The 72,089-nt window shown below is 44.8% G+C and overlaps 1 protein-coding gene across 1 annotated transcript; it reads left to right on the forward strand.

Annotated features, from left to right (window-relative positions):
- The first annotated feature begins 22,912 nt into the window (after positions 1-22,912).
- Positions 22,913-54,123, forward strand: midn (midnolin). Its single transcript, XM_080730159.1, has 8 exons — positions 22,913-23,092; positions 25,162-25,402; positions 27,210-27,297; positions 27,429-27,491; positions 39,105-39,707; positions 42,116-42,239; positions 42,637-42,960; positions 50,697-54,123. Exons 1-8 carry the CDS (start codon positions 23,017-23,019, stop codon positions 50,960-50,962), a joined length of 1,785 nt encoding a protein of 594 aa, XP_080586285.1. The 5' UTR covers positions 22,913-23,016; the 3' UTR covers positions 50,963-54,123.
- The last annotated feature ends 17,966 nt before the right edge of the window (positions 54,124-72,089 follow it).

A 72,089-nucleotide genomic window follows, 5' to 3' on the forward strand; every position in this document is an offset into this window, starting at 1 on the left:
CATGTTTGAATTAATTGAGCTTGGAATTATTCCATATCCTGATCCTGTTCTCAGGGGGGATTCCCCCCCCCCCCTACCCCCTCCCATTTTTCAATCCTTTGATGATCATTATTCAGTCATTCATTCATTCCGTGACTGACTACACACCAAAGGACTTCATCCTTGCATTTGTTTTTCCATTTCAAAGACTTTGCTTCACAGGTGTGGATTACATTCTGCACTTGTTGACAACAATTATGTTGTCTCTGCATGGTTGGTGTGACAACTTAGATAAAAGGGATGCATGGAGAACAAAGAGGACTGACACAAATAGGAAGCGAACACAATGCCAGAAAAAACTTTAGTTTTCCATTGAACCAAAGATTGCATAAAGCGAATGGGTGATGGCGTGTGTGTGCAGTAGGTGTGTGTTTAAGTGATGGAGAAAGACAAGCATGACATTAAAGGCTGCCTTTGGCAGGGACATACGTGTAAAATATGCATGTCTTTCTCCCGGACTGCTGACAATGGAGTTTGTGGCAGTTTGACATTCCAGTGTGAAGTGTCACATACTAAGGCATGATGAGGGGATGAGGGGTGAGAAGAGTGCATCGGTAGGGTGGGACTGAGCTTTCGTATACTGCGTGCGCGTGTGTGTGTGCATGCATGTGTGTGTGTGTGTGTGTGTGTGTGTGTGTGTGTGTGTGTGTGTGTGTGTGTGTGTGTGTGTGTGTGTCTATGCACGCATGCCACATGTGTGCGTTCGTTTGCGTGATTGAGTGTGTGCATTTTGAGGACATGGATAAGGTGGGTGGAAAGGGGAGATGGCATCTTTAAGGAGCGTCACGGCAAGGTGAGATGAGGCCATGCCATAAACACACACAGTTCATGGAACAGTGACTTGAGGAGTTGAGGTGAGCCGCATGACCTTCTTATCACCGTGCTGACGATACGCATGCATCTAAGTTTAGGCTGGCAAAGTATCATTACGTTGCTATCTGGGCTTGTAACATCTTGACCTGAGCTGTACACTTTGTTGAGGCAAAACACAACACTTCCAGTCTCTGAATTGAGGTCATTCGCAAAGAGTGGGAGATATAAACTATATGTTCCAAAAACATTAGTTTGTAGGCCTATATACATTTGGCACTTTGCCATTAAAGGCAATTTGGCACTTTGCCATTAAAGGCGTTAAGAGTTTGATGTTGAAAGACCATTCCTGTGAATGAATCACAGGGTAATGTTTCTAAAGGTGACATTTGTATTGTCCTCTAATCCTATCCTATCATATACTATTACTATTTACTATTACACCTATTACACCTATTACACTATTACACTATTACACCTATTACACTTATTACACTATTACACTATTAAATCTACCAGACCGGTGCCTGCTGGGCAGAATAGTCACCATCGATGTCCAGTTGTGCAATACCCAGTGTATCCGTCTGTCTGGCTGGCACTCTTTTATGCCCATATATGGTGTTCCGTGTCCAAGGCAAGCCAGTCTGTGATGTCATCTCCAAATTTGGGCACTGTAATGTCAGTCAGTGATGTCAGTTGGGCTTTGTTGGTGTCAGTTGGGCATTGTTACCATGGTGGCGACACTGCTTAATATCAGTGATGTCAGACACACATTCGGTAAATTAATAGTTAGATTACACTCATTACACTGTTATTACACTTATTATATTGTTACACTATTACATTATTACACTATTACATTATTACACTTACCAGTAAGACGCCTAAGGGTGAAAAGCCACCTTGCCCTAAAGGGCGAGGTCACCTAAAGGGAGTGGTACTGGCATCTGGCCAGTGATGTATATCGGACCAGTTACCCATATGAGACCCCGGTACCCATAGATATTCACATACAGATATGGTTTTAATATTGATGACATCAGGGATCTCCATATATGGGCATAAAAGGGATTTGGTTCCCCTGGCATCACAGGTACCTCCATATCTCCATATATGGGCATAAAAGGGATTTGGTTCCCCTGGCATCACAGAGATCTCCATATATGGGCATAAAAGGGATTTGGTTCCCCTGACATCACAGTGAAGTCAGAGCGTGATGTCACAGCGTGAGAGTCATCGTGATGTCAGAGCTGCAAACCCAAAGACTGTAAAAAAGCGCATACGGACGGACGGACGGACAAACACGGACATGATGTGCCTTTTCTCATAGTAAACTGCAACTTTCGGTAGCAATAACACCTATTACACTATTATTAGTTTATTACCCCTTTTACACTATTACATTTATTGCGTTAAAGATATAGCAAATAATAGGAACTACTGTATCAAATATCAGTGTTAAGGGTGTGACTGCACCCTTAACCAGGAGAAACCAATTTTGAGAATTTGACCACTGATTGCCATCACAGGCATGAACTAAATTTGGCGCCGGCATAAGAGTTCCTGTGAGTGTCTTTCCATGGAAGTACCCTCCCTAACCTATACATGGGGCCTCTCTCTCTCTGGACTAACAGCTGTGAACCAAAAGTTAATGGCACCAGCAGCACTACACACACTAATCCTGGCACACACTCAGAAGACTGTGACGCCTGACTGCTCTGCAGTGGTTTTGCTGTTTTCTATTCTTTTTTTTTTCATCAGTTATTTTCATTCAGACATGGGACCATTCAGGCTGTAGTCATTATTGTCTCTCTTGGAATCTTGGATGAGCAGAACTTTCCTGTCCGGGTGGAAATCTCATACTCCTTCCACCTCTCCATGGCATTCTCTCCTATTCCATCTGTCAGGCTCATGTGATCCGTCTATCATTCAGAGGAATGAGTGGTGTTTTTCCGGCCTCCTTGTTGCCCTTTCCGTAGCGTGTCCAGTCCAGACATGGTCTCTCTGAGGTTACAGGTCTATGTGTGCACCAACATGCCAAATGAGGAATTGAGAATGTGTAGTGATACCATGAGGAACACCTTCAATCCTTCCTCTTGTCACTTACCATATTCCGACGGCCACCTGTGTGTTTTCAAACTTTCCAACCGCCACAGATACTTGAAACATATCCCATCTATGTGACTTTGCAGAGCAAAGATAAACAAGGTTCAAATGAATTCCAAAACGTGACTCTGCCTGGACTGGCCAGTCTTCATGTTTTAACCTTAGTAAATGGCTTTTGTTACGGTAGAGGTAAAAGGTCAGGGTTCGTAGAGCATAGGGTAGATCATGTGATAACGGACATGGGAAGGGGGTGTGATTAACCCTGCCTTTCATGCCTATATATCCTAGCCTCGTATGGTCACTGCGTAGATATTAAATCTGCCGTGGGCAATTTAATATGGGGTCTTCAACGTTCTCAGGCCAAGGACCCCTTAGTTGTGAAGGAGATGAAGCAGGGACCCCCACAACCTTTTCATAGATTCCTATGTATTTTGGATTCATGTCAATTTGTTTTCAGTTACATATTGTAACCACTTGAATCTTCAATACATAATAAACTTTCACTCTGTACTTAGTGTGCTCTTTTATCCCCTCTACACCAAACCTCTTTGCTGAAAATAGCCGATCTACAAGCTCTCAGAATATGGACTCTAGGGTTCAAGTGGTTAATATAAAAAAGGAGAAAAACGTTTCTATTACACAAAGATTTGTATGCCCCCCTGGAGTAACTCTGAGTACCCCCTAGGGGTCCCGGACCCCCTGTTGAAGACCCTTGATCTATGCAGTGACCATACCAGGCTATGGCTGGCAAAGATTTGTCTGTTTTCCAGGCTATATATTTCCTGTATGCCAGAGTTTGGCATGAGTGCTTGCTGTGATAATGCTCCATGAGAGGCCATTTGGATACCTGTAACAGTCCCCAGCCCCCAGTTGTTTTCATTTGTTCCTTTTGTCAATAGAGCCAATAACTGAACTAAACCGAACTGAGCAAGTGACGTTGTTGTAGCCTGGCTTAGCCAGACCATATCTCTCCCTTGTGTTAGCACCCCCTAAAACATTTTCGGTCTAAAGCAGGTCTAAAATACGTCTAATATACGAGATTGGAAGGTTTTTTAGACGTCTAATCTAAGACTAGACGTTGATTAGACATCTATATATATAGACGTACCGTATATATACTGTATAGACTATATGTCTATATATAGCCGTTGAAATAACGTCTATCAACGTCTAGTCTAATTAGACGACTAAAGAACTTTCAAATCTATACCTCTATTAGACACATTTTAGCTAGACGTCTAATAGACGACTATTGCTCAGTGGGAATGGCAGATAGAGTTTATCTGCACGTTGTTGCCCTTATACGAACGAGTAAGGTCAGGCTATTAATACGGCGAGGCTTAACCATCAACCTTATTACTTCTTTGTCCAACATTAGGATCAGCTTAGACTGCGTTATCATATCTATGCATGTTGTGCATGATACCGGTATGTTATCAAACCTAGTTAACATGATAGCTGATCTACATTTGTGTTTGCAATAATACTCATGTTAAGTACAGAGAACTCTCTCTTCCAGCTACCACAAAGGGCAAGGGTGACCCTGTCTACTTCCCCACGGAGGTGCCCTCTCCAGTGGAGCGCTAGGAAAATATGACATATAGCTAGTTTCCAACTAGGCCACTGAAGTCAGGCGGGCAGGCATAGCTCCCTCTAACACACTTGGACCAGCTGTGACCGGAGCCTGGATTCCAACAATGGGACATCATCACACCCGCATGCAAACATTCAACCTCTTTTTAACCCAGCAGCCTTTAGTTTAGTCCAGGGGTTCCCAAACTTTTTTGTCTCAGGGCACCCCATAAATATTGTTTTAATCCGAGGCACCCCTACATTATAATTTTCACTCCCAGCACCTTAAATTTATAGCATATCGTCTTTGTCGGGTGGAAACCTTGTATGTCCAAAACTGTTAGTTTTGTATTCATCTATAAAATGTACAAACTAGTGAAAACAGCAGATCTACAAGCACACAACGCCTCGCATTTTGTGCGACAGAGGTTTCTGCCTGGCAGTTAACGATATTTGAGTAATTATGTTGCGAGGAAAACGTTGAGATAATAGACATTTTGGTTAGAACTGACTGAAAATAACTTTGTTCTTCAAGTTTAAAATTATACTAAATATTTCTTCAAGTGTCCAAATAAATTCCAAATATTATCAAATGATCTCGTGGCACCCCTGGACTGCCGTCGCGGCACCCCAGGGTGCCCCGTCACCCACTTTGAAAACCCCTGGTTTAGTCCATTGTTTCCCAAACAGTGGGTCAGGAGTCAGGACCCATTTGTGGGTCGCAGACACATTTTTATGGGTCCCTTAATTTCTGGTTTCCTAAATTTTGTTTATTATTATTATCAGTAATTTCACAAAGAAATCAAAGAAAAATCAAAGAAATTCCATGAATTAGAAAACAAATGTTTAAGAAGTAGTGAAAATAGATGATCTACAAGCTCACTGCTGTTTTCACTTGTTTGGGTCTCGAGCTAAAACGTTTGGGAAACAGGACACAGATCTGGTGATCACACATTTTTGCTGTACACAACAGTGCTTTTTTCTTTTTCATACTTTTACCTGTAACTTTGTAACCTTAACTGCTCTGCCGCCTCTGAGCGAGCGTGGGATAATAAAGGGTTTTCTCTATATATCTACCTGCCAAGGATGCCAGGTTGAAGAAACTAGTCCATATCTATACAACAACATCAGTTTCTCTTTTTTCCCATATTATAATTATATAAGCCGTGACATCATTTTGTAGTCAGACCTCCAAGCAGATTTATTGTCAATATGTGTCCCTCGCTATTTCAACAGATCCGAGACAAAAATAACGACTAAAGTATAATTCTACCACTTTCCTGTCAACAAGAAAGAGAAGACAAATTAGTAAATAGTAAAAATAGTAAAAAGATTCATGGGCACTGGGGTCTTTTGGCCCCCAAAGCTCTCCCCTGCCTACAAAATGATGTCAGACTTAATTAAGTCTGACATCATTTTGTAGGCAGGGCAGAGCCCCATACTGCTAGCAGAGTGGAACTGCACAGTGATGACAGACATCATGCATGTATGGAGAAAGCTGCTAGATTCCAATATTCCTAGATCTGGTATATTATATGCCATGATCAGTCTGGCAGCCTCTGTAAAAGGTTAACTTTAAAGGTGATACACCATGAAATTTCACTTTTCCTATTTTAAAACCTTTTTTTGGGGTCCCACTATAGCACCTTCTATCCTCACAAAGTCCCATTTCAGACCTTTGTGTCTTTCTCTGGTTTTGGGAAGGTGGAGGTTAAAAGCATCCCACGGGTTCTCAAAATAGGCTGTCCAGATTTGCTGCCGTCGATGACGTCATCGACGGCCGTTTTTGAAGAAAAAAATGTTTTTTTCAAAAAGATTTTTTTTTTCAAAAAAAAAAACAACAATTTTTTCAAAAGGATTTATTTGGGGGGTGGCGCAGTACAGGCCAAAGGTGGTACTGCAGCCGAAAATGCTCTGAGAGCCATTCAAAAATGAGAGGCTCTCTATTCAGGAGTGGTAATTTAGCCTCAAACCTTTTGAAAAACGTTTTTGGGACATAAACAATAGGACATAAATACTTTTCAAATGCATGGTGTATCACCTTTAATGCATATTGATGACATTAGCATCCTAACGAGTGGACTTCTTCCACTCCTGACATCATAAAACTGCTCAACTGAATGCTGAATAATATATACTGTATATATATCTATAGTACCAGGGGACCGGGCTGCTATGCGGCCCGGGCCCTCACATCGATCTACGTCATAGCACCAGTATGACCGTGTGTCTTAATATAGACTATACTGAACGGCCTGTTGTCCATGAGAATGTGGACCCGGCTTGTCTGTGTGCAGTGAGAGAATGCTGCTGCCGATTCCCAGCGACACGCATCCTGAGTCAACCCTGACCGTGTGTCACCACACCCCACCCGCCCACCCCCATATGCCACCCAATCCCCTTCACTCCTCTCATCTTCTGCTCCCATCTTCTGTTTCCCTCCCTGCTGCCTCTGCCTCAGCCTATCTAGGATTTGCCATATATTATAGTCTCTGTAACCTGATATATGATAATATGATATATATAACATATATGAGTGACTGTTGAACCTAAGCCAAGTATGCACGCATGGCGCATGCACGTGCATGCACAGGCGTGTATGTGTGTGTGGCAAAGAGAAAGCAAGACTGTATGTGCGTGCCAGGGACGTGCTGGCCATTGGGAAAAGTGGGACAACTCCCGAACGGCCGGTTCATTCCCGGCCGGTCCAGGCCGGCCATTAGGAAAAAAATAAAAAGTAAAATGTCGGCCTTCGTTCCATTTTGGGGGCTGGGCGGCCAACAAAGTAAATCGTCACTGTCGGGCAGAAACCTTGTATCTCTTTCGCAAAGCAAAGCCCTGCTTCACCATACAAGGCCGTTGCACAAAAGTAGTGAAAACAGCAGATCTACAAGCACACAACGCCTCGCGGTGCGAGGCGTTGTGTGCTTGTAGATCGGCTGTTTTCACTAGTTTAAATCATTTTTAAAATGATAAATACATACAAGGTTTCCACCTGACAACGACGAAATATAACTCATGTACAGTAATTGGCCCACTGGCTTGTCACTTGTCATGATCTGAAACGGCAAATCTTTGAGTAGCAGCAGCAATGAGGGCCTCTCCAACTATTTTTCCCAGGCTGAATCAGGGGCCCAGCACGTCCCTGGTGCGTGCGTGTGTGTGCATGTCTCTGTCTGAATAAAGTGAGTGACTGTTGAACCTAAGCCAGACGCTCCCTGAATGTGACCACAGGCTCTTGCTACGCGTGGACGCCTGTGAGGAGGGGTCACTCCAGGACTCCAAATGGAACTCCAAAATGCTTTTCCAAAGATCTGAAAAGGTCAGATAAATGTATCAGTGTAGCGCTGGTAGCACTTCTCATCTATCTGTGCGTGTCAAGTCTTAACACACCACCACCAAGGTGGAGGATTAAGCAAGGCTACAGGCTTGTACCTTGACTTGACTTGGACTTGACTCTCAAATGGAAACAATATATGTACGTAAATATATACATGTATATTGTAAGTGTTGCATTCTGAAATTAGATCTGCCCTTTCAAAAATGTGACGCCTTGTCTAATTATTAGTAGTAATTGCTCATGTGAAAATAACAGCCTTTGCTAGACATTGAAACTCAAAACTGCAATAGCACTAAACAAGTGTTCCCATTGTTTTCTTTAGTTTGTTTGTTTGTTTCTTGTTTCTGCACATTTTCATTAACTTTATCTTTTTTTTTGCGCTGTCATAGCTAACATTAGCATGCTTGATGAACCTCTTTAACAAGCAATAAACACCATATGTCAGCTGGCACGGTATAAATAGACACAACTGACTAATTAACTGTGAACCCATGGGTGGTTGACTGCCTGTATATCAAGTAACATTCAACAGAAATAATAGACATGACTAAACATAGCCAAAGTCTACTGAGCCATGCAGGCAAGGAAAGGTTAGTTCTCAACTGGATTATGCTCTTGGACTTGTTGGGCATGTTGATGAGCGTTAGACCCACTGATGTTGATTGACAGGACAGAGCAAGTGGGCTCAGTTAATCAGGCTTTAATGTGTTCTGCCGGCTGCATTTAGGGTTTGAAGTGTTATCTTTATTGCAAAAGTGATACCATAATGGTGGACAAGAATGATTGCCTCCTAGCCTACTGTGTCATTTACGTAATATATCGGGGTGTGAATTTAATCATAGTTGTAGATCTCCTCACAGTAAATCTAAAAGAGAGTAGGTCAGTATGAGATCTTGGTGTTCAGGGGGAAAGGAGTTAACCAAGACCAAAGAGTCCTGGAAGACACCAGTAAATGATGTAAGCCTACACCGGGATTGAGTGCTTATTTTAACTCTGAGAGTATACAAATATGGTCACAATTGTAAACTCTCAAATGTTATAAACGTATACATCGACACTGAAGATTTTTTTATGTGTTTACTGACATTCTCATCTTGCCTGTGATTTGAAAATGGTTCAGGTGACTATGTTTCCGTGGTCCTCTACTCTGGAGTGGATGAATTATTTTCCCATTCACGGTATAGAACCGTGCCCGTCCGTGGGTGGTTGAGCTGTCAAGGCTGATCAAATGCTGCTTAAATTGCCTCTGGATAGACTTTGAATGTGGTCCTCTCCTTTGATCTTTGGTTATATTATATAGAGGGTCAACTTCCTCCCCCCCTGTGAATCACAGAAGGGAATGTGTGATTCCACCCATTCCTTGTCAATATTTAACCAGACGTCATTGAAAAGATGCTGTTTGCAATATCCAAATGTGCTTCAGGTCTTCTCAGAAATGATGATAGTATTTCATTGAGCAGTACGGGGAGGATGTATCAGTGTAGGCTAAAGGAGGAAGTTAGTATCTTCCTGGTTTCCTTGACAAAAAGGCCTATGAGATGTTTGCATTGTGTTTTTGATTGTTACAACATTATTGACAATAAAAATGTCATGGCATTTTAATTAAGAAAATCCTTACAAATGAACACCATGTTTATGATTTTTGAAGCGTAAATGGAATTGACAGTAGTAAAAAAGCTAATACGCTATAAACAAACTACACCAGGGTTGCATTACCAGCGCATCGCCTGAATCTCCCGTGTCACTGTTTTATTTTACATCAGCGCATCGCCTGATTTTCACCTCCGTTAAGCAAGCGTGCTGATTCAAAGTGAGTTACAAACTAGCCATTATAAGAAGATACATTGATACTGTTGTTTACTGTTTAGAAGCCTATCTCTTGTTATTAAAACCTCCATCAACATTCAAACTCTTGAGCTCACATTTCACCATAACAAAAGCAGGCTACTCTGTTATTTAGTACATAAATACAACCATACAATATCGGGCTTCGCCATATAGGTACGGTAGGAGACATTTCCCCTGTTCGCCATTTCGGGCTTTGCCATATCGGGACTTTACCGCATTACCTCAACCTCGGAAGTGCAAAAATGATAACTTGTTTCCGGCTTTTAGAACCACAAAATGTGGAACTCTATTGAGGGCCAGGCTAAGTTTTGTCATTACTGTAACTGATGTGAAGGTTCAAGGCTAAGGGCCCATTCCCACTGGGCGCGATAAAGATAAAGAATATATTGTTTTCAATTGAAGTGGATGGCAGCATCCACACCACAACGATGAAGACAGCGATAGCTGTAAACGATATTGTTTGGATCACTTCCCGCGCTATCACGTCATGACGTCAGATAATTATCGTTATCTTTATGTTTATCGCGCCCAGTGGGAATGGGCCTCAACTTTGCAATTTTGCTGAAAAGTGCTCTAATGTGTGGTGTATTTTTAACCGAAACAGAAAGCTGTTTGTTGAAACAACTTTCTTATCGTACATGTTTTCACCAAAACAGAAGGCTATATCTTTATAGGCTATATGCATTGTAATATCATCTTTCAGTGGAAGCCCCTGTGGATGCTTCCCGTCTGAAGCTGCTTGGGAACATCCTCTGAATGCCAGGCTTTACAGGAAAAGATTGCTGTCTGATAATAGAGACCAGTGGTCTAATGGACGATGAACTCCTAGCTATGGATTTACTGCTCTTATCAAGAAATACAAACACAGAGAGAGTGAGGGGTCGGGGGGGGGGGTCAATGTAAACCAAGTTAGGGGAGGATATGATGAGGTAGAGAATGAGAGACAGGGGGGGGGGGAGGGAAGGAAATACAGCAACAGAAAGCAGACACGTGCACACATAGATATTAAAGGGGCTTGAGCCCCTGCCCTTTTATCCGTCTGTAAAAAAGTGCCCTTTCCAGGCCATTTGCAGTTTTTAATATGGTGAAAGAAATGCAAATGCCTCCTTTCCATGAAATACCCGAAGGCAGTATTCAAGAGAATTACCTTGTCCAAACTCTCCTGAACTAAAATGCAGCATCTTATGTTGAAAGAATTGCCCTCTCTGTGTAGAAATATGCCGTACGCCACATCTCCAGTATTGACTTATGATTATGCTTAGTCCAGTGTGGTATCAAGCGCCGAAAATAGCCGACCTCCAAGCTCACAACGCTGTGAGCTTGGAGGTCGGCTATTTTCTGTATTTTCACCAAAAGGCCCTTTCAGAAATGTAAGCCCCTGCCTCTCTACCATTCTCTGCACGTCCCTGACAGAGAGGGGGAGAGAGAGAACAAGACTAAAGGGACTAAAGGGAGACAGGGTGAGTGAGTGACGTCGTCGTCAGTGAGGACAGAGCCTGGCTATTTTAAGCGTGTGACAGGGAGGAGAAGGTTTGCCGCGCCGGCCGTTCTCCTCTGGACTGACGTCACAGATGACTGAGATCAACTCTCCTCTCGTCCTAGGCAGGGCCAGATCATGTGACCCATAATGACCTTCACTATCAATGATTAGATTACGGTGCGCATGCAGGCTGCAGAGCAAACTAGTGGGGAGGAGAGATAGCCTATATTATACTCTGCTGCTGCAGAACGAGAAAAGAAAAAACAAAACAACAGGATAAGGGAGAGAGAGGGAGAGTAGAGAGAGAAGGGGAAGGTTTTAAGGCAGAGAGTGCATTTTGCCCCTGAGAGATAGGCACGGCCGGGGGAAGTAATGGGAGAGTGGTAGATATTCTGTAAAAAAAAACTAAACAAATTAAGGAGGGTCGAATGTGTCCAAAGAGCAAAAGAAGTGAGAGAGAAGGCAGGAAAGAGCAGCGAAAACAGAGGAATAGCAGCCAAGATTGAATTAGCCAGCAGCTCCGTCCACCATTAAGCCCATGGCTGGAGGAGGATTAGTGGGCAGGGATTCTAGAGCATGCGTGGGTGTGTGTGTGGAAGTATTCCACCATGTGGGAGGGGAGTAGAGTGATTTGGTGAGTTCTGAACTTGCTTGTTCCAACAAAGGAAATGCCAGCATCTGGTATTCATCATTGCGTAGTGTGCACGTGCGTGTGTGTACTGTGCGCGCGCACACACACACACACACACACACACACACACACACACACACACACACACACACACACACACACACACGCACACGTTTGCTGCTATTATCTCCTATCTATTTTCTTCCCATGGAAAACTGCCAGTAATACAGGCCCACGTTAGCCTATAATCAGATTCTCTTCAAACTGATGTGCTGTGTCCCTGCCACACTTACAGAAATCTATGAGTGAACATTTCACAACTGATAAATATTACAGTTGGATGGAGAGTGGATGAAGCAATTTAAAAAGGCATAGCTTTCATTTACCAGAAGTGAGTAACATACAAGAAGTCCATTCAGCAGTGCCAAAAACCGCCCACCCAACCACCCACTCTTTTCTACACTGATTCTCTCTCTCTCTCTCTCTCTCTCTCTCTCTCTCTCTCCTATTTTATTCCGTCCATACCGTCACCCCTGCCCTCTTTCAGACAACCAGTCACTCTAGTACAATATGCCACCAGCTGTCAAACAAACAAATAAATAAAAATGGAGTTAACACCTTCCTCGCTCACCAGCCAAGTTTCACAGCTATAAAGGTCCTTATCGTGCCCGGCTTGTGTCATGTGGGTGGATTTTATTAGCTTATTTCACACATTCAGTCCAGTTCCAGGGTGAGTCCTATTGTGGGTCTTTTTCAGAGTGAGAAGACAGCCTCTGCTGCCATGAAAGGCAGCAATTATCAGGTCCATTTCGCGGGGGTGTCAGGTTTACACCATTTCGGATCAGGCTGTGCAGTACGTGGAAGTGAGGCAGATTCTCGGTTTTGAGATTATGGTACAGTAATGTCCAGGGATGTTCAGGCTCTGCATCATGACAACACACTCTGTTCTTTGCACAATCTCAGCGTTAGAGGAATACTGAGGATTGTACTGTGTGTGTGTGAACAGGGGTGTTGCACCAAATTCTGGGCCCCGGGTACAAGGATTCACTGCGGGCCCCCCTTGAATGTTCTTCATAGGGGAGGGGGTTTAACCCATTTAGACTGGGAACGCGTTATTCCGCTTTATTTTGTGCTTTAACTATTGAAAAATCATGAAAGAATAGTCTTTGAATATTTCAACTCCTGCTATGGTTTTTTGAAAAACCTATCTTTCTATGGCAGTGGTTCTCAGACTTTTTCATGTGAAGGACCCCCAAAATGATATGTATTTGGCCATGCACCACTCAAAATATTTTGTTCCAGGGACCCCCAGAAGCAACATTTTTGTTGACTTTTCAAAAATAGCATATCTACAAGCTTGCAGCTCGGCACTTGGTGCTGCACTGTGAGCTTGTATATCTGCTATTTTCCCTATGGCTAAAGTATAAAATAATTAAGGCCCCTCCACTTTGGGCCCTAGTAACTCAGTCCCACTTTTCCCCCCCTTGTGACGTGTGTGAACTACAAGAATGATTGGGCAAAGGCATGATGTAACAAGATATGGAGTTAACAGTTAAGTAGCGTGTTACTCATGTGCAAGGCTTAAATGTGCATGATGTCAGACATGTACTTATTGTTCGGAGAAAGATTGAGAATCTTGTGTAATAGTAATACACTGATTACACTGATTACACATTAATGTACAAATACAAATACAAATTATAGTGACGCATCTTGTAGGCTGTATTGTATTTCGTGCCGGAGGGCAAAACGAGCACCGCACCTCTATTACACTGACCAGTCACACTATGAAACTGTGGTTATGACTACAGTGACTACTGGCACAAGCCAATGATTGACAAATAGCATGTTCTTTTCTTCACGCTTAGTACATAAGGTACATTAACTCCAGTCATACCTATCATGCGTGCCTGGAATGTGTTGACTAAGGTCGTGATGACGTATAATCTCTAACGTCTTGCGCAATTACTAAAGATAGTCAAGAGACATCAAGAGACACACACATGCACACTTGTGCGTGCGCGCGCGCAGGCACACACACACACACACACACACACACACACACACACACACACACACACACACACACACACACACACACACGTGTGTACACACACAGCCATATGTTGTTGTGAAATATGCTTGGACGGTTTCCACTGCGCCCAGGGCGCTGCTTGTGCTGTATAGAGATTACTCATGTTTGGGAAGACAAGCCCTGACTCAATGAAAAATAACAAGAAAGCATTGAGTTTCTCAGCACATAGCCGCGTTGATGATTCGCTGTTGACTTGATGAATTATGTATTGGCTACTGGGAGGACCGACTGGCCGGCCACGGGCAAGTCACTCTGACTCAGACCATAACCATAGACAAACCTGATACCGATATACGCCCATATGTAGGCAGGACCACAGCCATGTCACTCTGACTCAGACCTAACCATAAACAAATACTATATGACATCAGGTATCTCCATATATGGACATAAAAGGAAAGGGACACAGGTAGACAGACAGATACAGAGATCTCCATATAAGGCCACAAAGGCTACAAAGACAAACGGGTACATCGGGTACTCATGACAAAGCCCCCAGCACTGAGACATATTGGTCAGATCGGTCAGATACACTAGTATGTGTAGATATTTATTTATATTATTTATTTATACACATACAGTACAATACAGTGTGTGTATGTGTGTGTCTCTGTGTGTCTCTCTCTCTCTCTCTCTCTCTCTCTCTCTCTCTCTCTCTCTCTCTGTGTGTGTGTGTGTGTGTGTGTGTGTGTGTGTGTGTGTGTGTGTGTGTGTGTGTGTGTGCGTGCGTGCGTGCGTGCGTGCGTGCGTGCGTGCGTGCGTGCGTGCGTGCGTGCGTGCGTGCGTGCGTGCGTGCGTGCGCGCGTGCGTGCGTGCGTGCGTGCATGCTTGCATACGTGCGTGTGTGTGTGTGTGATGTGTATACAGTTCAAAACATTTTGGATATGCATGCAGTATACACATTTCAGTAATTCAAGTCATGGGGATCTCATGACTCGTTTTACTAGAAATGGGGGTCTGCTTGAAATGTGCCTGGTGGTGATATATTCTGCTCTTACTGTAATCTGTGAATAAGTCATTCACACTAGTGGTTCTTTTTTCTTTTTTCTCACTAAACATTTTTGCGCTTTTTTCCCTCTCTTTCTGGGGCTGGTGGGGCTGTAACACTCTCTCTGCCATGCTTTGTCTGCTTCCACGTGTAAAAGCCATAGCGCCAGAGATGTGTCATCAATCATCTGCGCCGTGAGCCAGCAGGGTGAGCAGGCAACACATCAAACAAACAGGTCTCTCCATCTGCAGGTGTTGGATCAGAGCCCCGAAGAGCCCCACCCCAGACCACGGGCCTTTCATTCCACCCCCATCCCTCACACACACGTCTTTTAAATCGCCGCTATATTTCTTCCCCCAACCCCCTGACCCCCCCACATACACACACACACACACACACACACACACACACACACACACACACACACACACACACACACACACACACACACACACACACACACACACACACACACACACTTCCAACTAACACCGACCCAGCTTCTCCAAACCCGGTCCCACTTATCACCTATATCGCTGTTAGGGTGCGAGATCAAAAACACAAAGTTTAGTGCCCAGGCGTTATCTTTCATTCACAGTTTGCCGCTGGGCCTCCACCATCTCAGCATCTCCTCATCCTCTGATGCCCTGACCCAGTGGTCCTCAACCTTTTCAGCAGCGACCCCCAAAATAATCATATTTTAACTGGAGACCCCCCGGGGACTGCCCATAAGTCCGAAGGTTCATTAGTCCGAATTTAGTTAGGGTTACTGAGGTTAAGGTTAGGGTTAGGGTTAGAGTTAGGCATAGTATTCTTAACAAATTCGGACTAATGAACCTTCGGACTAATGAACCTTCGGACCAATGCCATGGCACCGACCCCCCCACCCTGACGAGCACTAAGAGTTAAGGCGTTACATTTTGTATAACACGGTTCTATTGTGAAAATAGCAGATCTACCGGTACATGCTCGTTGTGAGCATGTTGATCGGTCTGCCTCTAATATTTGACAATTTGGCCATTGTTTAATTTGTCATTTTTCGAGGTTTTAAAAAGTCCTTAAATTGTCACTTTAGAAATGTGCAGATACCCTAACCCTAACCCAACCCTCTATAAGCTTAAACATTATGTTGGTTTGTTTACTGTTGTTGAGTGAGAAGACAATGTTGCACATTAAGTTAATCATCTGGGGACCCAACAAAATAATTTGGGGACCACCCTGGGGATCCCGACCCACAGGTTGAGAACCACTGCCCTAACCTATAGGCCGTGTTTCTCTCAAACCGCTACTGTCAGTGCGGTGAGGAAGACTCTACAATCATCATTTCAATGAAAGAGAGATGCAGCATTTTTGAGCGGTGCAAGCGCTCCCAAGCTTGACTGACTATGTATTTAACTATGTATGTACTGTAACTATGTCTCTTAGTCTTCGCATTGTTGACCAAGTGGCAGGCCTGGGTGACCAAGTGGCGCAGTTGAGCAACCGAGAGACACACACACGTTTAAATTTGTATTTATTTAAAGGACAAAATTTGGAAATTAGACTCCATTAACATTTAACATATTAGATTAATAGTACAAGATTTTAATAGGCAGTGAAACCCTCCTGAAGTCTAACAGCTCATCCGCACTGCCCGCGATGCGACGCAAGCAACGTGACGCGAGCGATGAAATGTCATTCAAATAGATTTGTTTCAATGAGGACATCCAGACCTACCACGAGCGTGCCACGACGTCGTCCACCCCTCCTGTTTTCACTCGCGGAGCCTCTATTTGAGCGAGATTTCAGACTCAGCTCTGAGAGTGGGCGGGGTCTATGGGCTGGAACCAGGCTAAGACAGGGCAGTAATATTTAAAGAGAGAGCCCAATCACCTGATTGGCTGACTGCAGATTGGCAGATTCTGATTGCCACTGGCACTACTGAGTGCTCACACTTCAAGCTGTGAACAAAGGATTTGAGGAGAATTGAAGAAAGAAACTAAAGTGCAAAGATGAAAGCGTGAAAGAAGAGATTTTCCTTGACACATTTGAACAATTCATCCTGGACCCTCCCTGACCATTCCTTCCATTGCTGCAATCACTACCACTCCTTAGGCTAACTTTGCATCTCCATGCATGAAACACTCTGCATCCAAAGCTTGATTCAACTAGCTTCAACCAGGATTTGATTTGTTAAAAGAAACTGAGAGTGAGACGATTCTTAACCACTTAAGCCCTTCGTTGAATGATAAATAGCATATAGCTGATCTCCCCCATCCTCCCCAGCAAATTGAACCCTGGCTTCAACTACATTTTACCCCGATTACAAGATGAGTTGAAGATGAGTTCATGAACTCATCTTCAAATAATTTCTCACTGCTTAAACAAACAGGGCAGGTGTCAACCATAGGTTAGATAAAGAAGACAAACTATCTGACAGCAAACAGTCGGCTTGCAACAGAGGGGGCATCAAAGGAGCTTCAACTGCATTTTACCTTTATCATACAAGACGTGCTTTCATGAGCTCACCTTCAATTAACTTATCGTCACCTCTTAAACAAACAGGGAAGGTGACAAGCCCATGTAAGATTTACAAGCAGAAGTGATGATAAGTTGACTCAGCCCAGAACTATGGATTGTTTTTCTTACACTGTACGTTTACTGTACCGTATCTGTACGTTCGATTCATTGTGCAATGTGCATTCTACTTATATGCAGGTCTGTGCTCGTGTGTCTACATGAGAGACACCCTCATATGTATAGCATTCAGCACAGTCAGCAGGGGTCTAGTCCTAATAAGTACAATGGGCCCGATTCATCAATCTGACCGTAAATATAGTTTAGATAAAGTGACTAAATCTGGCTTATATTTCTGTCTTACCTTCAAAATCCCTTCAAAATCCCTGACAAAAAAAACATTGCTGAATCTGACCCTTAACTTGGGAATTGTCCTAAATGCCAGTGAGATCAAAATATGGGTGTAATTTGGCCGTAAAGTGCTTGATGAATCGGGCCCAATATGTGTATTGTATTGATGTGTACAGTACCATCATCAGGGCAATGCTTCTTCATGTGTCAACAAATTCCTGTGGTAACATTTGAAGATAGCACACAGCAACAATCAGTACAATACAGTATGTGGGGCAAGGCAAGGTGTGGCTGTCCCACTCATGACCACTCATAGTGAATCAGGATGAAATGGTGGCAGAGTGCAACAAACAGCAGCTGGCTTAGTGCACTGGGCATGGCTCATTTTTCTCCCGAGGCAGAGGGCGTCCCACTGGTGACTTTGATGGATAGGAATGCCGCTCACCCACACACGCTCACGCACTCACACCCACACACACGCCCACACACTCAATCTCTCTCTCTCTCTCTCTGTCACACACACACACACACACACACACACACACTCACACATGCACTCTCCTAGAGAGAGAGCGAGAGAGTCATATCGTTGTTGTCGGGTGGAAACCTTGTATGTCCAAAACCGTTTGTTTTGCATTTATTTAAAAATGATTTAAACTAGTGAAAACAGCCGATCTACAAGCACACAACGCCTCGCACCGCGAGGCGTTGTGTGCTTGTAGATCTGCTGTTTTCACTACTTTTGTGCGACGGCCTTGTATGATGAAGCAGGGCATTACTTTGCAAAAGAACATACACATTTGAAACTTGGAGATACGAGGTTTCCACACGACAACGACGATATACTACACACACACACACTCCGTCCCACCAGATCTGATATCCAGTGTGAAATGTTTTCACGGCCCGCCTACAGGCCCTTCCTCCCTTGTCAATACACTTCCCAGAAGTGTGTGATGATGCATTATCACCGCTGCAGCATGGGGGGCTGTCCTGGCCTCCTCCATCACTGGGACGTCCAGGTGTATCCTGAGACACCCGACAGCCATAATGTGGAACCAAATGGATGTAAGGCCCAGGAGCCATATACGATGACCACGATGATGATGATGATGATGAATGATTTAATTTACCTAATCACATTGGAATTTTTCATATTAACGGATCTGAGAAGACGGTCGATAGCATTGTGAATCAGAATTGTTTTATTTGCCTGGTATGTTTTCACATATATTTTTTTCCAGGTGAGGTTCTTATATAGGTTTTTATAAATAGTTTAAAAATCAAACCTCGGTTCGAAGTGAAGCGGTGAATATTTTATTCTATGTGTTCTAGAGCTATGAAATCTGTGTTCTAGATCTATACATTCTGTGTTCAAATTTATTTCTGTTCGGCTCTGTCTAAACTACAATATGACGTCATTCAGAGGTTCGGGGGGACAGGTACCGTCATTAATTCGGCTGTTTGGTGCTGCCCAGATTATGTGACTTCCCGAACTGGACAGAAAATAAATTCGGCGCTAAAAGTATGCATCTGCCGCCCCATAGCCTACTGGGAGTCTGTGTTCAATGTTTTCCGCCGATTGGTCCAGCCGTGCTTGAAGTGCAAATGGGTGCCTCCAGCAAACTTTGAAAGCCAATCGTACAATCGAAATAGAATCTGAAAGATATGACAGATACATCTCGATCACATGACTACAGAGATAATGTGAACCAATTTGAGTGAGGTTTGACTTGTAGCAAAAAAATAAAAACTTCGGCCTGGCGGAGACAACAACCCTACACTATGGTCTACTTTGAGCCAACAATATCAGGTGTTCTGTGTGACTTTCCACGAGGCCATGTGCTGTAAGAGAACTTTATCAGGTATATCGTATATTTCTCACTATCCACTGTGATAGTGAATGTTCCTTTGTTTCTAAGCTGTTGGAATATAGTCTATGTACACTTGGACTATATTTATACCTGTTAATACACTGTTAATCCACTGTTAGTGCACTTTGACGACACTACACCTGTTAATAGCTCTTTCGCCATGCTAATTCTCTGGCGGTCCAAGTGTAGAAGGCCAAGCAATATTTCTTTAGTATAGGCCTATACCTAAATCTCCTTGTTTCTGGACATCTATCTATCTATCTATCTATCTATCTATCTATCTATCTATCTATCTCAGGGGTTTTCAAAGTGGGTGACGGGGCACCCTGGGGTGCCGTGACAGCAGTCCAGGGGTGCCGCGAGATAATTTGATAATAGTTGGAATTTATTTGGACACTTACAAATATATATTAGTATAATTTTAAACTTGAAATACGTTATTTTCAGTCAGTTCTAACCAAAATGTCTATTATCTCAATGTTTTCCTTGCAACATAATCACTAAAATATGCTATAATTATAAGGTGCTGGGAGTGAACATTATGAATATAATGTAGGGGTGCCTCGGATGAAAGATACATTTCTAGGGGTGCCTTGAGCCCAAAAGGTTTGGGAACCCCTGATCTATCTATCTATCTATCTATCTATCTATCTATCTATCTATCTATCTATCACCTTTTGTTTGACATTCCTTTTTGTTATACCTTATTTGAAACTAAAAGAAAAAGACAAAAAAAAGAAAGAAAATAAAGAAAAAAAATAACATTATTTTAAACCAACATCAAGAGTTTCCTGTGTCTCTCCTTCCGACCAACTCGGTCCCTAACAGATAGATAGATAGATAGATAGATATAGATAGATAGTATCTATCTATCTATCTATCTAGCTATCTATCTATCTATCTATATCCAGGTACAGGGATGCTACCGGCCAGGAACAAATGGGAACAAGTAAAATTGCAGACATATGAGTTCATTTCATTTAGCGTCCCGCGAAGCTTGGCCAATGAGACCATGCATGGGCGTACAACAAACTTTGCACTTTGTGCGAAGATGTAGGCCAAATGTAGGCCACGCTCGGATAAAAATAATTGTCAACTAATTTCCACTGAGATAGCATCTCTCAGAGAGAGAGAGAGAGGGCACAGAGAGGGTGCACAGAGAGTTGCTGGAGCTATAGGTAAAGACAGGCACCTTTGTCTGCTCAAGAAGTAATTTGGAGATAACGCCAGACACCGCTATTTCCCCTCCCCACAGCACTCTTCGCTCTCTCGTGCCATGCTGTGTGTGTGTGTGTGTGTGTGTGTGTGTGTGTGTGTGTGTGTGTGTGTGTGTGTGTTTGTGTGTGTATGTGGGGCACGAGTGCGCGCGCGCGTGTGTGTGCGTGCGTGAGAGTGAGAGATATATCACTACTTAATACACTGACTGATCCTACTGAAGATACCATCTACAAGCAATGGGACATAGGCTGAATGAACACACACACACACACACACACACACACACACACACACACACACACACACACACACACACACACACACACACACACACACACACACACACACACACACACAGAGAGAGAGAGAGAGAGAGAGAGAGAGAGAGAGAGAGAGAGAGAGAGAGAGAGAGACACTGATAATATAATGCTATAGGGCCAGTATCCCCAGGAAAGTGCAGATACAGACTGTAGCCTACAGAACTGCAGTTGTAGTATGTCTTTATTCGGATTGTCTGTCTTGTTCCAGAGACCAGAAGGAGTCCTTGGCAAGAGATTTGCAGACATTTTTCAGTAGATTCAGTTTCTCATTGCACTTTATGGCCTTGTCACAAGCACTAGTTAGGCTGTACTAGTGGGACAATTATTATTGTCCACACTCAGGCATAATTAGGCAGGCTACTGTGTAATAGTTTCCAGTATTATGTTTACAGCTGCTTAATTGAAAGAAATTGCATAATAGTTATTTGCCAAATAAATTATATTGAGTAGCTGTTGACCATGAGCACACAGCAGGAATTTGTTATTAGCCTGGCCTATTGAAATAGGCTTTGAGTACTTTTTTTTTGACAAAATCATGTCATGTCATCATTATGTTGAATTGCTGCCACTGGAAACGACCTCAGCTGAATGCATGCCAGTTAATTAATTATTGTTTATGTGTGCCTTCCTTCGTATCCATGGCCTCCCTAATCTAGGTTATTTACTGGTAACTTCTTTTCCTCGTCACCCTCTCGTCAAAGACTGGCAAAACCTCTCATATCCGTAAATCCCTCCTTCCATTGACTTTTTCTTAAGGACGTAGTTAATCATGAAAATGCGTGGTGCATGTGACATGCAGCAGCACGCAGTTTCATGCCTAGTGTGTAAGCTATACACGATATTCGGTTTAAATAACCCTCCCCATCCTCATGGCTGAATATCTACCATTCGAGGCACTAATAATAGTAGGCCTACTTACTTTACGCAAACAGATGTTCATGTTTTCCTATCGTGAAAAAGCACGTTGTTTGGAAGCCCTGAATCTCACGACCGTCGTGGGTGAATTTTAACCTGGTGTGAAGCAGTTTGGCCAATTTAGAACGTACGTCTACACAAACGTTCGGATTTCAAAGATAATGTGCTTACTGAAGTTTCATGGATGTCACAATATGCTACGCTTAAGCAGAATTGCCTTTAACCTCTGTATTGTTTAATAAGAAGCATTTTAATCCGATCGGCAGCTATTTTCCCATATGCCTTCAACTATGCGACCCTTTCGGTTGGAAGGTGTACTGCACTCTAATACATTAAAACATTTTTTTAATAGCCGCTATTCGGATTAAAATGCTTCTTATTAAACAATACGGAAGATTCTGGTAATTCTGCTTGAGCGTACCATATTGTGAAATCGGTAAACCTTCAGTAAGAACTTTATTTTTAAAATCTGAATGTTTGTGTAGACTTAAGTGGCACATTGGCTAAACTGCTTCACACCAGGTTGAACTTGAACCGCGTCATGTTTCAGGGCTATTTAGTATTTAATAGTTGACTTGGCTGCTACCGCGTCGGTTGCAAATGACCTCGAGACCGAGCTACCTTAAATCACATGCTGACATAACAAGAAGTGCACTAGTCTCTCCACCCATATCCGAGAGGGTTTGGTTAAGAGCTTTTCTCACCTCCCAAAGTGCGCTTGTAGACACAGTAGACGGGCGTGCTGTGGACGTCACAGGCACCTTACGACAGAGCTGCCGGTGGGAGTGCACACACACAGCGGTCCAGTTTATTGCGAAGGAAGGAAGGAGACGCACAGACCTGACAGAGAGAGATCTGTTGAATTTGATCTTGTGGAAACTACTACAATATTTTGGATTTACGTATTTGATCATCTTTTTGGAGATATTTCACATGCCAAAGCTGGGGAAACATATCGGAACACCAAAGACTTTTACGCGAAGCTTTAAAGTTTTCGCCACAATTATTGGTAAGCACTTTATTGATAATCAAGATAATTTTAGACAATGGCATCATTGGGCATGTTATTTGTTCAATACATTTTAATCTATTTTCTATAGAATGTCTGTGACCTTGGATATACATGCCTAGGAATAGGCTATATGTAGTAGCCTATATTTGTAAAGGTTTGACACACTGTTATGGAAGTGAAAACAAAGTTTGGATAATCAGTCAATACGATGTAAGCATAATTATTAAGTTAAATGATTTGATTATGATTAGGCCTATATTAGATTACGATTGTCACGTTATTGCTTGTTATTTAATTGACATTACAGTAGCCTACTTTAGGATGTCCTATTAGTACAAGCACAATAGCTCTTAGCCTACTGTAGGCCTATTGTCATTACACTGTCATGCATGGTAACTTCAAGTGAATTTATAGTGAAGTGAATTATGGAAATATTCTCTGGCGAGAGAATATTAAGATTCAGACTCTGGGCGTTTCTTAGCGGGTGTTAGAGCAGGTTTCAACTCTGGATGATGTCAGATGAAATCACCACTGAATAATCCCAGCAGCATTTCTGCAATGTCAAGACAGGTGTTACTTTGCTCCGTTAACGTTCCTGCTTTGACCACTTGGAGGCGATAGAGTACCTTTTTTGTATTCTAGTGGCACCAGAGCACTTGCACGATAACCTCAGTCCCCAGCCGTAGGGTAGGATTCACTGCTATCCATTTGAAAACTGTTGTTTTCTTTCTGATTTTTGCAGTTCAGCATTTCAAAATGTATTTTAGAATCAATAATTTAGGCCTATCTGAAATTGAACGACATTACTATCACACACACACACACACACACACACACACACACACACACACACACACACACACACACACACACACACACACTGATGAGGTCAGGAGAAATAGACTATTTGACGTCAATCAACCTATGGCTGATAACCAACATGTTACATCTAGGCCTACTTATACTAGTCCTATCTAGCTTTGCGCAACGACAATATGGTGAATAGCCTGTAAATAGCTCGCCCCTAAAATAAGATGTTCTTTATTGTGCAATTTGCTATTATCATACTTGGGTTATATAGTAGCCCAGTAATAGGCTGGCTACTAATAGCCCAATTATGACTAGAGAAGTTCATAGTAAATAGCACAATAATGATAATAGGCTATTATTCTATTATTATCTCCGTGTCCTGCTTTAAAGCCTAGTCTTGGCTCTGTGGTGTGCTGGTCCTGGATTATGTTTTTGCTCTATCTATGCTGCAATATATTATGAATGGCCTAAACTCGCCTAGTGCCCTCCACGTGGGTGTGGATTCCTTCCTCCCATTGGCTCAAATCGGCAGTGTCCTAAAAGAGCTCTCGCGCGATTGGTCAACCCGTCTCGGTTTGGGGGCGTGTTCGGGTCGATGGTGGAAGTGGGATACTCTGACAATGAACATTGTCGGTGTTTGATTGGAGACGCAGCCGTGGTCGTGGGCATGAGAGCGCAGCGGACACTAGGCTCTACTCGCCCCGTATACGAGGATACATGCAGTTAACACATTATCCAAAGGTTGCCAAGGCGTTCGTACCAACAAGAGGGACCTCTAGCTTTTTTTGTTCGTGTTTTCTTTCGCCCTTTTTTCAGTTAAAGGTCCGTGTGTTCGTGCGTAATTGATCGATCGTCAGTGGCATTTTTCTTTCTTCCCGACAAGGCGACAATACTGCCTGTCTGGCACAGTGGCATTTTCATTTGTCCACCACCACCTTATGTAGCATTCAGGAGTCTAAGAAGAATACGTCGGTTTGCTGCAACACTCGTAACGGCGACAGAAAAAGAAAGCAAAGGGAAAATAACAACCAACTAAAAACCCTCAACAAAGGCTCGATCGTGTATTTGACTCTCCCTGGGAATAATACTCTCATGATAGAACGGATTGGCCAACAGAGAAAGGAGGAAGCTGCAAGAACAGATCCTCTCTCTCCAACACAACGGACAGTAGAAGCCATTAAGTGACACGGATCCTCTCCATTCATCTCTTCTTTCTCTGGGTCCTGCTCGTCTCTGTCTCCCCCCCTAAACCACAGGTTATCGAATGGACCAGCATCCCACCGCCCCCCGGAGTTGCACCGGTGGTCGCGGGGCTCCGCCGTCCTGCGAGGCTGTCCCGACGAGCGAGCCCTCCATGAACGTCTACATCCACTCCACCACCGGCACGCGCTTCGAGCTCTCCCTGCCCCTGGAGGAGACCGTGGAGGGACTGAAGAGGAGGCTCTCGCAGAGGCTCAAAGTGCCCAAAGAGAGGCTCGCCCTCCTGCATAAAGAAACGTAATGTACCATTATAAATACGATATATGATAGAAGAGCGGTGGTTTTCAACCGTTTTCTTATCAAGGTCTGTCCATTTAGCCTCTCACACCCAAAACGTAGAATATTTTGATGTCGTTGGATAGGATGTTGTACACAATTCCGTGCTGTATTGATGTTGATGCCATATGAGAGATAGGAAAACGTTGATCAAAATAAATTAGGTAATGCAGATGTTTAGCAATCATTTAACTCGCGTAAAACCCGTAAGGTTCCATTTGGTTTCATTTTACGCTCTCAAGAGTTACAGATCTATGAGGGTCCATTTGGTTACCAACTCTCCATAATGATTAAGCTGGGGACCACCTGGAAGCCCCTCAATGACCGCTGGTGGTTCCCGCGGACCACTGGTTGAAAACCGGTGATTTAAAGGGAACATGCTATGCTACATGACGCACGGTATTGGAATTACGCACGGACACACAGCGGGCACTGGAGCAGCTATATTGACGAAACGGCTCGCGTATTTGCATTGATTCATCATTCGGTCGTTCTTTACTGAACAACGATTGGATTGCTAATGGGCTACTGTGCGAATATATAATGTGTAGGGTAGCCAGGCTACTTGGATGAACAAACGTGCATCGGAGCAAAGATATGAGCGATGATAGATGCGCACTGTAGCTCTTATTCCGTTTACCCAGCTGCATCCTGGGCGTTTTGTTGTGTTCCTATCTTAGCAGATGGAGTTCTGGGATCATGCATTTAATGAATAAGATATTTGAGAGTGGTTTTGAATAATTTAACATAGAACTGATATATGCGTTAATCGCTTTTTATTTATAATAGTGACTGGGTAGGTAGTTATAAAGACAACCGGACCGAAGCTGCTCATTAGTTGGAGTACACTCCAGCATTCAGTATAGTCCCATTTAACCTCTACCATTCAAATTACTGTAGCTGCTTGAACAATGGGCGTAGTGAAACAACGCCTTTTCCTTTTTACATTTAGACTGGAACTATTAACCGGTTATTATCAGTGGTGTGGCAGGTTCTAAAAATGGGCTGACAAAATGGAGCGGGTGGTGGTATGTTAAAGACGGCTGGGGGGTGTTATCAGTCACATGCAAACAATCCGCATTGTTTTCCAGTCCGGGCCTCTGTCCCCCACACACCCCACCCCCCCCATGTAATCGCCTAACAAATCACATCATCTCTTAAAACCTGAAAACCCCCTTTTTTAATCCCCTTCCTCTTCAAATAGTCGACCCACCGTAAATCCAAATGCTGAGTGCCTTTGTTCAGTTGCAGTTGAGGTGACATTTAGGTCATCTCTGTACACTGCCTGTCCCACACATTCTACTCTAGAGTGACTAGTGATGATGTGGTTGTGATTCATTGCAGACTTAAAGACCGAATGTTCCTTCATGGTCAGATCTGTCATGCTCATGTTCCGAATCTATCAAGAAGACGGACACTGGAACGGAATATTGCAAATATTATAGCCGTACTGGTGTACTCTGTGCAACACAGTTGTAACTAGAAATGTAGACAATGCTCGCATCCACTTAGGCTTGTGGCAGTGGTGCCGAATATCCACTGTGAACAGTTGTCAAGCTCCGCTATACTCGAAATTGAAATTTGACAGCCCAATCAATACTTCTCTTTCAAGGAGCTTTTCACCCTCGGCTCTTTTTCAAACTAGTTTTGAAGTCTATCAACCCCCACCCCCACTCCCACCCTGCGGGCTGCAGTGTGTTTGTGTGTGTTTGAAAAGAGCAGATAATGTCAGCACGGTCTAATTATGTTGTTCGCTCAAACCCTGCAGGCGACTAAGTTCGGGAAAACTCCAGGATCTAGGGATCTCAGATGGGAGCAAGTTAACGCTTGTACCAACCGTTGAAGCAGGATTAATGGTAAGGCTCAACAGAATCTATAAGTGTATTTAGTTCCAGGTGTTAACTGGGAGCGAATTTCATTAACAAATATATTTGCATACAATTAAACTGATCTGTTCATCTTTTTTTTAACCCCTCCCCCAATGCAGTCTCAAGCATCGAGGCCCGAACAGTCAGTGATGCAAGCCTTGGAGAGTCTCACAGAAACTCAGGTAAGGCCCACTGTCTTCTGTAGCATTTGTATAACGTGAATGTAACTACCGTTGCTATGGTGGCAAATTAAACAGAGCACGTTGCAATTGTTTGTGTATGTTTACATGGGAGGTTGAAGCATTGGACAAATAGTGTTTATATAGAGACCCACCTAGATGTGAGAGATAGAGAGAGAGGGACAGGCTGCATAAGCACAAGCCTCTTTGCCTGACTAATCTCAGCCTCTTAAACAAGCCAAGCCAGGCTAGCATGGACAGCCGGAGTGAGCTGTCAGGATCATGTAATAGGCTGCAACACCCTCCAGTATCCTAGTAACATCTGTGTGCATGCAAGTGCTGTATGTTTGTGAGGCAAGCTCAGGCAAATGCCACCCAAGAAAGTTTCAAGCTGAGATGACCAACACCAAACTCACATCAGATTACATACTCCACGGTATTTTATACCCTTTCCTCCTCTCCCTGTGCATAACACACACTTCCAGGAAGTGCACAGTGACTGCACACAGATGCAGTAACAGAGGACTCATCAGATGGTAGCAGTCTCAGTCAATATTAGCATAGGGTTCCTGGAATCGTAGCACACAGGCGTGCCTCGAACAGGCCCTTTGCCATAGATGTGGCGTTTAGCGGCTCAGTGCGACTGCTGAAATTCAGTATGCATTTGAGTCAGTATGACGCGATGAGTCACCAATGTGATCAATAGTGAAAGTAAACTGACGGAGTGAGCTGTCCTCACTGACCTGGGAGCGAATGAGGCGCTATGGTTGAATGCACACAGACAACAGCAGTGACGTATGAAATGCTCGCTTCCAGCTGACTGCCTGGCTGACTGACTCAAGTTGACTTCCTTTGTAGTGTTGGGTAACCTTGAGAAGTGCGTAACTGCATCGGTGAGGCAGTTGGCTTGATGCTGAGTTGCTGACTGATGTCGAAAAGGCAAAAGGTGGCGAAATGTAATGCTGATATCGCTAAGCTAAGCCATGATGCAGCAACAGTCATGCACACATCCCGATGAATTTGTAAGGAGAAGGATGCGTTCTGTTGCAACCTTTAGCTAAGAGGATGTGGGTTGTTGATAAGATATGGAAGTGTGACTTTCTAGTGTGGCTTCATTCCCTGCTGATAGTTTTATTGTGTGTGTGTGTGTGTGCGCGCGCGCGTGTGTGTGTGGACTCAGCATGCTTCTCGTAGCACTGACAGCAGCAGTATGACTTCAGTGTGTGTGTGTAGGTGTGTGTAAATGTCTGGATGTGTGTGTACGTGTGTCTGTTCCCGTCAGGGTAGTTGTGGTGGTGGGCTGGAAGCACACCTTACCCATCACGGCACGCCTTTGCTGTGTAACCAGGAGTGACTGTCGTTCTTCTCGCCAGAGAGGCCTTCCATGTAATTCAGCTACCATACAGAGAGCCATCTCTCTCTCTCTCTCTTGCTCTCTCTCTCTCTCCCCACCTCCCTCTATCTTTAACACTGTCAGCCACAGCGGTGTGAAAGAGCATTTCAGAAGCTCAGGTGTGCTTTTTGTTTCTCAGGAATGGCCTACTGTTTTATGCACTACTACGGTTGCATTATTTCTTGTGCTATTGGTCACAGTCTGGCAGGGATAATATTAAGGGTGGACTAAGACTGATGTTCGGGTCAAATGGTTAAAATAAAGGCAGAAAAACGGCCTTTGTCTGTTTCTATCTGAGGAAATTGATTCCTCTTTATAATTCATGAGGCGGAATGGAATGATATAGATTGCAGAGAGATTACAGATCCGAGTAAGATTAGAAAATAGGAACACAAAAGCTTCCCTCATTTCCTCCTTCAACAACTCTGGGGCTATCAAAAATCAATCAATGCACTTAGCTCTTAAAAGTGTCTGATAGGATAACTGATATGCCCATGCACTCTAAAATAGCTGGAATGAGCTGTAGGGTAGAACTTTCAAGCTGTGGGTAGCATTATTGCAGTGAGTGGGTTTAAGCCCTGATCGCCTGCTACCCATCCATCCATCCATCCATCCATTCGTCCTCTAGTTCCTCTCGTGCCAGGAAGGGACGTGTGTATTCTTACATACAGATCACCCTGTTTCCTCTCTTCTATCAGGATTTTTGGTAGCAAGGCACTAACGGCTAGCTAGCCAACCTCGCAGGCGGCTTCCAGTGCTATTTGAGACTTCTGTGGTGCAGGATAGATAGAAAGTGTTTTATGGAAAGGGAGCCCTAGCAATTATCGGAATGGGATTTTTTTCCCCCCTCGCCTCCTTCCTTCTCCCTCTCTCGTTTCCGCTTAACAGCTCTTCCAGGGCCCTATAATTTGAATGTGCTGTGGTTTGCGTGTCTGGCAAACTGGCCTCTGTAGCTGCTTCAGTTTGACCGCGGTGATTGGCTTCCATAGCGAGGACGACACAGGCTGCCTTAATTCCCCCCTGGCATCTCAATTCATTTCTCATGACATCTAAGCTGTATTAAGCCACTACCTCCCGACTGTCCATCAAAAGAGTGGTATTTTCTACTCTGCAGTCTCATTCTGTCTGCCAAATAGAGGCTGTGTCTGCAGCTTATATATGCTTATAACACACACACAGGCATACACACAAACACATACACACACACACACCACAGAATTGACAGGGTATATTTAAGAGTATTTCTCATACTGCTTGGCGAATAAGAAAATGCCTGATCCTCACAGTAAAAATAATGTATGTTTTCAAGGCGAGCACTAAAGGGAAATCAAAGTATTAAGTACTATACTGTCAAATACTGTATGTGGGCACTGGGCAGTGACGTCAACCCTTTATTTATTGATCTGTATACGCCAGAAAAAAGGATCATGCAGCCTCTTTCTGCACACAGGGACTATTTGCTCATTGATGCACAATGATGTTAAAATGAAAGCCATGCAAGCAGGCAGGCAGGCACACAGGCAGGCATCACCCTTACCATCCCCCATTGCCCTCCCCCCCAACACAGACCCGTCTTTGTTCCTGTCTTAAAGCATGAACACCAAACCTGCCCAGCTGACAAACCTTCTAATGCAAAAAAACAATGATTGAGGGTCAGGCTTTAGGTTCGACTCCCCCACACCGTGACCTCCATTCTCCCTCTGTACCTACTAGTCCTTGGTGGCACTCAATTGACTGCCGCTACAGTGATGCATACTGGTTTCGAAATCAATGCGTGGCCCAGCTGGAGGGAAGCTTGGCTTCCTCGACGCAGATTGACATATTTTGCCTCGAAGAGGAACGCAGATTGCCTCGGGAGGAGGCAGCATGTTTGCCCCACTCCTTGTCTCCCTGTGGAATACTTTGATACCTTTCTGTCCACTCTCTTGTCCCCCTCCGACATCATTGCGACTCCACCAAGGGCTGGTGGAGTCTGTTGTCGGGTAGCTAACCCCCCCACCCCCCTACCCTTCCTTTCCTCCTCCTGCGGGAGTGACATATCTGAACGAGACACAGCTCTGACTAACGCGTGACTTTGTCACCGTGCCTGGAAGCGGACGGATGCAAACGGGAAGTATCTTAACTATCGGTGACGAGTCACCTTGGGTCACACACCCTTGTCTATACCCACACCGCTTCCCTTATGGTGGTGAGAGAGACAAATATACGATAAGGGCGTATGTATGTGTAACGGTGAGGTATGTGTCAGGTACAGGTTGTTCTTCTGAGCCATATCACGCACGGCTCTTTATTTCCGTGAGGTTGCTGCAGGTTGGAAAAGCTGGGAGGAATGAGTGTAGCCGTGACTCAAAGATGAAGAGATGGAGGGGCAGAGATACAGAGTCTGGTTGAAGAATGGAGAGGAGAGCGGGGCAGAAGGTTGTTTACTGATAGTAGTACCGCTATGGAGATTTAACTCTCATCCGTCTGACGAATGCCTGCACGGTTTATGGCAAAAAATTGAGCTGCAGTGATTTACATTTGTGAAGGTTGTGGAAAATGATGTGCGTGTGTGTGTGTGTGTGTGTGCGCGCACAATGTGCGTATACGTCTGTCTTTTTACCTGGGAGAGTACATGTGAGCCTGTAGATGAGAGTGTGTATAAAACAGCTCGATGCAGTTGGTCAATATGTTTCTTTTTCCAGTACTGCACCCTTTACCTAGCCGGCTAGCTTATCAAGATGCTAGTTAATCACCTAGATGGACACTACTGGAAATCATTGGAGAGTAATTGTATTGAGGATTTGGGAGTGGAATGAAATTGAAAAATGACTGAGTCTGCCTTTTGGTCAATATTAAAGCGTCCTCCCGCTTTTATAGCACATAGGCCCTCTTTTATTGTCCCCTATGCTGTTGAAATGAAGGCTTTTATATGCATGCAGCCAAAGAGAGACAGCCTCAGCTCTTTAGGATGGTAATACCCGCCTTTCTGTTACCTGAATGAGAGCCACAGACATTAATGCTCCACTGAATGTGTAAATCAAATTGTGTATGGAATGCAAGACAATGCGGATCCAAAGGCCTATTGAGTTTCTACTCATGTAAATCCTATCCTTGAAAATTGCATTAATAAGCTGATCAGGGAGTATTTTTCGCACCTGTGTAATCCCTTTTGTGATGCTCATAGACACAGTGGGTGGGGGATGCTGGGATGGGCGGAGAGAATCAAGGTGTGTTGTTGTTCAGGCAATTGAGAGAGATGGATATTGCAGAGCGCTTCATTGTCCTATTGTGTGTTTGTGTGTGTGCGTGCATGTGCGTGCGTGTCATGCGTTTTCGGATGCATCTGTGCCTTTTGTGCATTCCGCGATTGTGCAGCCAGGGAGTCTTGTGTTCCCATCTTTGAATCGTGACCATCATTGTTTTCCATTCCCTAGTGGTGACAAAGGCTTTATGATTCAAGTAGCAAGCATCGTGACTACTAGATGGGCTAACATGTGGGAGGATGGAGACCAGGAAGATCACAGTTCATGTATCAAATGCCCCCCACCCCCCAATTGGAGTCTAACAAAGCCAATTAAGGAACACTCTACTATTGGGGGGGGCTGCAAGGTAGATATATATTCTATCTAATATAGCTATCTAGCTATCACTGATTATGTGGCTGTTTTTGACACACTTCTCTGGCTGGGTGTAAAAGAAGATCGTTTTAAAACAGGCCTAGGTATTCATCCACATCATCCCACCATCATGGATTAGAAGAAGTCATCACTGTTACAATGATTTGTGCATCAGTGGTTTGTTCATGACAGAGTGAGGAGGAGCAGGCAAGGGAAAGAGAAGGGGAAAGAGGCGATTAAGTTGACGCCTTTGCCGTAGCTCAAGATGGCTGTTGGGTTTAGAGGGGTTACGTGACATACGTGTGTGTGTGAGGGTGACAAAAGTTCAGTGCAGTTGGTTCATCTGCACAGGAGGCAGGAAAGGTAGGGTGTGGGGCTTTCACAGGAACCTGATCTCTATGAACTTTGCCATTCTGGTCTCTCTTTTCACTCAGCTGATCAAATTCAGTGATGGCCAGCTGGTCCTCCTTTGCTTCTCTGGCCCCCCTCCATTTCTTATCGGGCAGTGTTACAGGCAGCTATCGCTCTTGACTGGGCCTTTGAAGATCATACGGCGTACTTTTTAGGATTTGGTCCGGGGCATGATGCAAGTCATTGATTCTTTTTCCCCCTTTCCTCTTCTCTTTTGAGAGCCTGTTATTGCATCTTTAGCCAGTGTGTGTCCGTACAGAGACTTTATCAATAGTGTCCCGGCGTGATCAAAACATCTAGGTCGACAGGCAGGTTAATAAGCGAGGCTTTTGAACTCTCCTTTCACCTGGCTATTTGATGGGAGAGCAGCTGCGTCGGAGCCAGAATATGGCTGGAGGAGAGCGCTTCCTCCTCTGAAGCCTCCCCTCCTTCTATGCCTGCCCTTCAATCCTCTATCCTCTTTTCCCCAGCACAAAGCCGCTCAGTTGGTCATGAATGTCAGCTCAGTGCTGCTTCCAGCTCTCTCGCTCTAGCTCCCCCCCCCCCTCTCTCTCTCTCTACTTGCTTGAGCTTCTCTTCTCGCCATCTCTTCCTCCCTCTCTCCTTATCTCTCACCCTCTCTCCGTTAGTTCGCTTAGTGTGCAAAGGAAGAACGACTGCAAATGAGTTCCTTGAACCACAGGGACCCCAATAAATAAAACTGTCAGCTATAGATGTGTGTGTGGGGGGGGGGGGGGGGGGCTGTAGAAGGAGCCAGAGGCGCACTCTCACTGAATATTTCATCACCCACCGCCACTGCCACTACTCTGACACCCTACCCGTATCTCCCACATCCCCCATCCCCCCTCCACGCCATCGCTCTCTCTCCCCCTCCACCGCTATCATCCTGCTGCCTCTCCTCCATCCCTGCTCCACACACTTCATCCCTCGGCCGCCACCTTATCATATTCTCCCCCCGTCACTGCATAGCAACCAGAAGGCTGCTGCCTTCTAAACAAAATGCCACACCGCGCTCCACCCTGCAAAACTAAACAAAATGGTAGATAGGAATGGCTTGGAGGTCCTGTTGTTGACAGAGGGGCATTCTCAGCCACTCTCTGAATGGCCGTTTCTGTTGCGACGTTGCCTGTGTTTCCTATGGAATATAATCCCCTTTAACGCGTCGGGGCTGTGTTTGGGAACAAATGCACACCTTGTTCTTGCGGTGTGTGACCTCTTCTCCACCTCCTCTCTCACCGCATACCGCCGGCGCTGCGTAAGGAAGAGAACAATGAAGGGCTGGCCTCTCTCCGTCCGTCTTAAGGCAACAAAACTGGGGCCCTCTTCGTTCGCTCCCCTGGTCGCTCTCTCTCTCTCTCTCTCTCTCCCCCCTGGCTCAAATCGCCCCAGATGGCCCCCGGGTTGCCGATGTAAAAGGCTTGGAATTTGCCAAGGAATGATGAAAAGAGAGAAAGAGAGAGTGAGAGAGAGAGAGAGATGGAGGATGAGGAGCAGGAGGAGGAGGTGCTGTACATTCAAACACAAGTGGAGAGGCTCTCTCTTTTGTTTGCCTGTGATATTCCAGAAAGCCCTGTCTGCTGTTCGTTCCTGACGTCAACGCTATAGCTGGCCACATTGGCTGCCTTGGCTTTACTCCTGAGAGCAGACAGGCATGTTTGGACTGGAGCTGAGCTGCTAGCTGGGACCTCTGGGAATCGTCCGCTAGCCAGCTTTCCAGCTCCAGAGAACCCCCCCCCCCCCACACACACACACAACACACACACATACCCCCCCCCCCCCCTCTCTCTCTCTCTCTCTCTTTCACACAGTCTCTCTCTCTCTCCGTCTGGGAGAGGCTTGCTGTTGTTACACGATCACTCTAGCCAATCTAGCCTCTGGCAGGCAGGCCTATCATCGTCCGTGTCCTCCCTTCCCTCAGGAAACGGGGCCTATTTTCAGGTGTTCCACTCCACAGCCCCCGGCCCATCGGCTGCTCAAGCTGTCCGCCCTCCTCCTTTTCTAGTCTTGGGTGTCGGCCGGGAAACGACATGTCAGGAGAAACTGATGTGCGGCCTTCGTTTGCAGGACTGGAATTCCACACCTGAGGGCTTATTTGAGGTTCTGTGCATGTGTGCGTGCGTGTGTGTGTGTGCGCGCGCGCGTGTGTGTGGGTGTGTACGCAGAGGAAGAGGAAGGTGTAACTGCTGAGATGTGAGAGAGAGTGACCGATACTGTGGGTTAAGCCAGATTTTTGCTTACTTGCGAGCTTGTGTCACACCCCGAAAATAGCCGATTGATGTTGATCGGCTATTTTCGGTGTGTGCCGTGTGTTTTCGGCATGTAAATGAATCGTGCTTTAGACTTAACAGACAGCTGTCAAAGTCGTCTCCTCCCCTGTCACGTTCTCCCTTGAGTGAAGTACTGTATGGATATCGATTCAGAAGCCCCGTGTTTATGTGGTTTGGCGTTTTTTTTTTCTTTCTTTTTTTGTTCCTTTCTTACCTTTGGAACCTTTGGTGGCGTGCTTGTTTGTGTAGAGTAATTGTGACAAATATGGTTTACATTTTAGCATATAATATAGCCTACAGTTTGTGTTTGTGTGTGTGCGCGTGTGAGTGCGTGCGAGTGTGAGAAACAAGTGGGTTTTGGGTGAGAAGAAACTTCAACAATCGGCCATATTGTATGAGTCAACATCTCAGATGCCAAGAGACCAGAGTGACAAAACCCACAGTGGGGGGAGGGGAGGGGAGGGGAGGGGGGGATGGCGGAGGGAGATAAAAGGTTTTGGGGGGGGGGGGATGGAATGGTGAGGGAGGAAGCTTACCGATCTAACAGTGTAATTTGAGGTCTGATGTGGAGCTCAGTAGGAGTACATGAATTTCATCTTGGCGGTTTTGAATAATCCACACTAGTCATTAAAGGGTAATCAAGAGGACTCTCCATCTTCTCTCTCTCTTTCTCTCTTTCTCTCTCTCTCTCTCTCTCTCTCTCTCTCTCTCTCTCTCTCTCTCTCTCTCTCTCTCTCTCTCTCTCTCTCTCTTTGTCTTTGTTTCCAGCCCCCAACACAACCACCACACTCTTGTTTTCTCCATTTAGCTTGCCCCAGGCATGTCAAATAGTGATGTGTCATTGCTTCCTCTTAACATTCACACACATGCACGCGCACGCACGCACGCACGCACGCACGCACGCACGCACGCACGCACGCACGCACGCACGCACACACACACACACACACACACAATTCAATTCAAAGGAGCTTTATTGGCATGAGAAAACATACGTTTACATTGCCAAAGCAAGTATCACAAATACAATAAAAACAGTTGAAAATGGGAAACATATATACAGTTGGAGGGGGTACAGCATTGTGTAAACAGAGCTATGTCGCATTGTGACATTTTATATATATACAGGGTACAAATAGCAGCATTATTTTCCTCAAAATGCATTTAAAGGTATCAGCTCTGTTCCATACTGTATGTGCAGTAGGTCTAGATGTCAATCCATGGTTTGTAGTCCTTAGGGTGCCTTCTTTTGTCGCAACAGTTCACAAATCTTGCTGTTGTGTTCGCGCATTGTTGTATTTCTCCCACACACACACACACACACACACACACACACACACACACACACACACACACACACACACACACACACACACACACACACACAGAGCACAGCTCCTCTCCGCTGGCTTTCCTGTGTGTTTTTTTTTTTGGTTAGTCCGTCCCATATAACCAAACTCTGGGGCTTGCCAGGAGGCCCCCTCAGGCCCTCTGGCTTTCTTTGTGTGTGCAATGGGGCAAACTGCCAACTCATTCTGCTGACAGCTGTCAATCAGCAGCCCCCTCCAGCGCCCCATCCCCCCACTCTAGCCCCCACCACACACACACACACACACTTGTGTTGACTCACAGATGACCTTTTAGTTTAGTGCATGGACTTTCCTAGAGCCATCTCATCTCGCGCTGCTCCCACTCCGCTCTGCTCCGCCTCACTTCACACCCTGCCCAGGCTCAACGCGAGAGCGCCATGTTTCTGGGCTGTCGACTTTATTGTTTCACCACGCCAGGGTAATCATGGCGGGCGTCGACTGTATCAACAAGCCGTTGGCCCCGTGAGTTTACACAGCGACAAGCCCCAGGTTCTGTTAAAGCCCCCGGTCATTTTCTTCCCTTTGATGTTTGTTTTTTCTTTGTTTTCTCTTTTTTTAAATGAGCCGTTTAAATTTATCCGTTTTTCTCTTTTGTTTTAGCTATTGTTTTAAGTGTTGTGATGCACCCGCCAAGCAACACCCCCCGCCCCCCCCTCTGCCTTATCTTGCCATCTCTCCCCCCCCCCCCCCCTCCACCCCCGTCTCTCTCTCTTCTCTTTTCCAAGGCGTGTCAATACCGATGTGCAAAGGTCACCCTGGCTGCAGAGAGGCAGCGGTCGATACAGAAAAATAAATAAGCAGACGAAAAGGGAGAGAAGTGATGGAGGGTATAACCTGGAGATTCACAGGGTTAACTATAGGCCAGCACCGTGCAAGCACACTCCAAAGGCTGCATGGGGTCTGCAGGGGAATCATGGCAACCTCTGTTTCTTCTGCTCCTTGCCTCTTTTTGCTACTTTTCTTTGTCTCTTGTCATTCAACCTTCTCTGCTATGCCTGGCCTCCCTCCCTTCCTTCTGTCTTTGGCCTCTTACCCACTCTCCCACCCTTCCCTCCCTCCCACGGAACAGACGGAAAACACACTGGCGACCCGGGGTGTTGAAACCTTGTTGGAGGAAGGTCAATGTACTGACGTTTTCTCTGTTGCTTGTGTTTGGGAGGAACCTGAGATTATCAACCTCGGGGAGTAAACTCTTCAGTGTGAAATGTACCATTTGGGTCCTATTTTGTTACACTGTCGGGGGTTAAATTAACACTGAGGATTTTACTGTGCTTAAACTTTTTGACCCCCTCATATACTTCTTTCTGGAACACACACACATACACACACACGCGCGCACCCAAACGCATGCACACACACACACACGCACGCGCGCGCGCGCAGGCAGTGAGTGGCAGGACATTGCAATAGAGCCCCAGGCATCCGAGGGAGGTTATAAGGGATGAGGGGGACAAGAGAAGTTTTGTTGTCTAGTGTGTGTGTGTGTGTGTGTCCTCCCGCCAAGCCGTGACAACTCCTCCATGGTGTGTGTGTGTGTGTGTGTGTGTGTGTGTGTGTGTGTGTGTGTGTGTGTGTGTGTGTGTGTGTGTGTGTGTGTGTGTGTGTGTGTGTGTGTGTGTGTGTGTGTGTGTGTGTGTGTGTGTGTGTGTGTGTGTGTGTGTGTGTGTGTGTGTGTGTGTGTGTGTGTGTCCAGGCCACGGGTGGGTCAGTCAGGGCCTCCACACTTGGCTCCAGTCGCCATTCACAGGCCTCCAAAAATGGGCAGCCCTTCCAGATCCGCCATGGGCCCGAGGACAATCAGCCATTCTGTATGTCAGAGGCAGGCGGGGTGTATTTCCTGGACACTGGGCTGATTTTTCAGGCCCGCCGCCAGACAGAAGGGTGGCTTTTGTCTCTGCGCTGAATGGCACCGCAGACTGAGAACTGACTAAGGGCCAGTGGGAAGCAAAGGAGGAGTGGGCAGTGTGTGTGTGTGTGTGTGTGTGTGTGTGTGTGTGTGTGTGTGTGTGTGTGTGTTTTTCAAATGGGTCTCTTCATCCACACCCCCAGCAGATGTGAAGAGGCCAGTGTTGGAGAATGGTGATTGATTGCAGGATGGGCTACTGTGTTAAGTCTCTACGTTTCAGCTCAATGTAACGTCTTAACGGCCATCCAAGGATGGACCGTTCATTTACAAAGCCACCGTGCGTAGGACATTTTCTTCGTTTTAAAGGATGTCACGTCGACGCTATTAGACTACATTGGTTTTGCAGAAAACACAGCAAAACAAGTGTGTTTTTATGCAACCGAGTGTATGTCGCGTACAGTAGTGTTTCTCAAATGTTCTAATTTCAAGGTCTTCCCTTAACTCTGACAGTGTACAAATGGAACCAAATGGACCCGTTAGGGTTCATTTGGTTCCATTTGTACACTGTCAGAGTTACATACTTGTAAGGGTCCATTTAGACCCCCCATAAGGGAACCTAGAGAGTCCCTGAAATCCACTTTGAGAGCCACTGGCCGTACACTACACAAAGCTATTTTCAGTGCGAGATTCAAGTGAGTCAACAACCATTTCTTGTCTCCTTTTCCCGCAGGTCAGTGACTTCCTGTCCGGCCGCTCTCCCCTCACCCTCGCGCTGCGCGTGGGCGACCACATGATGTTCGTCCAGCTCCAGTTGGCGGCGCAGCAGTCTGGCGGTCCCCAGCTCCAGCACAGACACCTCATCACCCGGGGCAACGCCGCGGACACCACCGCCGCAGCGGGACAGCACGGCGGGCAGCCCCGCGTACCCCACCCGCACCCACCGCACTCCTCCCTCCATCACCCCCACAGCCCCCACAACATGTCTCAGCCTCACCCGGTACCCTCTTCCTCCACCTCCTCCTCCTCCTCTTTCCCTCTACCCTCCACGCACCAGCCCCTCCCCCCCATGTACCACCACTCGCCCTCCTCCTCCTCCTCTGGTCACTGTAGCCCCCCTACCCCTACCCCTCCTCCTCCGCCGCCTCCTCCTCCAGCGCACTCCCCCCGTCCAGCCCACGCGCCCGGCGGGGGCCTGTTCCGCTCGGCTCCCCACCACCACCACCATCACCACCACCATCACCACCACCAGCAGCAGCCTTCCTCCTCCTCGGGCCAGGCCAGCCCCCAGAGCGGCCAGGCCAGCCCCGCGGGCCCTGCTGCCCCCTGCCCTGAGGTAAGCCATGATGGCAAAACACTTACTGGATATCAGTGTTTCTCAAACTTTCAAATTTCAGAGTCTTCCCTTAACTCTGACAGTGTACAAATGGAACCAAATGGACCCGTTAGGGTTCATTTGGTTCCATTTGTACACTGTCAGAGTTACATACTTGTAAGGGTCCATTTGGTTCCATTTGTACACTGTCAGTTACATACTTGTAAGGGTCCATTTGGTTCCATTTGTACACTGTCATAGTTACATACTTGTAAGCGTAAATTTAGACACCCATAAGGGAACCTAGAGAGTCCCTGAAATCCACTTTGAGAACCACTGCTGTATATCACTGTACCCAACATGTCATCAGTCCAATGTTAGTGATTTGAGTATGGCTGTAAAAAAAAATACCCAGGTTAGTTAGGGATTTGTCGTGTTTGTGCACCGTGAAATGCTTTTGATAATAGTGTCCACTAAAAGGCATATTCTAGGTCACGTTAAAAGTCTACTTGAATAACTGACGTCATCACGTCCACCGACGATCGTATGTAACCATCCTCGTGAATGAGGCGAGGAGGGGACGGGGGCTAGTGGCCTTTTGACCCGTGGGTCTCATGTGCACGGCTAAATCATCTTCCATTAGACTGATTAGATTAGCGTGATATCCTAGCAGCGTGAGGGCGAAACCCATGGTTCGCTCATGTCTCAGGAAGGGGGGATACACGTGATGTCTGTCTGCTTTCAAGGCACACCACGCCGCGCTGTGCTGCGCTCCAAAGAATTACTCATCGCAGGAGTGCGAGTCTGAAACCCGTACGCAATCACAAACAGAAAGCACAAACCAGGAGGATGAAGGCTATGCATCCATGTGTGACCTCATCCAGGGCGATGGAAATGAAAGGATAGAAAAGAGAGGGATGGTGAGAGAGAGAGAGAGAGAGAGAGAGAGCGAGAGAGAAAAGCAAATAAAGAAGACAAGGGGTGAGCCAGAGTTAATGAGTTGAAGTTGGTTACCTCGTCTCATTGATGATTAACTTCCACTCCAGCATGCAAGAGTAGATGGGGTCCACTTACGCACGCACGCACGCACGCACACACACACACACACACACACACACACACACACACACACACACACACACACACACACACACACACACACACACACACTTGTTTCCACCACACGATATTTCTGTTTACTCGCTTTTCTCCCCCAGCTCAAAACTGAACCATAACCAGATGTCAATAGACTTTGTGGGTTCATAACAAAATAGATGGCAAAACAAGCCAAAACGAGCAGTGAGAAAAAGGGAAACGGCCATCCCTCGTGTGGCTACCACAACACTGTCACACACACACACACACACACACACACACACACACACACACACACACACACACACACACACACACGCGCGCGCCTGTGTGTGGTTTTGGATTTCACTTTCAGTTCTCGGTAGAGTGATCCAAGGCAAGCTAAAGTAAGCCTCACTGGCCAGTATGCCTGGTAGGATCATTGTCAGTTGGAGGTAACTATATATAGTTATATATACACATATATAATGTATATACAGTACAGCGCCATTCTGGGACATAGCTCACAGCCTCCATTATTGGTGTATTTCAACCAGGTTTGTCAGTTGGGGTCCCAGGGGACGGCAATTGCCAAATTCAGTTATTTTATGTACATCGTCGCTGTCGGGCAGAAACCTCGTATCTCCAAGTTTCAAGTTTGTACGTTTTTTCACCAAGTAAAGCCCTGCTTCATCATACAAGGCCGTCGCACAAAAGTAGTGAAAACAGACGATCTACAAGCACACAACGCCTCGCGGTGCGAGGCGTTGTGTGCTTGTAGATCTGCTATTTTCACTAGTTTAGTTCATTTTTAAAACGATAAATACAAAAGGCATGGTCTTGGACATGGTTTCCCGACACCGACGATATTTTCTCTACCGCTGAACATGTTTTACTGATTAGTCAGATTTGACATTGGTGCTGATAGCATATCAGTCCATGCCCATCCATGACACATGTTTTCTTTATACTGCAACCATATAGCCTCTTTCAAACCTGGCATCCCTAGTAGGCAAACATGCATAGGTTATCATGCTCAGCTTTACCAGGGTAGTTACAGCACTCACATATAGCCTCCTGGGTTACTTAATACCCACGACAGCCCATTTACAACATAGCGAGCAATCATAGCCTTTAACCCTACGCAGTTCAAAACATGTTATGTGTGCGTGTTCCTGGGCGTTGTTATCCGGCTGCCAAATGTGTGTGTGTGTACAGTTACAGTATGCGTTACAGTCAATGTGGGGTAATGACATTTGTCCCAGAGATATACAGTATGATTGTTTACCCTTTCATGCGTCAGCGTACTTGTTTCTTGAAAGGCTCACGTTGTCTGTGTGTTTTTTTTTCAATAGGCAAACTGCAGCACCAAGAGCTCCAGTGGTGGGACGAGCTCCTCGTCTCGCTCCCGCAAGCCTGGCGCCATCATCGAGAGCTTTGTCAACCATGCTCCTGGTGTCTTCTCAGGGACCTTTTCAGGTGAGAGGGGCTGCATAGAAATAGATATAAAATAATAGTTTAGACAGGTGACAGGTCTTGAGCTAGAGCTTCCTGAATCCATGTTGTTTACAGCCACCTACCTTCCTGGGGACCTGGTGATGCTTATTGCTATGGATACAAGGCCCCGCATGGTGTGCAGAATGATTCCCCATTGAACAAATATCTGTCACAGAGGCCCCTATGGATTGATCACCTACTTCTTGCGTTTGATTCAGAAGCACAGCATTGCTATGAATGGAAATTCTAGTTCTATACATTGCTATTTCAATGGGGCATAGTGATCATCTAGAAGAACAACGATCTATTATTTTATTATGTGTTCTTATCATAAGACTCTTTCATGACGGATTCCCCTCTCTCTCTCTCTCCTTTTCAGGCACTTTGCACCCAAACTGCCAGGACAGCACTGGGCGTCCCAGACGAGACATTGGCACCATCCTGCAGATCCTCAATGATCTTCTGAGCGCCACACGTCACTACCAGGGCGTGCCCCCCTCCCTCACTCAGCTCCGCTACCAGACGCAGTGCGGCTCGCCCGCCTCCCCGTCCCCGTCGCCCCCACCTTCGCCCCCGGCTGCAAGCGTGGCGGGCCTCTCTGCCAAAGCTACCTCGGTGCCCGCCAGTGGCCCCAGCACCCCCCCGCCGGCTCTTCATCCACTGGTGCAGTGCCAGAGTCAGATACGCATGTGCAAGCCCCCTGGTGAGTGACTACAGTCCGGACTACAATCTCTCAGCCGATGTTACTGCCGTTTTCAAGTCTGGGTGTGAAATTATTGCGGTCTAAAGCTTGTCAACATATTTGAATGAGCCCTGCATGCTCTTCTGTTGCGGCCCATGTGAGCAGATTCATCGTGCAGCTTTTGTTTTCCAGTTTCTCTTCTCTTCTCTTTTGTAATAATACATGGTCAGGTTATCAGTCCTGTTACGAGGAGTTTTTGCTCCACGGTGTTGTTGAAACAATTATAGATTCAGCTGTGACTGAGTGAGAATGGAAAGTCCGTATGAAGGGAAAACCCACACAGGGAGGCTGCCTTTGGGGATAGAAGCACATGAGAGGAAGAGGGGATGTGGATGCTCCTCTCTCCAAGTCGTTTAGCAATAACTTCTCCAGACCTGTTCAGTCAGGCTTCGCTTGTCAAACGGCAGTGCAGAAGGCTTTGTTTGTCGTAGCGAGGAGGAGATAGGTTTACCCCTTCAAGTCTGGGCTGGGTTGTGTTTGGATTAGATCACAGGATGTGGCTCATTTAACTTACTTACCCCTTGAAGTTTGGTCTGGGGCTAGTCGGAGCTGGACTGGGCCTATGCAAGCCCAGGGGCAGGGCAGGGACATGGGGCTGGAATAAAGGTTGTGTGACTAGGGACTCTAAAGCCTCTGTTCCCTCCCTAGTCAGGCACAGGATGTGGAGAGTGTCAGACAGATGTCCAGCACTGATAACATTCACTCAGCAAGTGTAAAGTTAGACCGTCTGTGTCAGAGAGAGAAACCGCATTGTCCCGTGCATAGTGCTTCCCTATCTTTTGTCAAGGAAATTGAGCTATTCTTCTGTGAGAAGCTGATAAGTTCGATGGCAAGATTGTCAAGGAACGAATTCAGCTATTTAATGTTTTCTTTTTTGTTTAAAAAAGGAGCAATTTACACCTATGGTCTGTGTAATACGCAAGACCTTTTCTGGCTGGGTCCAACACATTGTGACTCTTATGTTGTATGTATTACGGCACAATAGCGGTAGGAACTGAACAAAGGTTCAGTGAGAATGTGCGAGGTTCCTCTGCATTACCCCATGTGCCCTTAGAAGTGTTCACTGAACAGTTGGAATAACACAGGCTTATTTTCCTAACTCAGGGAAGACCCTTCCTTCGTGGCCCCCGCCTGCTCTCTCTGTCCCTCCCTTCCCTCTCTCTCTCTCTTTCTCTCTCCTGTCCCTTGCCTCCATCTGCGTTCAGCGGACCACGGTTGCTGTTCCTGATGTTGGTTGTCCAAAAACAGCGTCATCTGTAAAATCCATCCTTCTCTGCTCTCCCTCCCATTCACTGCTCTTCCCGTTCCATGTCTGCGATGTGCATCAATACTTTATCTGTGTCCATTTGTCCTTTAAATAGATCAAATTATTCAGAAATGCGGCACTGAAAGAATTTGCATTGTGTGGTGGAGAGGGCAGAGAGAGGAAGGAGGGGGAGGGAGTTTAAAACCACAACACTAAGCCTCCATTCATCCCATGGGTGTTCATATCCGGTCCATCAGTCGACCGACTGCCCACTGATTAACCAGGGCTTCCAGTGGAGAATAATAAATAAAAAAACACAAGAGGTCTAAAGAATAGCCTCTTTAATGGCCCTTTTTGACATTTCTGCCCCAGTTCAAATTGCCCTTCACAATGCATACTTGTAGAATGGGTAATGTGAATGGGTAACCTGACCATTTGAGTACAGCTCGGCTCACGGGACAATGAATGAGCCGGTCTGTTTGCGTGGACGAAGCTATATGGCTGCCGGTCTCCCTTCTACCTCGTTCCGCGAGGGAATCGCTAGGAAGCCGATGACTCAGCGCTGCGAGTTGTTCTTATCAGGCAACACCTGGTGGAAGACTTACTTTACTGGGCTTAACACCGCAGCTTAACTCCACTCTGCAGGAACCCGCTTCCATTGAAATAACAGGAATAACCTGTGCTTGCCAAAGAGAAGTGTCTGTCTGGGTTTGTGTATGAGTGAGTATTTATGTGTCTACCTCAGGTTGAAACAGCCTCTTGAAAATGTCACATAGCTTGGCTGTCTCTTGAGAGCCTTTACCCTTTCCACTGCAAGTTCATGTGTGAAGGGCAGAAGACAAGCGTGAATAAAAAGCATGGAAACGCATACTCTCTCTCTCTCCCTTTCTCTCTTGCACGCGCGCACGCACACTCACACACTTGGTTAAAGGCTAGGAAAGTAGCTTGGTTTCGTGGGCCGGGTGCTTAATATTGCTGAGTGCAGGGCTTTGTCAGCCCCGGAGCAGCATTGGATTTGAACAGGAGGGCTTTGGGACGACCTGGCAAGTTAATTGTTTGCCGAATTCCTTTGCTGAGTGTAGTGGACCTCCATGCCCCCCCTCCCCTTCTTTCATTCCAACCCCCTGCCCAGCCAAACACATTGTTTTGGGACCAGGGAATTGGGCTGTGTACAGGGCACCAGGCTGAGCCATTGTGGGGCAGGGCAGGGGACAGGAGGGGGGGCTGTGGGATTAGGTCTCTACCTTTTAGACCCAGCCCCATTGCAGCTGCTTAGTTCAACACAAGCATGCAGAGAGGGGACAAACTGAAAGGCGAATGAAAGGGGAAGGCTGCTTTTTCTGCCTTCGCTCCCCTCCCTTTCTTGTGTTCCTTCCACACTGTCTACCACCCCTCCCTCCCTTCCGCTCTCTATCTGTCAGGTCAGGTTAGCTAAGTACTGGCTGGGGCTAAGCAAGCCAGAGAAGAGGGGATAGATGGAGGGTGGGAGGGAGAACGCTGGAGAAGGAGAGAGGCATAGAAGAATTAAGATGGGCAGAGTGAGAGTGAGAGGCGTGGTGTTGGAGGAAGATCACGTAAACCCTGAGCCTTCAGTCGCATCATGTCCTGTGTTTAAGCCTTGATCTGTCGGGCCAGGGCACCATGCATTATACATTTGCAAGTGTCTGTCATCAGGCATGTACGGTTACTGTGACCAGTGACACACACACACAGACACACGCAGCCATAACTGAGGCAATGCCCCAGTGACGCAATACAGTGAGTGCAGAGCTATCTAGCAAAGCCAGCCAAGCACATCAGGTGCCCTTTCATTGTCGACAAGGAGAAAGAGGGTGAGAGAGAGAATGCAAATTAAGTCTAAAAGTCATTGAAGAGCTTGTCTTCCCTGCAGGGCTGTCGATGCCCTTTCACTGGCTGTCAAAATGCTCACTTTAGCCCTGCCTTTGATTGGTTGCTTCAGCTCCTGTCCAATCCGCTGCCTGTTGTTCGATTGGACAGCTCATATAGGTCTCGTCTTTGATTTGTTGGTTCAGTATAGCTTGCTGCTATGTGATTCCTAGCTTATTTAGCTGCCCCCCCCCCACCCCCACCCCCGAACCCGAAGCTCCTAAAGACTATGGAGCTATTAGGTTAAACATTTGTTCAGATCTGTGCCTTCAGCCAGTTCTATTCCAGCATGTGAACCAGTCTTAACAAAAGGGGTGCCTGAGGGGCTCGGCTGAATGGCTCTGAAAATGTCCCTCGTCACATCTGTGAATGTCACGTTGTGATCTGAAATAAATGGAAATATTATAAGGGCATGGTCCATGTTTCAGTGGTTTGGAGGGCGGGGCAATTTCCACGTAATTGTGGAATGTTACAAGGGAAATTCTCACCCTATTCATTCACTGACACGTTGAATAGACTATAGGCAGAGGATAGAAAATAGAGAGCTTAGAGGAATACTAGTGGAAGTCAACGCAGGATTTGCTGCAGTGTAATTCTCTCTTCTTGTCCCCCCCTCCCTATCTCTCTCTCTCTCTCACCATCTATCTCTGACTACCCTCCCTTCTCCCTGGATGCTGAGCAAACACAATGTTCTCTCTGCGAGATCACAAGACTTATCAAGGCAAACAAACAAACAACAGCACTAAGACAACTGCTAATGAAGGCCAATCTTTAGGCAATCAATATGAGGAGAAGCTCCTTTAATCTCCCTCTGCATGCTGTACACTGAAGCCCCCCGCCCCACCTCTCTCCCCTGCTGTCCTCCCTCCCTCCCTCTCTCCTTCCCTCCATCCCTCCCTTCCCCTCTCTCCTGCTCCCCTCTTTCCTTCCTTCCTTCCTTCCTTCCATCCTTCCCTCTCAGCCCTCTGCGTGTTGCTGGGCTGGGCTTTAGAAGGCAAGGCAAACTGACTGATGCATTGATTATTCATAGATCTCCCCTTCTATCTCCTTCTATCTCCCTCTCTCTCTCTCTCATACACACTGAGACACATGCACATATTTACTCGAGTTTGTGTATTATGCGCTTATGTTTGTTAGAGTTGAAGAGAGATGTGGATGGAAATCTTTCCAAGCTATGGATAGAGTTTGAGGCAAGAATAACAGAGGGAGTTAGATCATGTATAGTAGAAGGAGACGGTGTGACTTGCAGTCTGTAACTCTCTATTAAAATAAGTGATGAGTGTTGTGATCTGTCCATCTATCTCTTTGTCTACCTCTATTTCTGTCTCTCTCTTGCCTTCGGGGTCCTCTGGGTTCACTATGTTAAAGGTCAACTGTACAGCAAGGCACATGGCCAGTCCTTCTGTGTGTGCGTGTGTGCGTGCGCGTATAGTCTACCCTTCTTGGTAAACCCTAATAATAGCCCTACTGTTATAAACATAGTCTGGAGTGTCCCAGTGGCCAGCTGTGTCCGGCCCAGACACCAAGGGCTCCGGTAGTGACGCTGATGAATGACCACCACCACCACCACGCGCACACATACATACACTCCCACACACACACATGCTTGTGTGCGTAGAAACACACATGCGCACAGGTTTGTTCCAGCCCTAAACGCATTCCCAAGGCTGCTGCCAAGAAGTCCCCAACGCACTACCAAACTGCCTTCTTATACTCTATGTGTGCGTGCGTGTGCGAGTGTGTTTAGCAAGCACTGCCCCAGGCCCCTGCCACTCCAGCAGAAGTTTAAAACCAACAACTGTGACTGAGTGAGCAACTGCTAGGTTGAACAGACGTAGGCATAACGAAACACAAAGAGAAAGACATTTTTAGTTCTTAACGTCGTCGTCAGGTGGAAACAACTTGTCCAGAACCGTTCACTTTGTATTTACGCGACATTCTTGTATGATGAAGCAGAGCTTTGCTTTACGGAGAAAGAAATAACATACAAATTACATACATACAAAAACGTAGAGATACAAGGTTTCTTGCCCGACAGTGACGTTATACATATTTCCTGTGTGACATCATCATATGCTGGCCTCGTGCAGTGTTATTGGAGAATGAATCCATGCGTTTGTGTGCGGCGGCGGCTACGTTATGATTTAACCAACGTGCAGCTTCTTGGTGGGGGTTGGCTGGCCAAGGCGAGAAAAGTGTGTGTGTGTCTGTGTGTGTGTTCGAGGGGGGTGGGGGGGGGGGGGGGGGTTGAGATGCCAGTGCGAGGGCTTTGGAAGAAGGAACAAAGGCCTGCAGCAAGCAGCATGCACAGCCGTCATATGAAGCCGAGGCTGCAGAACAATAGCACTAATGTAGGGAGAAAACCCCCCCGGTTTATGCCTCTATTCTCTGGAGATGACACGCTGCCCTCACACACAGCATCTGGATACCCCCCCCCCCCCCCCCCCCTCCCCACATACACACATATCGTCACTGTCGGGCAGAAACCTCGTATCTCCAAGTTTCAAATTTGTACATTTTTTTCGCAAAGCAAAGCCCTGTTTCATCACACAAGGCCGTCGCACAAAAGTAGTGAAAACAGCAGATCTACAAGCACACAACGCCTCGCGGTGCGAGGCGTTGTGTGCTTGTAGATCGGCTGTTTTCACTAGTTTATATAATTTTTAAAATGATAAATACAAAACAGACGGTTTTGGACATACAAGGTTTTCACCCGACAACGACGATATACAAACTTCTACTAAACACGTATTTATATGCTGTGTGTGTGCCTGTATGTGCGTGCATGTGCAGTGCACGCACATGCGTCACACAAGACATATGAATAAGGCTCATGTTCTCTGCTGTTAAATCAGTGCCCATCTATTCTATTCACAGCCATTCTATTCTCCAAAAGCAGCGTCAGGGCTGGAGGCCGGGGAGGCTTGGTTCGTTAGTATGCACCGCCAGAGACAGACAGTGGTGAATATTTATAGCTGAGAGAGCGGCTCTGCTCTGCTCCAATCCTATAAGCAAATGAGGGAAAGAGGTAAATTAAGCCCACACAAGAGAGAGAGAGAGAGAGTCCGGGATTCATTCAGATGCGGGGGAAGAAGAGTGGAGGAGGAGGGCACAATTGATTCGGAAAACTGCCACCTATGGCTGATCCTCTAACCCCCCCCCCCCCTGCCATCACCCCTGGGGGAGGAATTCCTTAACCCCCACCCCCATGATCCTCCACTCCCTCACACTGCCCTACCTATATGAGTCTCTGGGGAGACACGGGGCAAGGCATTTTGGGGGTGTAGGAGGAGGCTTGTGGGGAGAGAGTGGAGAGGTGGGGGTTGTTGGGTCAATGAGCTGGGAGCAGGAAGCCACAGCTATAAAAAGGGAGAAGAAAAAGGCAATCTCTCCCTCTCTTTTTTTCCCCCTCTCTCTCCTCTCTCTCTCTCTCTCTCTCTCTCTCTCTCTCTCTCTCTCTCTCTCTCTTTCTCTCTTCGCTTACAATTTCCATTCGCTTGCATTTTCTATTGAAAGCCAATAGCGTTGTCCTGGGCCTGAGATGGATGGCTGCACTAGAGCTAAGGTTTAATCAATAGGTCTTTTTAATTTGCCATCGATCCATGTTAAAAGCTACTGCGGCTGCTGCTGCCACTGTGTGTGTATGTGTTTGTGACTGCGTGTGTGTTCCCATGCGTGTGCGTGTATGCGTGTACATTATGCATGTGTTTTGGTTGGAATACATGATGTGTGCGTGTGTGTGTGCGCGCGCGTGTGCGTGCATGCTGTTGTTGTGTGCAGGAGAGGCAGAGACGGGGGGCTGTGCTTTGCGTTATTGACATTCTAGCCCATTATTTAATTATTTCATTCCCAGACAGATACTAATGGAGCAAGCTAATAGATTGTGGTTGCTTTCCCTTCCTTCCAAGCTCCTGAATATACGTATAAATGGAATTAGGCTCGACATGGCCACTGTGAGCAGACATTCACAATGCTATGGAAGGCTGCTCCCTCGAGACGGGATTCTCTTATAGGCACATCAACAGCTAGAAATGCACTTAGTATCAAGTCCAGTCCTTTGGTGTGTCAGCTGCAGTTATGTTTTGTTGTGAGCATAATAATAATGTGTGTTTAGGGTTGTTGTTGGACTTGGTTTAGGTTTTGGGTCCGAGTGGTTTCCTTCACACGAGATAAGGAGATAAAAAAACCATGCAAGGCTACAGTCTGGCGCTCAGTGGGGAGGTTCAACACAAAATCCAGTTTTACACTGTGTTTGCGCTTGTGCTTTGCTTATCGCAGAGCCCTTGAGGAATTATTCCAAAATGTATGTTTGAGTCCTCCTAGCATTATCATCAAGGCTGCCTTTGTGTGTTTAACTGCTGTCTTCCCTTACCTAGTACTACTAAATACACACATTACTAACATTACATGCTATACTTCTCATAACTACTTTGCTTTACTTTTATTTACTGTAAACTGCACCTCACGCCCCTTACAGGAAAGTGTATCAACAATAAAAAAACACATTTCTGAGCTTACATGGCCGCTGACTAACCGTGGTTTCTCCTCTCCTCCTCCCGTCCAGGTGACCGCCTGCGGCAGACGGAGAACCGTGCGACGCGCTGCAAGGTGGAGCGCCTGCAGCTGTTGATGCAGCAGAAGCGGCTGCGCAGGAAGGCCAGGAGGGACCAGCGCGCTCCCTACCAGTGGCTGCCCAACCGCAAGGCGGGACGCAGCAACAGCAACAGCAGCATGTCCAGCGAAGGCTCCTCTCTGGACCTGGACTTTGACGACTCCGTGTGGAAGCCTGACGTCAAGGCCGACATGAAGTCAGAGTTTGTCATGGCCTGAGCCCGGGGGCCGGGCCCCACAACACCCAGGCTGGCTAGACTCTGAGAGGTGCGACGCGTTGTGAGATTGATTTAGAGACAGACTGGAGGCTGTGGATTTCAGAATTGCAGGAGTTGTGAAAAGAGGACATGGAAATGTTGGCATAAAGGCTCTGGTGACGACGGTGACTTTCTACCATTCTGTCCTTCACAGCTGACCTTGTGAAAATAACAACAATAACATCAGAACCCTCTTGTTTTTTGGAAAGGAATTTACTGGACTTAACAGTATACGAGACTCGTGATGTGCTTACAGAGACTGCAAATCACATACTGCCCTATACGAGGATAAATTAAACCTGAACTTGAGCATAGCAAAATTCAGTGGGTGGTGGTGGTAATTCTTTTTCTTTCTTTTTTTTCTCCTCCTCCTTAATTTTATTTTATTATTATGTTATTATTTCTTTTTTTTTGTTTTCGCTAAGGAGAACTCTGGACAGCTACAGAGGAATCCACACTGGACTAGTAGTGAACAGGACAGGAGCCTTGCTGTTGTTTCCTTATCACATCAGTGGCAAACACTCATAAGGTTGCCAACCTATGGACTATTCCAACGGGCATTCTAAATAATCTCAAAAATCCCAAATCGGAGTCCTTTGAAGAAGAAGAAGAAGAAAACAAAAACTGTTACCTGGTTCTAGTTTTTTTTTTTTTTTTTTTTTTTTATGTATTGTTATTTTTCCTAAACAAGAATATGTAGCATTGTTCACAAAGCATTCAGGTTTTCATAAAACAGTTCAAAGTAGTTGTTGATTTGCACATTTTCATGATTTACAACAGATGGTCAATGTGTGCAAGAAAAAGGCGGGGCCTGACACTAGTCAGAAGAAACGATTAATATGGACGTCATGTTTTGATAGCAACCTCAGTGACATAGGGTATCGATAGGAATGATAAATGAATAAACAAAATGAATTAATATTAACAGAAAGTGCTTTAGAGGATTTTAAATTCTTTAAAATGTATATGAAAAAGAAAATCTATTTTTGCTTCTCTTCCTATCTGCTGCTTTCAGAAAGCGGCAGCCCTCTGTGGCTTAAGTCAAGTCATTGACAATTGACAAGTACATATAGTCATTCAATCATTCATTAGTTACATTCATATATTAGGGCCATTTCACCACAGCAAAATATATGGAATAATTCCCATTCAGCCCATTTTGTGTCTTACAAGCCTGAATGGACTTGTTGAGGGTTTGTGTACATTCATGTGGTGACTGTTGAGGGTTTATGAGGGTGCGTGTAAGTGTGTGTGTGTGTGAGACTATAGTTAAATTAATTTGAGTATCCCAATGGCGCTTTTCGTCACAAATTCCCCCGAATGTCACCGTATGATTAGCACATAAAATACACAACACACCAGTACGTGAACAAATGTAACCAAAAGGACACTTACAGGTCCATTTGGTTACATTTGTACAGTCTCAGAGTTAGATTTACACTCTGGGTTTTCCCTGTGGTGGACAAAACATCCATCTAAAGATGGCTCCTAGTTTCAGGCCCATTCAAGCCTAGAAAAACATCCACAAAATGTTCATTATTGGCAGACAGAGCAGTGGGGTCTGTACCCAGCATTATGATGTAGTGCCTCCACCAGTAGACTCACCTACATATCAGGTTAGGCCTTTCACAGTTTTGCTGCTAGACATGGGGACTTTGCAAAACAGCGGGAGGGAAACGTGACTTTGCATGCAAAAGTGTGAATTATACTGATCTTTTTTATCGTTGGAAAGAAAAGAGAAAAAAAAGAGAAACCGGTGCTGTGAGGGAGGAAAATTAACAACATGCATGAATTTTTGTGAAGAAAAATAAACAACGCTGCTTTTGTTGGTTAGGTTTTTGTATTACTGTTATTATTATTTCATTGTTAGAACAGCAGTGTCCTGCTAAAGTATTACACCGTAAAAACCAAAACAGATGAAGTAAGACAGGACTCATATCTTGCTCAGCACTGAACATTCCTGCTCTGTGACGATGATGAAGATGATGATGATGATGACTGACAATAAATGGGCAAAGAGAAACTGACTCTGCATCCTAGCCACAGGTTTTAGCCCCATGATTCTCATGAACCCAGACAGCCTACTCACCATCTAGCAAGCTTCCCTCCTCTCTCGGCCTGAAGAACATCCAAGGCACATGTGGACATACTGTACAAGCAGGGAAACAATGGACCAGTACTACATACAGTACTTCCATCCTGTCATACCTAGCCGTACTCTGGAGAAACATTTAATCTGACTGTCACCGTCTGATCGTTTGTCTGTCTTGTTTGTCTGTCTGTCCGTCTGATTGACCACCCTACTACAATTGCACTCCCAGAGATTGCAGTGAGAGATTACCTTTTTTGGTGAACCTCATCTTTTTTTTTTAAGTGGCCTTACCTTTCACTAAAAATGAGACACTTGGGGACAATGCGGGGGTTGGGAATGTTTTTGGTTTTTAAACTTTCTGTGTATCGTTGTCAGGCGTGTTGTCATCAAGGCACCATTTTGTCACTGAGGACACTGGGCATCTCTCTTGTTTAGTGCTTTTTAGCTGGTGGAGTCTCTATTATGTCAAGGCTTCTGTGCCTTAAAAATGTTGCCCTCGCAGTGTCAGTGTCAGATTTAAGCTGAACAAATTATTTCCATTTGATTGATAAATACAAGGCTGTAGTTGTCACATCCATGAAAGTTGTAGATTTTAGGGGCGAAGCTTGTTTGAGCGAACCGATTACTATTCGAAAGTCAGTGTTGTTCCTCAAATAATGTATTTTCTCCCATTTCTCCATTGTGTTACCATGCTTGTTGTTGCCGGAGCTCAGACCCCTCAAACTCCTCCCAGCCCTGTGACTTTGTCCTGCCTCCCAACAAGCTGCAAAAGTTATACATTTGCAAAAACCCATGTATGTTTTTATTACATGTGGCAACAAACGGCCCTGATTCTGAATGGGGAGGTCCTTTGAGGACTCTAGACTACATGCACTTCCTGTTTCCCTGGATATTATTAAAGGACAATTTACCTCCTACCCCTACCAATTCTTTTTGTATATGTATGAATTATACTCTGTGTGTGCCTCACTTCTGTGTGAAATTTCAAAAAGATGAAACAAAACAAAAAAGGTGATGGGAGACAATGGGATGTGGAGATTTAAAATGAGTGGATTGGGTGGGTGGGGGTGGGGGGGGTGGGGGGGTAAAACAGTATGTTGGTGAACTTCTGATCACATCATTTAAGTTGCCTGTTCTTTCTTGTAGCCAACCATTGAAGATAATAACAGGATTCAAGAATACAATTTACAATGTTCTAGCTCTAGACAGGTGTAGCACATGTGTGACTGTATTAATTTATGAAACCAAAATGGTAACTGTGAATTATGTATTTCTTTGTGCATTTTCTAAAGTGGGGGATCTGGGGGTTGGGACACGGCAGCAGCTGTCGCTTGTGTCCCAGACTTCTGTTTTTTTTTTTGGTGGAATATAATGGAAATTATCAGTTTCCAAAAAAAAAAAAGGAAAAAAACCTAAAAAATATGACTATATATTTTTTTTTCTTAAGCAATACATTTCAGTGTGACTTGTGATAGAACATTTTTCTTTTTTTAGGTAATAAATAAAACAAAACAAGTACGTCAAGTTGTCTGTGTGCGTATTCATTACCAGCTCGTTCAATGACACCCATGCAGTTTGAGGTATTGAGTGAAAAGTTTCTGCTGCGGCCTAACGTTTCATACGAATCTATTTCTCATACAAAAATGGATCTCTTCTGTAACCAGATATGAACAGCATATGTATGAAACTATGGCGATGCTAAGAACTACATTGATAAAGTATCTTCTTACAGACAGTATGCCTTACCCTTACCATCGCATCAAAATTCAAATGGAGGGGGGATTGGAGTATACTAGCTGCCTGACTTCAGAGCGATGGGTTCAGCCGTGGTTGGGGGTATGATGGAGGGTTCACGGGTGGATATTGGGGAGGGTGGAGGCACCCTCAAGAAGACTTGAGTCAGACCCAGCAGCAGTGTTCTCCACACCTGTCAGTAGCACTGCATGGTCTGCAAGATAAAAGGGAATGGTGAAATGGAGTGACAGACTGGAGATGGGGAAGCAGAAAGGAGAAGAAGCAAATGGAACTACATATCATGTGAAATCTGCTTCCATCCTGACACATAGAGCAAAGTGTCTTTTAAGCTCTCGTATAGCCTGGTCTCTTGAATGTGGCAACGTTCAGAACATTGCAGCTTGACTTGGACGTCAGGAAGAGCCAGAAAGAGACTTGAACTTGAAATGATACATCTTCTGTATGTCAAAGCACTGCTCAGATGGAGCCCCAATCACACAGAATATTCTGCAGTGCATACTGTCATAGTCATATGGTGAAGTAGCCAGCAATGAAACAAGAAAACACAGATAGCTCTATCATAGCTGCAGCAGTTATATGCATTATGACAACTTTATGCAATGCTCTATTTATGTACACTGTAATTCCTAATGTACACTACAGGTCCATTTGGTTACATAACAGAACCTATACACCCAGAGTTAATGAACATGAACTGTGTAGCCTATTTGATTGCTGTAGGCTACAAAAAGGCTGATAACACTTAAAATAGGCCATTGACATCTTACATATCCAGTGCAATGAAAATCATCCATTTTAGAGTGGGCATCAAAATATGGACAGTTTAATCAGTATGATGAATATTTATGCTATGTGAGGTCAGAATACCAACCCCCATCAGGTGAACTGAAAGCTAGATTATTCATAGAGGAGATGTGCTAAAACATTATGTCAAAAGCTGATTATTATTATTATTATTAGCCTATTTTGCCTATATATGCTATTGCTACTCTCCTCGCATACATAAAAAAAAATACTAGTTTCCATGTAATGGCTCCTATCCATAACCATAACAAAAAAGAGGACACCTTCTGAACTCTGCCCTCACCCCCACTTAATTAGGCCTACCACACCTATTACATTATTTGTTTAACTGAAAGAATGTGTAATATCATGTTTAATTTATAGCCTACTCCAGCCTCTCCAAGGTCATCTCTGTGTGTTGCACGCATAGAGTATGGGTTGCACGTTTAGAAAATAGTCGGGATTCGGGAACCACCTTTATTTTTGCAGCGCTAGCTTTCACGGCAAGAAATGACGTTAGAGTTTACATCCGCTTCAGCTCGCTACCTAGCGCAGTAGGCTATTATTGCCAGCGTCCAGTAGTGGCCTAAACAAAGTAACCTAGGCCTAGTCTATTCATTCTATGGACCACGAGTTTGTAATAAAGACATTCGTTCATTCATTCATTCATTCATTCATTCATTCATTAACAAGGGACATTGTGAAGAAGACGAGGAATGTTTACTTTAAAGTAAACTATGGTGCTGAACCAACTGATATAATGTCCAAACATTAAAGCAATCAATACGCGACCACCTGCAGTCACCACCTGTCATCTTGGAGAGAATTTACACCATACCACCATCATTATCCGCCTAATCACCAAAGGTAAGCTGAAACTAGACTACACATTAACTTGGATTTTGGATATTCATTAGTAGCAGTGGTGGGAAAATTACTCAAATACTTTAAGTAAAGGTATCAATACTAGGGAAAAAAAATAATGGGGGGGGGGGGGGGGGGGCTGGTAAAAGTATCAATACTGCAATGTAGAAATAGGCCTACTCTGTTAGAAGTGAAACTCCGGATTCAGAATATACTTGAGTAAAAGTACAAAAGTATTGGCATAAAAAGACCACCCATTTTCAATATTGAACTAGGCCTATGTCATTAATATGACTTCGAGGAGTGGTGTGGGTGGAAATAGAAAAAAAGTTCCCCCCCTTCTGTGTTGCCTAGAACTGGAAGATTGATTTTGGGGTTGTCATCAAGTTGTACTTTACAATACAAACCCCAAAATCAATCCTCCAGTTCTAGGCAACACAGAAGGGGGGGAACCTTTTTTTTCTATTTCCACACAACTCCTCTATAAGGTGACATAGTTCAATATTGAAAATGGGTGGTCTTCCCCTTTAAAGTACCAAAAGTAATCGAGATAGAGGAGTAGTAAAAGTATTGGAAATTGGAAATACTCAAGTAAAGTACAAATAACTCAAAATTGTACTTGAGTAAATCTAGGTCTACTGTTAAATAAATGTTACTTTCCACCACTGAATTTGTAAGTAGGCTAGCAACTAGCAAGGTATCACAATTTGTCCCCCGTGTTTGGGTGTGGGATGTGTGTGTGTTGTTAACTGATAGATCATTAGTTTGGCCAGAATGTCATCATTTTTGTCCAAATGTTATGTTGTAAACAGATCAGCTACAGACAGACAGACAGACGCACACACGCACGCACGCACGCACGCACGGCCGCACGCACGCACGCACACACACACACACACACACACACACACACACACACACACACACACACACACACACACACACACATACACTTACTGTCTGTCACTGACTATCCATATCTGAAGTGAAATAGTTAGAATTTGAATTTATTCTATTGTCAGTAAAAAAAATAACCGAAATTCCAAATTGTACCAGTCAGTCAGTCAGTCAGGCAGAGAGGGGCCAAATTGCCTTGTTTACAGATAGCACAGATAATGGCCATGGACTAGAAAAGTGTGACTGACAGGCAGCCCTTCCGTCTCTCTCTATGCCCTCTTCCCTCCACCAACATGGATTCTGTTAATGAAAGCCTCCTACTCAGTTTCCTTCTCAACACAAGCAAATACACCTCCCCCGTTTGTCCCTGGCCTGTCAGGAATAGAAGCACAGCCTAGACGTTTGATAAGAGAGAGAGAGAGGGAGAGAGAGAGAGAGAGAGAGAGGGAGAGAGAGAGAGAGCTTCATTGTCATCTCTCTCTCCGAGGGTATGTCTTGGGCACATTGCGTCACTGTTACTTGACTTGCTTCACTTAAAACAAATACAAAAAGTGAGAATTAAGCCCAGTGAAAGAGGCATATTGATGATGAGAGATCATCCATTGATTAGCTCACTGACACGTATTAATGTCCAACTATTACAGTTTGACATAGCATGCTGAGGACTGGAAGAAAGGAGAACCAGTTTTGAGGATTGGTCAATTATAGTGGATTGAACACATAACTTGCCTCCGAGTTCCAATAAAACACTTTAAGGAGACTTAACGTTATTCACCGAAAAATAGTATTTGCTTTGTGTCAGGGTAGCTCAGACGTTTGGACCACAATGTCATGGTTCAGCTTCAGCGGATGAGTAGCACAGCTTGTTTGAGGCAAGTCGTGTGGTACTGGGGACTGATGGTAGGTGTGGAGCTCCACCTCAGCAATCCATCTCCAAGGGGTCTAGCATATTATTACGGGGACAGGCTCCCACGTTATCGGCTGATAAAAGCGACCATAGGTCGCAGTTAACTAAACGGGCACATCTTGTCCGTACATCCTTCATTCTGTAACGCCTCAATTTTGTGACATTGTGACGTTACGGTTACATTGTGTGACATCACCTCATCAAAGATCAAACCCTGGATAGCCATACATGGAGACTCATCAACTAGATCTCCATATATGGAGCTGACCTCTACATCCGGCAACCACACAAATAGAATCTCTTTTATGCCCATCAATATTTAGCCCATATCTGGTAAGGCCCATAAAACTAGACCAGGTCAACCTGGTTGTGCCAGACCCCCTGTCTGTCATCATCATTTATGACATCATGCCTTTTGTAGGCATGTCATCATCATGTCATCATCATATATACCCTTTATATAGAAAACCAGGACAGACAGACAGACCGACATTTGCTTATGTAGGCCTACCCATTTCATGGGTCTGGCAATAACTGCTGACCTGTTTGTTGACATTGTGATATCGCATTGTTGTGACATCACATCATCAAAGATCTACATCTTGATTCCCAGATGATGCCCTGTTAGTGCAACCAAACTAATAGAATCCCTTTTATGCCATCAATATTAAGCCCATATCTGGGAATGCCCATATATGGATATATTGTGTCAGTTTAACCTGTCCAATTTAAACAACCAACTGCAACAAAAAAAAAAATCACACTTCCGCAAATGAATTCCGTCCTGTGCGAATTCCGTCCTGTTCGACCTCGCCCTTTAGGATGAGGTTGCATTTCGCCCTTAGGCGTCTTACTGCTATTATTATTGCTTGAATAAGTTCATGTTTTACAATAGCAAATATGCAGACATACTTAAACTCTTGTATTTAGAATACTACTGGACTGGAGTCAATTGAAGCTACAAGTTTTGCAAAACTAAATTGCTGGCTATTAAGGTTAAACAATAAACCATGTAGGGTAGTATAAAGGACAAAACGCACTGGAGAGAGGGAATAAAGTATGCCTGCCAGTATCATGGAGCTTAAACGGATAGGGGTGACCCTACAGTACCACCTGTCACTTCTCAACCTGTGGGTCCCCAGTCCCTACACTTTTATGAACTTTGTAATACCTAAGAAAAAAGAAAGAAAAGGAAAAAAAGACCATTACTGCGTCACAAGTAAATCAAAAAATTATACTATAAAACTGGTGAAACATTGGCTAAATTGTCAAATAATATAAGAAAGAGGCAACATTTTTGAAAAAAAAAACCAGAATCTCAGCTATTTTCACAATATTTCTCTGTGGAAACGAGTCAAATTAAATGTAACGCCTCAACTCCTATTCCAAGTGCTTGTTAGGGTGGGTGGGGGGGTCCCCAGTTCAAATATAAGGTTGCGTCCTCAAAAGGTTGAGAACCACAGAGTTAAGACTGAGAGATTCAAAATAAACAGAACCCCACGACAATATCAAGACAATGTAATGAACAATGAAGGTAGTATCATTCTACTATGGAGCCACATCTTATCAGAATGCCCTGCTGCATGGCTTTGCATTGTATTGCATGTTGTAGGCTACAGCTTTCATGAAGTTGATTAATTCATGCACAGCAAAATCCTCAGTGTTTATTTATCAACTCGTTAAATTAACACTCAGGACTTTACGGGCTAGAGTCTACAGTCATACCATAACAATCAAGAGCGTTTATTCAGAGAAGTGGCAGCCTATTTCTGTATATCTCCTCGCTGTCAGTCTCAGCCTCCACTCTGTTTTGCTTACCGCAAGTTTGCTGTGAGAATACGACTGCCTGTGCCAAGAATCAGAGAGAGAGAGAGAGAGAGAGACTGTTCACAGCTGCCACCACAAACTGAAACCCTGTGGCTTTGGGATGTATAGGAGTTCCACAGAGTTGGGGTTTCACACGTTACGCCAAGTTGTGTGATCTCAGATAATGTGCATTCAGCTGTATCCTACTGTCACACACATTGGCTCCATGTACGCACTTATGAAAACACACACACCTACACACGCGCGCGAGTGCGCACACACACACGCGCGCGCGCACACACACACACACACACACACACACACACACACACACACACACACACACACACCTGCTTGAGTGACGGAAAAAATACGGCAATGTTACAAGTCAAGTAAGCACCAACCCATACAATCACGTGATTGTATGGGTGGATTGATATATAAATAAGAAGAAAAAAAATATTTATGAAAACACGCTTCTCGAATTTTTGATTAATATGAAAAGTAATCAATAGAATAATCACCAGGAAGATAATCAATAGTTGCTGCCCGAGCGTGAATCAATATTCAGGCTACAAATTAACTACCAGCAGCAGTACTAATCAAAAGTCTGCATTGTTCCTAAAATATCGTCTTTTCTCCCATTTCTCCGTTGTGTAGAATAGGCTACTTGTCACTCTCTCTGTCGACTAAACGTCATACCCATAGAGTTATAAGATGTTCTATAACTGCAGATTCCTAATATCTTACATATATCCTACAAGGCCACAAACAATGTCTTTCATTTTCCCGACGAAGGCCCCATCTTCACTCCTGTGAAATGAACGCTCTGAAGAGCCATTTTCTTAAGGTCAGGGCATAATCGCTGGAGCTCTGCCTTCACAATGTCCTCCTCTGTGCAGACCTTGAGCCATTCACATGGTCAGCAGGGACCTTGTTGTCTTTTGTCTATTTTTGTTTGTTCCCTACGCAGTCGAAGGCGAAAGAATGCCGCTCTATTTGAAATATTACCTGATGGATATTTGTGCAGCTGTGAGGCCGTGAAGAAGAGAACCTTTGATATCTTTTCAGCCACACACACACACACACACACACACACACACACACACACACACACACACGTTTCCTCTGTGATGCCCTGAACAGGCCTGCACTGGGTCGGCGTAGGACACAAAAGCGGGCGTTCAGCTGTCCATCCCTATCACTGTGGAACTGACCCCGGAGCTTGACCTTTTGACCCAGAGGGAAATGGCTGAGGGGTCATGGTTAAAATAAACTCTAAAACCTGGGTAAACAGGATGTATACACCCACCCAGACATATGGTGCTGTTCATTAGTCAAGAAGTCTTTGAATGTCCAGAAATGGTGGGGTAGCTCTTCGGGAAACCATGTAAGGTAGTTGTTTGACCTATAACGGAAGACGCAAAACAGCTTACAAAACCCACCAGCTTTTATAGCAGAAAGGAAAAAAAAGGCATTTAAAATCTAGTGCATGTAAAGTTCAAGAGGCTCAAATTGCCTGGCAACGAAACAATTCCTGAAACTCGGCGAGAGAGGTATTTGATCAAATGGCCTTGCTATTTGTTTCTATAAAAAGGAAAATAATTTGTGTAATCAGTTAAAAAGGTCAACGGGAGGGATTACAGCACATTCAGGTTTCACATCTTTGCTGATCAGTGCACGGTATGTTGCTTATGTGCCTCTGTGTTTGTAGGTGTTTTTGAGAAATATTGAATACACATTTACACAAACCCTAATAATTATTTTAACCCAGCTTGGCATCCCTATTTTGGGCAAAGGCAAACATTTTCAGAAATAGCTAAAACAATCTGATCTGCGGGGTTGTGATGTGATGCTTTGTGAGCTTGTAGGTAGGTTATTCGCACTATTTGTGCATAGGGCTGTCACAATTATTACATAATCGTCTAATCGTAACTATTTGACATAATCGCAAATATTTGTTCATAATCGTCATAATCGTGAATGTTGAAAAATGTTCATACATTGATAAACATTTTCAGAAATAGTGGAAATAGCAGATCTACAAGCTCACAACGTGTCGCATCGCGACGCGTTGAGAGCTTTTAGGTCGGCTATTTCCACTACCAATGTAATTTTTTTAAGTAGAAAGTTGTCAAATATGTCATTTCTTTATGTATTTAGGTTATGTGTCATATCTGCCATGTGCAACTTCAAAGCCTACAAGCCAAACAGAAATTTAATTATCAACGTCAAAAACACAATTAAATCGTTAATCGCCAATTATTTGAGTGACAATTAATCGTCATGTAAAATGTCATATCGTGACAGCCCTATTTGTGCACTACACTGTTGTACAATTAAGTATAAAGTTAAAGCAATATACCTGTAGATTATCAGTAGTGTTGGACAGATAGTGATTATACATTTTGTCATCATGTGTCAATCACCATAATGTAACCCTTACCCATAATATTGTAGTTCCTTGATGCCAGCCACCTTTGCTCCCTATTTGTGTGTGCGCCTTTTGATACGATGTAGGTCAGTAGTCTGTCTGTCTTCCACCTGCTGGGTGTGTAGAGGTGGCTGCTTACGGATTAGGTGTTTTTAGGGGTTTCTGACAACTGTCGTGTGTCAAATGATCTTTTAGTTGTGATCTTTCAACTCTCTCTCTCTCTTTTGAGTAAAAGATCAGGAACTGCTGCTGCAGTTGCTCCAGTGACCTTTAGCAGCTGTGGTGGTGCTGAAATGGGCTGAGTCTCACTTTAATGTCATCCCCTCTCTTTCCAACTGTGCCGGCTGGTTTTCTTATGAGCTCTGACCAACTCAAAATGTTATTTTTGAAACATTTGGATTAAACATTTGCTTACATTTGGACCAAATTGTAGTGGCAAAGCCAATCGCATGTGGCCTTTGGCCCAGAAGCAGGCACGTGCACACATAGACATCAAAGGGGGTTTTGAGCCCCTGCCCTTTTACCCGTATACATGTAAAACGTGCCCTCTACAGACCTTGAATAAGTACTGAAAATAGCCGACCTCCAAGCTGTGAGCTTGAAGGTCTGCTATTTTCACCAAGAGGCCCTTTTAGAAATGCCAGCTCCTGCCTCTCTAACATTTTCTGCATGTCCCTGTCCAGAAGTGTAATATTTGTATTTGATCATCTGATCCACATTATATGCTCTGTAATGATGATGATGTTGCACAGTATACCGATGACGGTATTGCGCAGCACTTCACACCACACAGCCCACCGCGTAACACTGTACAGTCATCAACGCGTGTCCAGCTTAACATCATACATGCAGATTATCACAGTCCAATCCAAACCATAGTGCAACATAGCCTTGCTTCTAAGTCCAGTGTCTCCGGAGCCCCCGCTGAGACACACAGGCTTGTTGCCTAATTAGGTGTCTGCCCGAGTTAATCACGAGAGGTGTTCTGTTGCCGCACTGTGCTGACCATGCCTGCTGTACAAACGATGTGATTTATCGCGCTCGGTGCCCAATGAAAAGGGCAGGCCAGCGGTTTGGATGCTCTCCAACAGGTGTTCAAGCCAACAGGTCAGGGAGGGCACAGAGGAGGGAGTGATGGAGGGGAGTGGTGCAGAGAGCCAGAGAAAGAAAGGGTGGGTATTGCATTTTTGTTTCCCAGAACTGCAACTCCACCCTTCTTTCGCTCCTTGCCACCCCCCACTACTCTTATCCCCTCCAGGGCAGCGACATTCAAAAAGCCATTCCAGCCGTCCGGTCTTGGCCCCTGTCAATGAATGTGGCAGTGTGAGTTATGGAATGGCTTTACAGTGTGCTGAAACAGCTGAGGTCATTGATACAGACAGAGTCCATGCCCGGCCTGTGTGCCGAATGTAAACGAGCTGGTCTTTATCCAGCCAGGAGCCAGGAGCTGGGACTGGGGTTAAGACTGATCTCGTCTGCCTAGGGCTGTCACGATATGACATTTTACATGACGATTAATTGTCACTCAAATAATTGGCGATTAACGATTTAATTGTGTTTTTGTCGTTGATGATTACATTTCTGTTTGGCTTTTAGGCTTTGAAGTTGCATATGGCAGATGTGACACATAACCTAAACACACAAATAAATTACTGACATATTTGACAACTTACTACTTAAAAAATAACATTGATAGTGGAAATAGCCGATCTACAAGCTCACAACGCTATTTCTGACATTTTTCAACATTCACGATTATGACGATTATGACAAAATAATTGCGATAATGTCAAATAATCACGATTAGACGATTATGTAATAATTGTGACAGCCCTACGTCTGCCCCTCCTTCTCAGACATCATGCAGGGCAGGGCAGGGACCCCGCTAGACAACCCCCGAAATATTTGGGACAGTAGTCAGCTTTAACCATTATTTTATGCTTTAACTTTTGAAAAATAGCAGATATACAAGCTAGTAGATCTGCTATTTTTGAAAAATCGTGAAAAGTCTTTGGATATCTTTGACCTCGATCTTTGACCCGACTTCTAAATCCTTCCTCTAAATCAGTGGTTCTCAAACCTTTTCATGTCAAGGACCCCCAAAATTACAGGTATTTTGCCGCGGACCCCAATCTCAAAATATGTTGTTCTTTTAAGTAGATATATTCAAACTAAGACTTGCAAAAAATAGCAGATCTACAAGCTCGCAGCGCGGCACTCGGTGCCGCGCTGTGAGCTTGTATATCTGCTATTTTTCAATAGTTAAAGCAGTCAATAATCCTAGGCCTAAATGGGTTAAGTGAAAGGACTGGGATTAATTTGCAAGATTATAAATACCAGCTGTTGCTCTTTTATTTTTTTTTTATCTCTTTGCATGAAGTTGACTTTTACCCTATGCATGTCTTTCTTTCTTTCTTTCTTTCTCTCGCTCTCTTATCTCTTTGGACAGATTCGGGTTACATTTGTCATTGGTTTTGCCATATTTTCCATTCAGACGAGGTACATTCCAAACCTCCCATGCATGCCTGAGAGAGACATGAAGTGATTCCTGCAAAAGAACAAGAGAGAGTCAGGGTCACAGTGAGGGAGATGTCCTATTTAGAAGAGGATAGTTATTTTGTTGGAGGTTATCTTGTTAGCAGAGCAAAAGTAGGTTACTCATGCTGGGAAGTGGGATGTAAAAAAAAAAAGATGTAAAAAAAAAAAGTACCCTAGCGTAATTTACAATAAGATCAAATAACAGATTCTGACCCAGAATAAACCACTTAATGCTCCATCCTTTCCCCCCCCCACATTCCCTTGAAATACCATGTCAAGTAGCCTAAACATTTACATTCCATGCAGCTGTGAGTGGCGATAATTTTAGGCAAATGGGGTGTAGTTGAGAATGCTTGATAAGAAGGGGCATGGGGCAGGGCATAGAATTCATTGTGTTGTGTCTGCTATGTACCATGAAGGCCTCTGCTGGTATGGATTTTATGCAGTGGTATTTGCATGTGCTTTTACTGTGTGTATTGTCTTTATGTGTACACGCATATCGTCGTTGTCGGGTGAAAACCTTGTATGTCCAAAACTGTTCGTTTTGCACTGTTCGTTTTCAAACTAGTGAAAACAACCGATCTACAAGCACACTACGCCTCTCTCCGCGAGGCGTTGTGTGCTTGTAGATCGGCTGTTTTCACTACTTTTGTGCGACGGCCTTGTATGATGAAGCAGGGCTTTACGTCATGCGAAAGAACTTACAAATTTGAAACTTGGAGATACGAGGTTTCCACCCGACAACAACGATATGTGCATAGGAGCGCGCGCGTGTGTGTGTGTGTTTGTGTGTGTGTGTGTGTCTGTGTGTGTGTGAGCGGTTGTGCGCATGTATGCACGTGCGCAAGCATGCACAGCACTCTTAACATTGTTTGTTTAACTTGGGGGAAGCCCTGCGCTTGTTGTTCATAAAACCCCATATATGGTATTGTAAACACAGAGCTTCGTAACTCCTCAGGAGGAGCACGAGCGAGCGCACACACAAAAAAAAACTGAATGAACACACAGGAAGACCTGCTCTGGCAGGAAGTGGTGGCTGCTGCCATGGTAACAAACTGAAACCATAAGCAGCGGCGAGAAGAGGCTCGCCTTTCTCGTAGCCTTGACGTCATTTCTAGTACGCTCTGAGCTCTAAAAGGCAGCAGCTGCACGAGATATAAAACAAACAAAGACGCGGGGAACTTTGAGATAGCTTACGGAGAATGATGAGAGCCACGCCAAATATTTTGACAAGGTTGTCCTTGCAAGAAAATTGTTCTATTGGCAAAAAGCCCCCGTGTATTCTCCACTGACTGTATGTATGCTATCAAGCAAAAACACTGTGTTAAGAGCCGTTTTAACAGTGTTGGGAATAAACACAACATCTGCACAGAAGAAGTGTGAGTGATGGAGATGGAAATATGGGGAAATAAGATAGCAGTAATAAACATTCTTGAAGTGATGTTGAACTTGCGTAGAAGAACCTTGGGTTCCTATATAATAGCTATCTGGTCATGATATGAGTCAAACTATTATCTTCAATTGTTACTTCTGTGATTTGTGAGTGGGGAACACGGAATAGCGCATTTGTCCCCCCCCCCCCCCCCCCTTTTCTTTACATTCACTCTCAGTGCAGCTAATCAAGTGTCTGGGTATTTCAGTCAGTAAAACTCTCACCTTTGGACCATGAGCTTCTACGTGATGTTTGGACAAAATTGTTAGGAGTAATATCAATTATCAATACAGATATCTAGGGCTCAACCTACATAGCTCTAGATCTACCCCTCTGTCCAGGGACACAAACATGTAGAATTGTAAAATCACTCAACTTCATCAATCCACAGAACACCAATACTGCCTTTTAGGGGTTTTTGAGCGGTGGTTACACCGTCTCCTATACGTGGCCGTGTGTGTATGCGTGTGTGTGTGCGTGTGTGTCTGTATGTAGCCTGCAGGCCAGCAGTACCTTTTATGACCACACATGTTAAGGGAGGGGCGCTGTTGTTCAGGCCAGGCCAGACCAGGCACACACACACACACACGCACGCGCACACACACACACACACACACACACAGGGGGGACCACCGCTCAGTTCACACGGGTGTGATTTTTATTTACCACACACACGTTCACACAAAACCGCACATGAATTAGGTAAACTACCACTACATTACTCTCAGCCTCTTGGGTGCTTAATTAAAAAGAGTAGCATGAATATGTTCAGAGTACTATCATAAAGACTTTCCCTGGAAGATCCTACAATAGAAGAATGTGTTTCAGCCTCCTGGTGGCGCTATAACAGGCAGCTCTGAGCACCAGATAAGGATGATTGAGTCAATACCGTCGATTTACAGTGAGAAATTATAATGCCAGAAACCAGGCAATTAACACCACCATGCTCTGAAAGTGTGTTAGGAGAGATTGCAGTTTGTGGAACATAGAGAATAGTAAACACCCTTTATGTATGCATGTGGTAGCACCTAGTGGAAAAAGTGCCAAAAGCAGATCACACATGCTGCCAGAATTTGAGGTCATGTTTTAAATAAGTCATAAGATGTGGGCTGTTACCTTTAGAGCTGACACAGTTTATATTCTGTGAAGTTCTTCTGAAAGACAGTTGTATGTTTAACTATAGCTATATCGTAAGGCATAATTAATTGCATGACCGACCGCCCACACAAACAACATAATAAAATACAGTATGTGCATGCATGCGTACATGTTCATTAACGTTAATTCATTTTTCAAACTACAACACTATATATTGTCTTGAGAGAGAGTTTTTTGCATGTCTTTCAGTCTGAGTGTATCAAAAAAGCAACTGGGTCAAGGCAGCGGAAGCTTGTGATTGGCTGCGCAGAGGTGACGAAAGTCGGAGGGACGGAGATACACCTAAACCTAACCTTAACCCTAACCCTAACCTCAGTAAAACTAACGCTGGTGAATGCTAACCTGGTGAAATGCTAACCTGCCGACGCTGGTGAATGCTAACCTGGTGAATGTTAAACTGGTCGGACCAACGGTGCTTAACCCAGTTGCTTTTTGGAGCTGTGTGGAACACAAGCTCCCTATACGTGGCCGTGTGTGTGGGTCTCCGTCCGTCCGTCCGTGTCTGTAGCCTAAACTTCGGCACGCTACTAGTCCCGCACCATTTACGCCACCCCCGCAATATATACATCAAAACGTGCGGCTCGGCCGGGAATGGTGTGTTAGTAACTTTCTTTCTGATCCGCCTTACAATGGCGACACAATCGGCAAAAAACAACGCTGAATTGTCCCCATTGACTTATAATGGGACAATGCAAGACATCACATTCAAGTATTTTTCTCTCGCAAAGCATAGGAGCTACAGTTTCAAACCTCGGAGAGGAGATTCATAATGATTTTAAGAATGAATCGAAAAATAATTACATCACTCGGCCTCATGGTGGCGCTATAACGGCCCACTTTGCGTTTTGCCCCGTAACTCTTGAACTTTAGATCGGAAAATTAAAATTATTTTTTCCCTGGATTCCTTGGGTCAACTATAGCTCCTTTAACACTTATTTAGTTTTACTTTCTGAGACTGTGATAAAAAAGAAAAAAAGAAATCATACCTACATTGTTATCCATTCCAAATACCTACATAGCTATGATGACACACCTATTTTATATTAAGTGTAGCAACAGTGAAAACAGCACATTATAGGTAAACGGTGCTCTTATTTGACATTCCACAGACCAGAAGACAGAGCTCTGGCCACGTTCAGGTGTTTAGACAGATATCTCGTGCTTTGTTTATATACACATAATTCCGTCCCCGCTCAAATGAGCACTTTCAAGTAAATTCCACCTGCCCGATAGTTTTATTGCGACCGTCAGGGAGCAGTTTACTATGAAAACCTCCACCGGCCGTCCGTCCGTCCGTCCGTCACACCTTTGTGACCATCAACAAACGTCACACCTTTGTTGATGTTTAAATCGAAGAGTCTTGGTCAAATACTTCTGTTGGTTTCTGCACTGATCATTGCGACCGTAAGGTCGCAGTTTAGTTGCGACCGTAAGGTCGCAGTTTAGTATGAAAACCTCCACCGGCAGTCCGTCGGTCACACGTGCGGTCGACCGCACGTCACACGTGCGGTCGACGTGTGATGAGGTCACGATGAGTCATCTATGCCCAAATATAGATTTCTAGGTCAGATGGCCCATAGAGTTTGTGATGTCAAACCTAGCAACCCAATATAAACAAACCTGATGTCAGACCTGAAGTATCCTTTTATACCCATATATGGAGATACAGAGATCTCCATATATGGGCATATTAGAAAGCCCATATATGGGCATATACGGATGACATCAGGGATATCCATATATGGGCATAAAAGGGACAAGGGCTTACAGTTAAGAGATCTCCATATATGGGCATATCAGAAAGCCCATATATGTTCATATACTGATGACATCAGGAATATCCATATATGGGCATAAAAGGGACAAGGACTTACAGTTAAGAGATCTCCATATATGGGCATAAAGGGACAAGGACTGTTACAGTAGATATAGAGATGTCCATATATGGGCATAAATGAACAAGGACTGACAAACACTGAGATCTCCATATAACCTATGGGAATATAAGGGACGAGGACTGTCAGCTTGTAGACCTATTTTCTAAATATTGTTGTACATTAAAAACTTGAAATGGGTCGTTCTGCATAGTACTTGGGATTTGTTGATGTAAATGTTCACATAGAGTGTAATAATTGGTAAAACAAACTTTTGGCCTATTTGTGGAGATAAGCGACCAACGGTCGCTTATCTCCCGATTAGGGAGTCTTACTGGTTTACTTTCCGGGGGCAGGTGGGCAAGCCTTAGTGTCAATGCCTGTATATATAACTGTATATCGGATATAAACACTACAGGATTTTTCAACATGTTGCGTTGCGACATGTACAGTACATTATCACCACAATACTGATATAAGGTACTGTACGGTATATGTGGTCACACATTTCGTGATATTTGCCCTACTCCTTCGCTGCTCCCCTGCATGCACCCCCCCCCCCCAACCGTGCTGCCCAATTAACAACTGTGCACCCTCGTCGACTCGCCCAGTTCCATCTCTAAAGTCCTCCACTCATTATGCAGCCTTAACCATGGTTAATTAGACTGGCTACTTAATGCTGATGAGGGAGCTGCTGACGCCGCTGTGTGCCAAGGTTTAAAGGTGGGGTTCAGGGCTTTGTTTGACCATCAAGGCTAAATCCATAGACGATGAACCTCTTAAAACGGGGGGGTTAAGGAGGGGTGGAAGGGCTTGGGAGAGAGGGTGCAGGCCACGGAACGGGGGATGGTGAATAAGGCACGTGCAAAGGGCTGGGTGTGTGTGTGTGTGATGGTGGGGGTTAACTCCTTGCCACCCACGCAGAGTCTCGGCCTAATACCTCTAAAGCCTTGGACGTGTAGTGGGTTTGTGGCTTGGGTTTCAAACATGCACACGTACACACACACATCTGCATGTCTGTCCGCTTATTTCTCCCAATAATAATCATCTCTAGACATTTTGGTTCCTAATCCCTCCTCCCAACGCCATCACCCACCCAGACCCCCTACCCTGTCCCTCCTGCGTTACCATGTTTGTGTCTATCTCTTTCTGCCAGTTGAAAGACAAGGGACAGGTGCTAGCTAGGTTCTTGTGTGTTGAGAGTATGGTCCCCCCCCCCCCCCCCCACACACACACACACATACACTCATACACACACACAGATGTGTGTATACTATGCACACACTGGGGTGGAATTCCACAAAGACTATGTCTTGTCAGTGATCTCATGACTTGTCACTGTTTTATGATTTATGATCACAGACCTCTCCTCTAAAAGCCATACGCTGAAAACATCTGTGTCTAGACTGGAGCAGACAGCGGGGTTTCGGGAGTGTCAGCACTTCTTCTGTAGCTGGTATCGCTTCCCCTGTCTAATAGGACAGTGGTTGCTATCGTCGAATGTTTTCAGTCAGCGCTGCAGCGTAGGTTTACATCATTTAGGTTGAACCACTTCCACTAGGGCATTCTTTCCTATTTGGGGCAATGATATACTGTAGGGCAGGGGTTTTCAGGCCAAGGACCCCTTAGTCGAGAGAGAGGTGAAGCAGGGACCACAACCCATAGATACCATATACGGTAGTTTAGTTTCATCGTTTGACAGCACAATCATCAGTGTATTTTGGGTTCGTCTAAAATCATCAGTGTATTTTGGGTTAATCTAAATTTGTGTTTCCAGATATTTAACCACTTGCCGTCAATACTTAATAAACTTGACCTTTCACTCTGTACTCAGTCTGCTCTTTTCCCCTCTTTCTCAGAATATGGACGCTATAGGGTTCAAGTGGTTAAAATAAAAAAGGAGAAAAAAGGTTTCTATCACACAAAGATTTGGAGGACCCCTGTAGTAACTCTGAGGACCCCCAAGGGGTTAAAGACCCCTGGTGTAGGCAAACAGTTTCCCGATCTACAAGCTCACAATGCATTGTGATGCAGCGCTGTAAGTTTGTAGCCGATGTATAAAGTTTGTCATTAGTGTTAGAATGTTGTGCCTGTGAATGATACAAATTAGCAACTATACTGCTACTACTATTTTTAATTAGTAGTAGAAAGAGAAACTATTAGTAGTAGTAAGAACAAAGAACACATAGCAAACCATGGGTTCTAATACTAAATATTGACACCATTGGTTCTGTTAAGGCCTGCTCAGTGCTCAGGTGGACATATAAGAATAAATAAATCAGTAAGATGAGGACTAAATGAATACCAAATACAAATCAACACAATAATGAAACTGAAACCAGTTGGGGAAGGAATATTGCTTATGTCCTTCCCTGGACGATGCATGATGCTCATAAAGAACGATATAAATAGTTTAAATATGTGGACTGACAGCCCTGACCGAGGGGCTGTGAGTGACACATCAACCCGTCTATCCAGCAGAGATGCCACAGAGTGTGATCCAATTGTCCATGGTAGGATCAGTGGATCAGCTGGGACACCCCCGCTGT

The sequence above is a fragment of the Nannobrachium achirus genome (genome assembly GCF_963921795.1).
Source record: "Nannobrachium achirus genome assembly, chromosome: 1".
NCBI classification, from domain to species: domain Eukaryota; kingdom Metazoa; phylum Chordata; class Actinopteri; order Myctophiformes; family Myctophidae; genus Nannobrachium; species Nannobrachium achirus.

Coding starts and splice junctions, on each gene's coding strand:
- midn (XM_080730159.1), top strand. CDS start 23,017: ATGCCAAAGCTGGGGAAACATATCGGAACACCAAAGACTTTTACGCGA. Junction 27,298..27,428: donor CCGTTGAAGCAGGATTAATG/GTAAGGCTCAAC, acceptor CCCCCAATGCAG/TCTCAAGCATCGAGGCCCGA. Junction 42,240..42,636: donor CTTCTCAGGGACCTTTTCAG/GTGAGAGGGGCT, acceptor TCTCCTTTTCAG/GCACTTTGCACCCAAACTGC.